This window comes from Muscardinus avellanarius (assembly GCF_963383645.1).
Source record: "Muscardinus avellanarius genome assembly, chromosome: 4".
In the NCBI taxonomy this organism is placed as follows: Eukaryota; Metazoa; Chordata; class Mammalia; order Rodentia; family Gliridae; genus Muscardinus; species Muscardinus avellanarius.
Window position 1 is genome coordinate 17,802,551 of NC_137789.1, and position 72,089 is coordinate 17,874,639.

The following is a 72,089-nucleotide window of genomic DNA, read 5'->3' on the forward strand; positions in this document are numbered from 1 at the left end:
ATGCTGACTGATGGCTGGAAGTTACCAATGGCCAAGCTCAGGCTTTTCACAACCTACACCCCCAGCCCTGTTTTATATTTTATCTTGAAGCCTCTCTATGATGGAGTATCTGAAGAGCACAGCATCACTTCTTCCACACAGGCTACCAAGCCAGCCTCCATTCTGTGTGCGAGGAAACACAGAAAGGCACACGTTCTCTGCGGAGCCATCTTGCAGACTGGCTGCCGTGCCTTTTAATGAGTCCCGTGCCTTTTTAATGCCTGTTTCTTTCCCGACTCCTTTGCAATGATTCTTATTTGAGGGGTGACAGGGTACAGTGAGTTAGTTTACTTTTCTGGGCTTCGGGGTTTCACAATTTATAAATTGGGATTAATGCTCCCTGGTTATGGTGGTACTGGAATGTCATAGCTCAGACGTTCAAAAAATGAGGGTTATTAAAATTGAGGCCGGGCGGTGGCGCACGCTTGTAATCCCCGCACTTGGGAGGCGGAGACAGGAGGATCGCTCTGGTTCGGAGCCAGCCTCGCTAGCTTAAGAGACCCTGTTTCCAAATAAAAAATATAAAATAGGTCTGGGAGTGTAGCCCGGAGGTAGAAGGGTTTCCAGGAACCCCAGTACCGCCAAAAAAAAAAAAAAAAAAAAAAAAAAAATTGAGTCATATATTTTGATAAGCACAGAGCCTGGACTGGCTCATTGCATTTAATGTCCAAAACAGCTCTGGGGGATGCATGAGGCACATCCCTACTGTGCAGAGGAGTAAAGTGAAGCTTTTACAGTTTGAATGATTTGTCTAATAGAAGGCACGGAATCTATGCTCTTAGTCACTACATTTATTGTCTTTATATTTGTCTGCATATGACTCTTATCTCACTTTAAAATAGTCTCAGCCAGGCGTAATGGCACACACCTGTAATCCCTATACTTAGGAAACTGAGACAGGCAGGTTGTAGATTTGAGGCCAGTAGCACACAACAAATTTGATAAGATCCTGTTTCAAAATAAAATTGGGCTAAGGGTTTAGGTAGAAAACCACTGGGTTCGGTCCTCTGTGCCACACATAAAAAAAACTCTTTCCTGATATTTATTTCAGAAATTCTTCATAGACCTCTTCAAAATATCACCCTTGCTCTGCCGTTGCGCCACCCGCCATTGTAGGACACATTTAGATTAATGAATACCCTAAGAATCGTGTGCCTTGATGCAAATCTCATCCCCTCCTTCCTTTCCTAACTCTCTGATCCTCTGTGATTCTTTAGAAGCCACTAATCAGGGAGAGGAGAATGTGATACAGACGTCCACATGATTAGAGAGCTCGGCGCAAGAGAAAATAATTATTTACCAGGTTATTATGTCCCCAAATCACCCTTCAAAATGTTGTTTCCATGTACTGGCATAATTAGTTTTTTTCTCAGTCATCTTGAAATGAAAAGAGTAATTGCTTCTTGAAGAGCTATAGCTATGGAGTGGCTGACCTAGACCAGAACACACTGTTTCTGTGTCTAATGACAGATGTTGGAAGAAATTAATGTGGAAGGAGACACACAGCCATGCAGAAAGGAGGGTGCTTTCTGAAAACTTTGCCTAGAAGAGGCTCAGAGGGGCCCAAGACACCCCATGGGAACCTTGATAGAGGCCCCTTTATTCTGCCACCCAAACTCAGCATGTGATGTTGGCGGCAGTCTCAGGGGGTGGTCCATTTGCATCATCCCGCCCCCACCATGCTACAGCCCTTCATTCAGAGCCTCAGTGGAAGGAGGGGTAACAAGGGCTACTCCTAACTTTTTATCATACCAATTATGGTGATATGTTTAAAGTCATTTATAAAATTTGATGCTAGGGAGGGGTCATGAATTCTTAGTCCTAGAAGCCATCTTTTTAAAAATAATTTTAATTTTATTTTAAAAATAATTTTATTATTCTTAAACATGCAGATAATGCTTGATGTGTTTTCTTCTGCATGGCAACCTGCTCTCTCCTCCTCCTTCCCCGCACATGTTAGAGAGATTGGTAGTGATACTTTCATATAGGAATATAACAATATTTGCTCTTTTTCCTTAAGCCTTTTTTTTTAGAGCAGAGGATGGTGCCAGGACCCTGGGGAAACTGCAAACCTTTTAGGGGTTAGGTGATATAAACCCATTTTCATAACAATGCCAGATATTTCTGCTCTTGTACGATATCTATCTATTTTACTATGTTGACTGACACTAACAAGGCAAAAACAATGTTAGTAAAGCTGCTGTTACCTTGGCAGGAATCAAGGAAGTGGAACCAAGCTGCCCTGTGCTGGCTGCAAACGGCCAGTTCAATTCCTGTTTCACTTAAAGATGTCCTCAATGAAGCGGTAAAAAGTATTAATTTTACAAACTATTCATTTCTGAGCACACCTGTGTTGAATACTCTGTGTGCTGAAATGGAAAGTATGGCACCCATAGAATTCTCATGCTGCATACCAAAGAACAGTGTTTGTCTGGAAGCAAAGCTGCAGTGTGACTATTTGAGTTATACAGTGAACTGGCTAGGTTTTTATTTGTTGGGAATACTATTTTCACATAAAAAATCTGACTCACAAATGACAGTTACCCAGACTTGGGTATTTGGAAGGTAGGCTCTCAAAACTGAATGAAAGGAATCTGACTTCCAGGAAAGTTACTCTTATTTTTTGTGATGATAATATTTGCAATTTTATGGGAAATTATAATTTTGAAGCTTCTCTTTCACTCTGGGCCTAGTGACCCAGCAGTAACACTTCTGATGAGATTGATGGCAATAGAACAAATGCGATTGTGTCTGCTGTGGAGCCATTTGTATTAGCAACGAGAAGATGAGCATAACTTTGTTTTGCAAATGCTCAGTGCACAATGGTACAAAATTCATGCTCGGGGAAAAGTTCTATTAAAGTGTGAGATGAATCAGTGGGTTTTAATGTAACAGAGCTCGAAAGGTTCACAGATAGTTAAGCTTTGTCATTCATTTTTAGGAAGCTATCACTTGTCAAGATAGATGTTGCAGCAAAGAAAAATGTCCACAATTATTTGGAAAAAGCGATTAAAATCCAAACCCTTCCTTGCAAACTGTATATCTGAGCAATATGTAGTAAATTAAAATATATAAATTAAAATCCAACCCCCTTCCAAACTACATTTCTTCACAGACTTTACTTAAAAAGTGTATACAAAGAGAATGCAGAAGCAAATGAGAATACAGCTATCTTCCATTAGTCAGGCATTAGAGGAATTTGCAAATATCTATATAAAGCAGTGCTACTTTTCTTCTTCAATACTGAGGATAAAACCTAGAGTCTTGCTTGCATGCTAGGCAAGCGCTCTACCCCAAGCTACACTCCCTGAGATCGTTCTGCCTCAGTCTCCGGAGTAGCTAGGGTTATAGGTACATGCATCCATGCCTGGTATAGTTCTGTTTTTCTCGCTAAATTATTTGGTAAATATTTGTAGCTGTTCATAAAATGTTATTTATATTCATGCATAATAGGTTTCTCCTTCTTTTAGATGAATTAATAATAACTTCTAGTAATGTTTCAACTTTAACTTCTGATATGGGTAAATATCAATAAATATAACCCATAGTAACAGAAGGGCTAGAAGGACCTCATTAATTTTTAATAATGTAAATGAATCCTGAAACCAAAAATGTTGAGGACCATTGGCCAAAATATTAAATCATCTCTGAGTGAGACTTTCACAGTGCTCTGGTCTTTGAAAGAACATGTTGTATTGCCCTTTGCTGAATTTTAAAATTTAAGTTAAATTTTCTTAGCAATTTTATTTTACCTAGTCTAAAGGATAGATATTAGTTATCTATTGAGTGGGTTCTTAAGCATTACCAAAATTGATCTTCATAAGCTAAGGATCATTTGAACTTGAGATTCTACTCAGAAATGAAGGTGTTTGGCTGTGTGTGGTGGTGCTTGCCTGTGTGCCCAGCTGTTTGGGAGGCAGAGGCAGGGGGATCATTTGAGCCCAGTCCAGTAGTTCAAGGCCAGACCCCTTCTCAAACAAGCAAACAATAACAACACAAAAGTATAGTATCCTAAGATAAATACCCTAATGTATACTCATACTCATGAACATTTGGAAATCTACTGGAAAGCAGATGGCTTATGTAAGTCATGGATCCCTTATACTCTTAAAAAGGACAAAATAAAATCATTGAAGAACTGCTCAAAGAGAAGCTGGCAGGATCCTAGGTCCTTAGTACAGATCATAGATCCTTACTAAGCAGTCGGGCCTGGGATTAAACCCCAGCCCTCCACTTATTATTTATTTAATCACAGGAAAGTTAATTAACCTCTCTAATTTTCATTCTCTGAGAATATAATACTTACCTTTCATATCGTAGTCAGGAGTAAAGAGTGAGAAGATATAAAACATGTTATGGAATATTTGGCACAGGGTCAGCTCCTAAAAACTATATTTTAACACAGATATATAGCCAAACCCTTGTATTAGATTCCTGTTGCTGCTGGAACACATGATAGTAAATTTGGTGCTTTAAAACAACAGAAATTTCTTCTTTTACAGTCCTGGAGGACAGGTCTAAAATGTGCTGTATGGGCTAACATGAGGATGCTGGTGGGACTGGCTCCTTTTGGTGGCTTCAGCGGAGATCTGTTTCTTGTCTCTTCCCATTGCTGCACTTCTGGTGGCTTCTGGCATCCTTGGCCTGTGCCCAATCTCTGCTTTGGGCATTACACTGATTTCTTTTCTGTAGTCAACCACCCTCTTATCTCTCTTTCTCTCTCTTTTTTCTTTTTTGGTACTGAGGACTGAACCCAGAAGTATTCTATCTCTGAGCTATACCCTCAGCTCTATTTTATATATTATTTTGAAACAGGGTCTTACTAACTTGCAGAGAGCCTGGCTAAGTTTTTGAGGCTGGCTGCAAACCTGTGATCCTTCTGTCTCAGCCTCCCAAGTACTGGGATTAAAGGGGTGTGCCACCATGCCCGGATCTTACCTCCCTCTTATAAGAACATTTATTGTTCACCTGGATAATTCAGGTTTTTTTTTTTTTTTGGTGGTACTGGAGTTACTGGAAACCCTTCTACCTCTGGGTTACACTCTCAGACCTATTTTTTATTTTTATTTGTAAACAGGGTCTTTTAAGCAAGGCTGGCTTTGTTTTTTTATTGGTGCAATGTATTCATACATCATAATGGTATAAAGAAAATACTTTTGTAGACATACATGCACACATTGCCCAGTTAGCCCCTACCTGATCCCCACCCCGTTCCCTCCCCATCCCTCCTCCCCATGCTTGGCTTAGTGGTTGACATCTAGTTTTATAGCAATTTATCCAATATTAACGATGATAATCTCACAAAACAGTTTCATTTGTCTGATACCAAGCTTTTGATGACTAAAAGATAACAGTTCAATATTTCTTTTTTTCTTTCTTTCTTACCAGAGAATATTTTTTTATTTTCTTTTTTTTAAGGTAAAGCTATCATACATTTATTTATTTATTTTACAGAAAAAATCTATCCTGATATGGAATATGGACTCTAGATACCCAAAACAATCTCGAAGAAGAACAAAGCTAGAAGATGTATATTTTCTGGTTTCAAACCATATAAAGCTACAATAATTGAAACAGTGTAGTACTGTTCTAAAGGCAGATATATAAACCATTGGAGTTAAATAAAAGCCTAGAGATAAATTCTTCCATATATTGTCAAGTTATTTTTGACAAGGTTTCCACGAACATTTGGTGGAGGAAATAATAATCTTTTAACTAAATATTGTTGAAAAATAATAATTACATGAAAAAGAATAAAATTGGACCCTTACCTAACAAATATACAAATATTAACTCAAAATAGATAAAAGACCTAAATATAAATCTTAATACTATAAACTTTTAGAAGAAAATCTGGGTCATAAAACCTCACAACATTGAAATTGGCAGTGACCTCTTGGATATGATTTTAATGGCACAGGCAACAGAAGGGTAGACAAACTCCCTAAAAAATAAAAACATATTGTATATCCAAAGACAATGTAAACAGAGTTAAAAGTTACTGATAGAATGGGATAAAATATTTCCAAATGCTATATCTGAAGGTATATTAATATTCCAACTAGAAATCCTAAAAATTAGCAACAATAAAAGCAAACAATACAATTTAGAGATAGGTAAAAGACTAACATAAATAATGAATCTCCAAAGATAACCAATCTTAGTTGTCTGTTGGATGGAAAATCTTATTTCTCTGGTTCTGGTGTGTGTTACCTATTTCTTCTTTGTAGTTAATCTCTTTGAGTATTTTCTCTAGCGCTGGTTTTGAAGACATAAATTCCTTCAGTTTCTGTTTGTCGTGGAAGCTTCTTATTTCCTCATCTAATTTGATAGGAAGTTTTGCTGGGTAGAAAACTTTTGGCTGGAAATTGTTTTCTTTCAGAGTTTGGAATATGTTACTCCAAGCCCTTCTGGCTCTCATGACTTGGTTTGGGAAGTCTGGAGTGATTCTAATTGGTTTGCCTCTGAATGTCACTTGGCCCTTTGTTTTTGTTGCCTTTAAGATTCTCTGCTTGGCTTCCACAGTGGTCATTTTGACAATTATGTGGCCTGGGGATCCTCTTCTCCGATCCTATCTAAAGGGAGTTCTATAAGTTTCCTGGACCTGTGTATCAACCTCTTGCTCTATGTCTGGAAAATTTTCTGCTATTACTTCCTTGAAGAGATTGTTGATCCCTTTGGTTTCACTTTCTTTTCCCTCCTCTATTCCAATTATTCTTAGGTTAGCTCTCTTAAAATGGGCCCATATTTCTTCAATATCAGAATCCTGCTGTCGGATTTTTTTCTAGATTAGAAACTATGCGTTCATTTTTTGAATGATCATCTTCTAGGAGCGAGATTCTATTCTCCATGTGGTCTAATCGGTTGTTTGTACTTTGAATTGAGGCCTTTACTTCATTAATTGCATCCTTTATCTCTTTTTGGCTCTCTCTGAGTTCTTATTGAAGCATCTCTATTATTTCTACAGTTATTTTCCTGATTTGATCTTCTAGAAATCTCTGATTTTCTGTTTTATCGGGTTCTGATGTTGTGGGGTTGTGGGCATTCATTGCTCCATTGTTATTCCTCTTTCCCATGATTTCGGAAGTTTGTGCCTTCTCTGGATTCTTCCCTGGGTCACTACAATTTCACTTAAGGTGCTGTGGATCTCGAGACTATGGTATCTCAGTTCCCACTACTCCTCTACTGGGTTGTATCACAGAGCCTCAGACCCAGGGAGTCAATCGAGGCTGCTTTAGTCCAAGGGGGGTGCCAGGTTGGGTGTTCTCCTATGGTGTAATATCTCTGCCACCACCACTCCCCCACTGGGTCAAGTCCCTGGGAGTGCAGTACTGGGATTTCTCCTCTAGGGGCCCCAATTTGACTCACTGTTGAGTGTGCAGATGGAGCTGTTGTGGACTCGGTGAATTCGCTGCTGCTGCCGCCGGTAGCAATATGGCGCTGCTGCCATGCCCTAGGCCGTGAAGCTGGCGTATTTCTTTTCTGTTTTTGAACTCCACTCTGGGTCCCTGCAGGGTGCGCTGAGCCCAGCCCCTGGGAGCTTTAGGTGCTCTCTATGCCGAGAAATCTGCTGAATCCTGCCCGGCTGTTCCACAGCGGCTCACCTAGGCTCGCTGTCCGCCGCTCCTCTCTGGAGCTTGGTAGGCTGTTGAGTGTGTTGGTCTGGTGCTGTCCAGTGAACTCGCCGCTGCTGCCAGCAGTAAGGCGCTGCTGCCGCGTTCTCGAGTGTGAGGCCGGTGTATCTCATCTCTGGTTTCTGAGCTCCGTTATGAGTTCCCTTCCTCTCTGGAGCCTGGTGCTGCAAGGCAAAATGGTGCCCTCCGCTTCACACCATGGCTCCGGCTGTAGCACTATGGTCTGGTTTCTGGTGTCTCATTTTTCCAGCCCTCTTTTTCTCTGTTCCTTAAAATTACATTTTTTGTTTCTCAGCTGATGGTGTTTTCTGGCTATGAAAGGCGCTGATTTTGTGGTAATAGAGATTGGTTGTTAGCGGGGCTCGTAAGCCCCATTTTGCTCCGTCGCCATCTTCCCAGAAGTCATCAAGGCTGGCTTTGAATCAGCGCAATCCTTTTGTCTTTGCCTCCCAAGAGTGGGGATACAAGCGTGTGCCACCATGCCCGGAACCTGGGTAATTTAGAAACTCCCTCTCCATCTCAAGATTCTTGACTTAAATGTATCTACAAAGCCTCTTTTGCCATAAATTGTAACATTCCAGGGCTCCAGGGCTTAAGACATCTTTGGGGGTTATTCAGCCTACTAGACCCTTTCATTTTTTCTTCCCAAAGATGTACCATATTTGCAGAGGTCATTAGGCTGATCACAGGTGAGGAAAGACAAATTATCTACCTCCACTTCTACCAACTCATGGCTTGAAAATCCTATACTAGGCTTCTGACATCCTGGGTTGGATCTTTTCTCCTAAGTCTCCAGCACTAATCTCACAGAGCTGCCACCGCACACACAGATCCAGGGTGTTATGGATATCAGGGAACACAATTCATAGAGCATAAAATGTGTAATTTCTTTTTGAATTGTGTGACATGGCATTGTTCCCTCCCTACTGACCAGGAATTGACAGTAATGCTTCTATTTCTATAGTTGTGAGGGCATCAGAGTCACTACTTTCAAGAGGAAAGATGAATCATGGTTTTGTTCATATCCAGGCATATAACCTAAGAACAAGTGACCCAGGCTTGGCTTCTCCAAGCTCACTCACAATTACTCAGAAAGTCCTGCTGAGTCAGAATTTAAGGTTCTTTCTCTCTTAAGATTTTATTCCAACTACATATCTCTAGTGTTTGTAGTCAATCTCATCCCATCCCACCACCCCTCAAGTTCACCTCAGGCTGTGTGTGTATGGTGGTTCCAGGAAAAGAGGGCCACAGAGGCTCTGCCTATTATAGTCTAATAGACTTGACCAAGAATTGGTCCTGGGAGAGACAGAAAATAGAGTGTTGCAGCCAACAATGAGATTTTGCCAAAGTTAAGATTCTTAAATAAGAACAAGCAAATACCTTCCTTCCTAACTCATTTTCCCAAGGAATGTCTTCTGTGTTGGTTTTAATTGTGGCCTCCAAAAAGACATGCCAATATCCTGACCCTGAGAATCTGAGAATATTACCTTGCATGGCAAAGCAGTGTATGTTGCTTTATATGGTGGAAACATCAAGGGTCTTGAGTTGAGATCATCTGTGATTTTACAGTTGGGTCCTAAATGCCTTTCCAAATGTTCTTATAAGAGAGAGGCAAGTGGAACTAAGAAGAGGACAGGGCAGGGACACCCTTGAAAGTCTGTAATATGAAGATGAAAACAGAGACTGGAGGAATGTGGCTATGAACCAAACAATGTCAACAGCCACCAGAAGCGGGAAGAGGCAAGGAAGAGATTCTTCCATGGAGACTTCAGAGGGAGGGAGGCCCTGCTGACAATTGATTTCAGACTTCTGACTTTTGGAACTGTGAGGAAAAAAATATTTATACTATTCAGCCATCTGATTTGTTATAATCTGCTATGACAGTTTTAGAAAATTAATGTGCCTTTGATGGGCTGAGACAGGCATGCCAGCAGCTTGTTAATAATAAAATAGCAATAATAATAGAATCACAGCTAGTAGTAATCGAACATCTACTCTTTACCAAGCACCAGACGAAGCGTTTAGCATTATCTCAATCAGCCGCACAACAATGTCAGAGGTAGGCATCATCGTTGAGCACAGTATGTAGGTGAGGAAGCTGAGACATACTGGGCTTCATGAATGGAGGAGCCAGCAGCTGGCAGAAAGAGTCCAGCATTCCTGAGGGCACTTTGGCAGCTGTCCTCAAGAATACATGAACTGTACTCTCTGCCAAGAGAGAAGCAAGGCTCAACAGATGTTATAGTTTGGATTTAAAATGTCCTCCAGAGGCCAGGCATGGTGGCGCATGCTTGTAATCCCCGCAATTGGAAGGCTGAGACAGGAGGATCGCGCAGGTTCAAAGCCAGCCTCAGTGGGCTTAAGAGACCCTGTTTCCAAATAAAATAAAAAATAGGTCTGGGAGTGTAGCCTGGAGGTAGAAGGCCTCTGGGTTCCACCCCCAGTACCACCAAAAAAAAAAAAGTCCTCCAGACCTCATGTGATAGGCGAGGCAGCCATGATGAGCCTTGATGAGCTCAATCAAGGTGAGCTTGATTGGTGAGGAAGAGTCTCTTGGAGTGTGGCTAGGGACAGTGTTTTCCTAGGGTTGGCTACTGCAGCTTCCTGCAACTCCTTCTCCTGTTACCATGAGTAGACACAGCTTTCACCTTCTCTCTCTACTCCCTGCCATGATGCCCTGAGGACCTGCAGCCCTGGCTCTATTTGGAAGCTATTCAAACATGGACTGAAATCTCTAAAACTGTGATCAGATAAACTTTTTCTTTCTCTAAGTTTTGCATGCCAGGTGATTGGGTCACCTAAAACAGCAGGTGTGCATGGAGGGCTTGTGGGGGCTCCTCTTTAGATCCAAAGTCTTTTCAGGATGATTCTCTCACCCTCAAAAATGGAAGGCAGTCAGGAATCGTGTAGAAGGTGGATGTCAGAGGTTGGTGCTGATCTGGTGGGTCCTGGCTCGGCCCAGACCCTGGCAAAGCTCTGATAGCCCTGCTTGCCAAGTCATTACCACTCCCATTACCGCAGGCACTTGGGGGCCTTTTTTATTTTCTTCCCCAAGTCCCAGTTTTTCTTTGATCTTATACATCTGCTAAGGTCTATAAACTCAGCTTTATTGAAAGCTCAAAAGAAGGGGAAAAGCGAAGCAGAAACCTCTCCTACACCAAGTCCAATTTAAGCTATTTGGAAACTATTTGGGCAGGATGAGCTTTATGAGATTTCTGAGCTTTGCTCTCATGACATCAATTTTATTAGAAGCAAATAGGCATCAGTCCCACAGGAGACTAGGCATTTGCATGTAATTACTCAGGATGAGGAACATGGTGTATTGGGTATGACAGAAACAGGCCAAAGACAGGCTCTTCCTATAATCTTATCTGTTATTGTGGATGATAGAAAGGCTACTTGAAGATGCTCAGTCTTTTCTTAAGACCATGGCTAAAAGTATAAGAAACAAAAATGATGTGATGAAAAGACAATGCTTATTGAGCACTTTATGTATGCCGGGTGTTTAACACATATTATTTAATTTCTACTTCAAAACCCTCCGGGATGAAAATGTTTTTTCTTTTATGTTTTCAGATGAAGAAACCGGAGCTACTGAAAGTTAGGTCTTTTGTCTTGCCAAACAGGGCTAGTAAAACATCAGAACTGGAATTCCACTGTCTATGCTACTTTTTACCAAATCATCCAAAATAAACACAGTGATTGAACAACAGTGTGACTCTCATCTGAATGAAACACATTTTTATAATTAGATACGTAAATCTAGAACATATTTTTTCCTTGTTATTTTTGTTAGGTCAAAGGGCACCTGCTGAATTCCAAGGCACAATGTCACCTAAGTAACATTCCTCAAGCTCCTGAAGGTTTACTGGCAGTGGCCATGGAAACATAACAGGCATTTCTGCCGAGTCATGCCATCTTCCTTGGGGAATGGCCCAGTCTTTGGTAGTGATTTGTTGATAGTGCCACACTCTTGTTGCTGAGTCATGGGGAAGTAGAGGCCCACTGTGGACATGAAGGTGGGAACAGAGGATAATGAGGTATAGATAATGTGATCACCAAACTGCCCAAAGACAGAGATCTGGACCAAATGATGTTCAGAGAGAGCCTTCTGCATCAGCTCCCTGCCTCTTCGCCTCTAGTACAGTATAGTTCAAAGTGTGGGTTCTCTAGTTTGCAGCTGAGCAGCTGATCCACCAGATGTTTCTTACCAGACTGGGAGGTAGTAAGTATAGGAATAAAAAATAAGTGCTGGAAAACATCTATACCAACTTGATATTACTATGACAATTTTTTTTGCATTTCATTGAAAATTATTATAGACTGGAAATTCAAATACCTGGATCTTCGCCACAGATAGTTTGAGAAGCCCACATGTTGTTATTAGAGTGAGCTTTCAAACATAAAAATCTGGTCATGTATAAAGCCTTTTGGCCTACCAAAAAAATTTTTTTAAATATATATTTTTGATGTGCATAAATAATTATATGAATATATGTGTTTCATTCAGATCTCTTCAGTTTTTCTGACTCACTTTGATTGTATAAGTAAATTGTACAGTCACAGTACTTAATGTTTATTTTCCACAGAGTGGTAAAAATAGCTTTTTATTTTCTATATTTTCCCAGGTAAAAGCCCTTAGCAGGCAAGCCCTCTTAATCTGCCCGACACTGGTACACTTTCCCGAGCCTCCTCCTCACTGTTCTCCTCTATAACTTTATGCCTTATGTAGAAGGTTCAAGCTCCTGGAATGCCTCTTCCTTTTCTTTGCCTGGTCCCCTCTTCTCAGCCTTCAAGGCTCAGCCCCAGGGTCACTTTCGGTTGAAGCCTTGCCCAGCCCCCACTCTGGTTTGGCCGCTCCTACTCAGCGTTGTCATTGCACTTGCAGATTGGGGAGTTCAGTGGTGTTGTAATGATGTGTCTGTTCCCCACTCCACATTCTTTCCCATCCTGTGGACCTGGCCTGAAACCTCTGTGCTTCGAGGCTTAGATCACAGATTACCTCCTCCATGAAGCCTTTCCATACCACAAACAGATTTACAGCTTTGTCCTTGACATTCTTAAATACATGGGACATATATAGTACATTCATTTATTCAGTGCAAATTTATTTGGCACTGACTATATACAAGATCCTATGTCGGGCTCTGGAGAAGGGGCCATGACCCAAAGAGCAGAGTCCACACTTTAGAAGAAAGAAGAGAAAAAAGCAAGGAAAAGAAAAAGAGTAAAGAAAGGAAAGGACAAACTAAACACAATCACCTTAGATAGTAGTAAGTCTTGTCAAAGAAATAAACCAGGGAGATGTAGTGAAACAGGATGGGGTGAGGAGAACTGGTCCAGCGAAGTCAGGGACACCATGGAGACAGCGCCATACATGCCTGAAGGGCAGGAAGTCAACCATTGTGGGAACGGGGACAAGTGTCCTCTAGGCAGGGGTAAGGGTGCATGCAAGCCCTGTGGGTGGGGCAATTTGCCAGGTTCCTGGGATGGCAGGAAGCCAATGAGTCGGGGACTGAGCAAGGAAGGAGGAGAGAGCAGAGGAGACGAGGTCAGAGAGGGAGGTGTGAGTCAGACCTCCGGACTGTGTAGTCATGGCATGATTAAATTTTATTTTAAATGCAGAGGACAATGCACTAGACATCTTAAGTAAGGGAGTGATAAGTATGGCTTCTGTCTTCCAAACACTATTCTGGTTGGTAGGACTTTGGCAACACTGGAACACTACGTGGAGGTGATGGCAGTGGCTCGGGGAGAGGTAATGGTGGCCCCCACTAGGATGGTAGTGCTGGGAATGGGGATACTGGAAAGGAGTTCTGTTATGTTCTGAAAGTTGCACAGACAGGAATTGGTAGTGGGCTTGAAAGTCATATTATAATACTAGAACATGTAAGTGTAGGAATATTAGTGATCTTTTAGCTCTCAATCTGGGACTTACTGAGTGTATCCAAATAGAAAATATTCCAATTACCAAAATTTCCACTGGGGAAGCAATGCAAATTTGATTTTGTGCTAGCAAGAGTGGAGGTATTGGCACGTGAGTCTCCTGACATTTTCTGATCCAACGTTGCCCATAGGCCAGAAAAAAGAAACAGACATGGGCTCTTTTTAGCAGAAAAGTATCCTAAGTCCAAGATAAAGCCCTGTGCCTCATTTTAGAGACCTCCATTTTGGCTGCCAAACTAGTAAGCAGCCTCATTTGAGCTCCACAGTTCTAACATGGACCAAGCAAAGCCATCCAGAAGACCAAATGGCAGGTCTCTGAAAGAATAAAAGTGTGTGTGTGTGTGTGTGTGTGTGTGTGTGTGTGTGTGTGTGTGTAGGACAGCCAAGGATCCACTTTGCTGTTTGGTCCTGTTTTTTTCTCAGCATTCTAGCATCTGGAGAAATTGGTAGGGACCACATTAGTCGTGACTGGCTCATTAGCATGGTGGATTTAGCCACTAACAGCAGGCCCGTAGCAGGTTGAATCTGTGTGCTAGTCACACTCCACCTTCCTCAGTTTTTCTTATCCCCCGGGAGAAATCTGTTCACAGCTCTAGCAGTAGTAATAGCTTTAAAAATGTGAGCCATTTCAGTAGGTCAGACTTTATTTCTTTAAATTGGAGCAGGAAAAAAAGAAAGGAGCCTCGGCTAATGGTGCTCATAATGGACGGTATGACAAATGCTAATTTTTATAAATCTTAAAGTGATGTTTTAAAAGGCTTCTTTTTATCAAAATATATTAGCGTGATGTTCATTGCAGAGGATGTTTCTGGAACATGGATGCAGGCTAATTAGCACACACATATTGAATACCTGCTGTGAGCAAGGTCTGGGGGTGGGAGAATAGCGAGAGGAATACTGATATGACAAATGCCCTGAAAAAGGGTCAGCTATTGAAATGACAAATCATTAGTTGAGGCAGATCTAGTAAAATAGATATAATACAAGGGAGGGATAGATGGTCAAACTTGAGAGAAGGGAGTGCTGGTGTTGGAGCCAAGAGACTGCACTTGGAGTCCTATGACACCATTATCTAATTTTGTTTTTAACCTTGGGCAAGTCAGCCTAACCTCTCTAAACCTCAGTCTCCCCACCTGTAAAAGAGAGAACTGTATGTATCACTCGAGTCCTATAGTGCAAAATAAGTGAGCTGAGTATATGAAATATCCAATGATCTAATCCATAGTTGGCACACAACTAACGGTAGACAATGTTGATCTAGATGTTTACTGTGTGCATGGCTTTTCCCATTCTGATTAAAAATCACAATTTTTCTGGTGCCGCTTAGACTCCCTAGGGAACAGGAGAGATTTTGCAAATCTGTGCTTAGATGTATGAGACAGATAGACTCGTGTAATGTGATGAGTAATTGCTAATTAGCTAAGACACCGGGCTCAAGAAAGAATCATTAGACTCCAAATAAATAATGGCTAGAAAGAAAACAGGGTTTTAGGGCTGGATATCCAGGAGAATGAGGCTGGATGGCAGTATTGGAAGAGCTGGAGGAGCCTGAGAGACCAGCTAATCCAACCTGTTCTTAACATGGTAGATGATACCAAATCCCATAGAGGCTTTGTAACTATTCCAAGACCCTGAGAGCAGAACAGAGGCTGCAGTATGAATCCAGGGACTCCGTGCTCTCCCATGTCCCGTTCCTTGTCTCCTTGAGATGTGAAGGCAATTGCAATGTACGAGTGGGAACCACTCAGCCTGGAGAAACAGAGACGAGAGACGTACACTTCTGAGCTCAATTCTTCTGCCTAAATCTGTAAAGATGCCACTTGCACTTCACTTGCACTCCATTTGAGTTCCCCTCCCTGCCAGAATAGCAAATCAAAAGCAACAACACTTTCCTGAGGGAATGTGTGTGGCATCTTCAAGGACTTGAAATATACACAGGCAGTTATTTCTGTCATAACACTGTTTAATACCTGTTTCATGTGTATAGAAAGATACCTGGAGTGGAAAAATAGGAGTGGACTAGCAGGGGCTGGTATTGCAGTCATTGTTTGAATAAGTGATTTACTTATTGCAATAAATCAAGATTTTTGGTCCTTCCTGTGCAGCTACTTATTGAGAAAATGTGTGTGTGTGTGTGTGTGTGTGTGTGTGTGTGTGTGTTACTGAGGATTGAACTCATAGACATTCTACTCTTGAGCTACACTCAAGCCCTATTTTATTTATTATTTTGAAACAGGTTTTTAGTAAGTTGCTAATGGCCTCACTAAGTTGATGAGGTTGGCCTTGAACCTGTAATTCTCCTGTCTCAGCCTCCCAAGGACTGAGATTACAGGTGTGCATCACCATGCCCAGAAGGCCAACCTCATCAACTTAGTGAGGATTATATACAGCCTGCTACATGGATGGCATCTGTAGATAGACTGGAGCGCAGAGGAAGCCCGCACATTCATATCTTAATATGACGTGTGGCAGAGGGTCCTGCCACCTCAGGAAAGCTTCTGGACACCAGTGGAATAATCCTACCAAAATGATATCATAGTTTATATTAGTTTCTTAAATAGCATGATACTTCATGGCCTGATATTTAGCTTCTCCCATGGCCCGGGAATGAGCTAGTGGCTGGTAATTGACCTAAGTGTGTGGTTTAATCTAAAACCTGGGGCCTCTGCTGCTCTGGGTCTCCTTTACACTGGTACTTATGACATACTGTGTCAATTGAGTTATAAGAGCTGTCAGAGACGCTGGAACTGTGACCTGGATTGTCTAAGAGACTTTACTTTTTGCTTTTAATATTTATTTCTGGAGGCTGCTCACATCTGTTTGCTCATGTTCCTTTCCTCCCTCTTCAGCCAGCAGCACTTATCTGACGATTCCTTCAGAACCTTCACATCTGTACCTTCTTCTTCTCCTCTGCCTCTCCCAATTTACTCTTCTTCTATTTTAACAATGCTTGTGCTTACACTGGGCCCGCCAAGACCATCCAGACAATCTCTCGATTTTACGATCAGTTTATTAGCAACTTTACTTTCATCCACAATCTTAATCAATCTTAATTCCCTTCCCCATAGAGTCTAACATAGGTTCATAGATTCTGTGGACTAGGGAATTTTAGGGGGGGGGCATTGCTTTGTTTACCACATGTACCAATTAAATGTATCACCTTAAGCCTAAACCCTCAAGTTCCTTCATTTGTAAACTAGGATTGATAATGGGCCATTCACTGAGGTGCTATTCATTGAGATAAGATATGCTGAGAATTTAGCTTAATAGCTAGCACATAATAAATGTTTAGTTTTTGTAGTGTTTTCTTTCCTTTCTCAAAAATAAGCAGATATACAATATAAATCTCCCAAGCCTATGCCCTGGACCAGAATGCCCTTGGATGCCTGTAGATGCCCCCAGCATTCCTAGCAGAGGAGACAGCAGAGCCTCAGAGCCTGGTCCCAAGATCCCCCACCTGCCTTGAGCCTGGGTGATGCGTGCCATCCCCATGCTGCAGGACACCCATGCTCACTGTCATGGATCTGTGATTGGAAACAGACATCCAGCAGGAAGCAGCACACTAGACTCGCTCTAGACACAAACACAGGGGCGATATTTACTGTGCCCGGTGCCCTCACATTCCTGTGTCACTTAGACTTACAACTTTGGGATGTAAGTAGGGGAAAGGTCACCACTAGGTCCCTGGGGCAGCTGAGGAATGGAGGGCAAATCCCTCGGCCAGGCAGCAGCTCTCAAGGCCTCATGTCCAGAGTCTCCACGGCACCACGCTATCACTTTGGGCTTCTCAGCCAACAGGACAGTGGAAGAGGAGCCAACTGGCCTCATGGGCTCGCCTCCTTCTCTAGTGCGTCACCTCCTCTGCTCCTGGTAGGGCCAGTGAAATGACTTGGCACAGAGCAGCTCCTGACCATGGTCCTGGGCCTCTCCCTTCTTTCCCGGTTCTCGTGCATTTCACTCCTATTTTTTGATATTTTGTTACACCCCAACTCATAGAGCTGGCTGTCCTGTGCTGGGTTCTTAATTCTCCTAATCCAGAGTTTGAATTGGTGAGTGGAGGAGAGAGAAGTAGGTATTCCAATGGTTCCTCGGGATGGTGGTGCAGAATCTTCTCTTCCACTGAGATAGCATTAGAAAGTCCTTGGGGCATTTTGAGGTATCTCAGTGGCTTAAGGGGACCACCGGCATCGCACGAGTGGGTGGATAACCATTCTGACATGTGTAGGACCGTAAGAACTGACTTCTCCAAAGACCAACAGCACTGTCACCGAGAATTACTGCTCCGCTTGGATAATCAGTCCTTCAATGTTAGAACTACCTGTCTGATGATCTTTGGGTGAAAAAAGATGCTAAATAAAGGTAAGGAAGAAATGGCCAGTTCCATGGCCCATTGGTAGGCTGCGTGGTGTAGTAGGCAGCAAGAGCAAGGGCTTGGATTTGAGCAAAAATGGGTCAAGAGCACAGACTCCGGATCCACATTGCTGGGTCAGCATGGTGCCCCTGCCATTTACTAGTGTGATTGTAGGTTATTTAACCACTCAGTGCCTCAGTTTTACTGTGTAAAAAATTATAGTAGCTACCCGGTTTTGTTGTGACGGGGTGGGGGGGGGGTTGTGAGACCCTAAAAAATGTTAGATATTATTATAATTGTTGCCATCTGTGGGGCCTCGGGCAGGGTGCTTCTTGGTTCTATGCCTCAGTTACTTCACAAGCAGATGGAGATAATAATATGTACTTTGAAAGTTTTTATAAGACCAAATAAGAAAACATATGTAAAGGATCAAGTATAGGACATCTGGTTCTTACAATAACCTCATCAAAGTATTATCCCACCTTACAGATGAGGAAACTGAGGCACAAAGAGGTTATGTGACTTGGCCAAAGATACCCTGTAAGTAGGAGAGCTGAGATTTGAAACAAGGCTGCCTGGCTCTCGGTTCCCCCTGAACAACATTACAACCATCAGGCACATTAGTTGCTTTTCAGTGGGAAGCAGCTAGAATATCTGCTGCTTTGAGCAGTTTGTAAACCCCCAATAAATATCAGCTCTCGCTACTAGTTAGCACAAGCCAACCCTCCTTGACCTACACACACCTCTAAGGGGCTGAGCTGCAGACAAACAGCCATCCCTGGCTGGTGACGAGGAGGTCCTGAGCTTCAGTGCCGTGCTTCCCACCGGCAGCAGTGGGTTCCCAGACTCTCTTCCCAGGGAGCCTGCTCCGTGTGAGGCGATGCTGGATATAACCCTTGCTCTGTGCTCAGTGTGGTAAACAATGGTAGGTCATGCAACAGGCCCTGGTTCCCTCTAGGAAGAAGGAGGTAAGAGTACAGAGCTGTCAAAACAATAACAAAAAATGGAGCTGGTACCCGCTGTGTCTGTTGGTGAGAGCGTGTGTCTTCCTGGGATGCTGTACCGCTGTGACTTGTGACAGAGCCAGATGGGGGCTAAGCCCGGGGTCCTTCCTTAAAGTGTGCAAACAGGAGGAAGTCCCTGAAATAACAAAGGGAATTAACAAGATACAGGTCTTATTTTGAGTAATAGACAGTACAGGATGGTGAAGTGGGAACTGGAGCTGGGCTTTTCAGCTATGACCCTGCCCCCACCAAGGTGTGTCACCTTGTGTAAACCACTTTATATTCCAGATGCTTATGTCTCTAACCTCAAAAATGGAGATAAAAATGCCTGACTCGTCTCCTCACACATTTTTTATTAGGGTCAATAATGGTAACACAAAAGTGATCATTTATTTGGTGCTTATTGCAGGTCAAGCACTGTGTGTTTCTTAGACCCAAGCTCACTGCACCTCTAGCTTCTCTGGGATGCAGGTACCAGTATCCCTAATTTATGAAGCTGGATGCTGACCCTCAGAGGGTCAGATGGCTGAGCCAAGACCATGGATGGTCCAACCTGCCCCACATTCAGACTCTGCATCACTCAGTTTTGAGTGCCTCAAGAGGCAAGGAGAGAGAGAAAGCACTACCATCTATTAAGCACCTACTGTGTGCAGAGGAAGTTTGCATTCCTGGTCTTCTGACCCTGCATCCACCACAGTGGAGCCCTGTGAGAAGTGTGGAGGGGTGGTGAGGGATGGTGAGTGTTGGCTTAAGATCGTTTAGTGGTCAAAACACTAATATAGACTCAACCATGAGGCCAGGACCCAACTCTGACAACCAGAAAGAGCTGAACACCTCCAACAAGATGTCTAACCTCACTGAGTCTCAGTTTCTTTTTCTGTAAAGTGGGAATGATAAAGCCATACCTCAAAATTTACTGAGAGATGTTGATATGTGTAACTCACTTCTCCGAGTGCTTGGCTCATGGAAATTTCCAGATTAATGTCAAACTGTTGAGCCTGTAGATATGATCTGTCATGATGGTGAGTTTCTAGAGACTGAGCATTAAGGAGATGGGAGGTGTTTATTTTTCCTTATCCTCCATTCTCTCCCATTATCTCTTAAATACAAGTTTTATGTGTCATTGCAAGCCCACCATCATGCCCCAGGCCACAGTGACCTGCCATCGAATAGTAGGGATGGCACAGTACTGAATCCAGCTCCTCTGACACCTGCTACCTGGACAAGGACAAGATCATGACTTGATCATCCTGAGAGGTTTCTATGACACAGTGGAATTGGGCCAGCGTGTTCAATTAGAGAAGTAGTTCCCCAACTTTGGCAGACATCATAACTGGAATGCTGGTGAGGAAACACATTGCTGGGCCTCACCCCAGCATTTATGGTTCAGCTCAGGCCATAAATGGGATATTTCCAACAACTTCCAGAGCTTCTTCCATTCCCACTACTCGTACGATGTTGACTCTGTCTGATAAGAATAGAAGCATATCAAATTAACATCATTGCAACGGTGGTACACAGAAGATATCAGTGCTGCTGGCCTGGAGACTGTACTTTGGGAACCTCTGAGCTAGGGAAATGGGAAGGACAGGTTTGGATCCATCTAGATCCTTTTGATAAATCTTTCTTGGAGAAAGTGCTTTGCTGTTTTGTGTTTTTTCTCTGAGTCATCGAATGAATTTTCATGGTATATACGACTAATCCTCACTGTCGAGTAGCCTAAATTAAAATGAGGTGTAAGATAGACCAAGAAACAGCTCTGCCTGGCGGCGGGGTGGGATCCCAGCCTCCCGAGCTGCCAAGCGTCAGGGCTGTCCTGCGTCCCTGCGTTGGCTGTCCTGTGTTGCCCTCCCAGGGTTTCATCAGAGCTGGCCCGACTCACCTTCCAAGGAGGAGCCAAAGCTGTGGCACTTGCTGACAATCTGGAATAACTTGACACCAGACTCAAATAGTCACCTTGAAGAATGGACAGCCCTCCTTTTCCCATGACGGCTATTGGCAGGGTGTAGTGGCCTGCGCCTGCTCTGTGAAGGGCCAGGGCACCGCTAAGATCTGGACAGAGGCAGCCCCGTGGCTGGCAGGTGCCCGGCTGCCTCTGGTCGGCACGCTCCGGCTGTCTCCTTGCTCAGCATCTCATCAGGTTTCAGCACAGTTCTGATTTTTCTTTCCTTTGTCACCTCCTGTTCTGGGTTTGCCATAGGCTCAACAGTTTGACATAGCTTGGCATTTCTGGATATTGTCTGCCACGAGAGCCCAGACTGATTATCCCTGCCCCGCCACCCCTTTCATCCCTGTGTTAGCCAGTCAGCATGTGGAGTTTTCTACATACCTCTTCGGCTGCCTGATTATGGATATTAAACTACTTCAGCAATAGAGATTCATTTCACGAGAGAATGGTGCAATGTTTCAGTAATGTCAGGGGCAAGGAAAGATTACCAGGTGTGCAGAGCAGTTAAGGAAGAAAACAGAGTGGAGCTGTGGCCTCCCTCGGGTGCGGCAGCCCCTCCTGGGATCCCGAGTACAGCCTGGGATCAGTTAGGGTGGCCGAGGGCTCTGTACTGAGCAGGATTCTGTTCTGCAGAATCACAGATAAACCATTCTCATTTTTCTTCCAGCACTGCAGAGAAATATCAAACGCAGGGCCAGACTTTGAGCAGACTGAATAGAGTAGGGCAGGACCTCAGAGGTCATCGGGCCAGTCAGCAAGTAAGCTTTATTTTGTGCTGATTGAAACTGATTAGGAGCAGTCTCATAAAGCTCTGGGTTTGGAGTCTGATTTGAGCCCAGGGGGGAGTGGTACCCTGCCCCCAGAGTCATGTTTATCTTAGGTGTAGGATGTGAGAGTGGCCTTTTGTGGTTCATACATCACTATTTCCATTTGCGAAGGAGGAAACTAATCCAGGTGAAATGAGAAGGCATTCCCAGTTGATGTGAATCTACCACTAGCAAGTGGGGCACTGCGGTGACTTAGACAGCTCCTTCCCCTGAAAGACTGAAGAAAATCCGTCACATTGCTAGTGGTAGATTCAAGACTAGAGCCCAGGTTTCCCAATAGGATTTCAATCACATTAATTCAGTACATTTCCATTCTCATAGGAAGGGAGACTGTGCAAACAAATAAGCCGGAGTTCAGATTCCCAAGCCATCACTTAGCAGCTCTTAAACCTTGGACATGTCATTTTATCTCTGTGCTTTATAAAGTTCCCTCATTTGTAAAATGTGGAATAAAAACACCCATTTCTTTCCTGGGAAGGTTAAATGTGATCAAGTATGTGTAGCTTAGGGCCTGCCATGCACATCATTAACGTCTTTTTTTTTTCCCCAAGAGTTAAATGCTCTGCATTATTAAGGTAACAGTTTTAGGGGCAGTTTTCCTACTATGGCAATGGTTTAATTATGGAATTGTAGGTATTTTATTTCCCCTTGGACAAAGGATTTCAAACCAGGTTATCTTTTAGTTTCTTCCAACTCTACTTTTCTTTCTTTTGTTTTTGTTTTTGTTTTTGTTTTTGTTTTTGTGGTCTGGGAATTGAACCCAAGGCCTAACACATGCTAGATAAGTGTATTACCACTGAGATACCCACCCCTCAGCCCTAAAATTGCTATGGCCACAAATAAACAACCTTAAGGATTTGTCTTTAGTTACTTCTGTGAGCTGGTACCTGGTAGATGAGCCCTGAAGGATTTTCTGGAGTAAAACCAAGGTCCTTTTAGGTACAAAGACCTTCAGCATTCTCTTCTCTTCAGTACTGTGTAACCTACAGACCAAGACCTCAGAATGACACACTGCATTATTGTGATGGATTTTCTTCAGTCTTTCAAGGGAAGGAGCTGTCTAAGTCACCGCAGTGCCCCAGCACCCTAGGCAGGGCCTAGCACATAGAAGGTGACTGACCTCATCCCTAGGGCAGGAGGAAAGGTATCCAAGGCTTGCTCCTGACCTAGGGACTTGGGACTTGCAAGGTGCATAGCAAGGTTAGTCTACGACCCTGAGGGTCTGGCTCAGCCACTTCCTTTTGCAGACTCTTGACTTTTTTCAAGCACTAAATGGATAGACAGTTAAATGACCCTCTGTCCTTGAGGCAGTGGCTGAAGGGACACTGGGAAAGGCTGCCACCTCTTGGACAGAGCTTATGAACAACAACCGTAAAATCCATTCCAGGTTCACCAAAGCAAGCTGCCCTGGGGGGAAGGGTGTGAGGAGAGAGGCTGGCCCCAAGAGCGCCAGTGAGATTTATAAATAGCAACATGGAAACTCGTGGGAGAAGCCAAGCGAGGCAGAGGAGAATGGGCAAGTCGCAGGGAGGCCATTCTAAGAGGTAAATAGCTGAGGAGACAGGAGCCAGATTTCTTGGAGACTCTTGGAGGGCTGTTATGCGACTGTTCCTGCAGGCCACGATCACAGAACCAGCTTGCAGCTGGAGGAAGTAGCATTGGCCAGAACAAATGTAAGCTTTGGTGCTTATTGATTCGGGCTCATTCATTTATTCGGGCCACACACTTGAGTGCCTTGTGTGCACTGTGTGACTGTGTGCTAGGTGTAGGGGACTCGACTCACCATTAGGGCATTGTCTCTGTTTCCAAGATGCCAGAGATTTAAACAGGGAGGAAGACGTGCTGTAGAGAGGTGACTGTCATTATCTCTGTCTCGTGGCACACACTGTTTTGTTATATGGTGTTCCTCATGATGGACCTCCATAGCGTGTCTGCCTGGAACTCTTTACTTCTGCTGAGAAATGTGTCCACCTTCTGAGCGTGTTGTTCCCCAGCCACACCCACTCCAGACAAGCCCTGTCTCTCTCCTCTTCTCTGACTCCAGTGACAGTCAAGGGGATGGGCTTTGACTTCCCTGTGACTCCTTCCTCCACAGAGGCTCAGGGGAAGAAAGGCCATTTCTACTGGGGAGGTAGGGTGAAGCTGTGCTGGAAGTTCAGATACTGAAGGGATGAGCTTCCTGCCTCAGGAAGAAAGGCAATAAAGGGGATGATAGTGACAGCCAGGGAGAAACAGAGACAGGACACACACACACACACACACACACACACACACACACACACACACAGATAATGAGAGGAAGAAAGAAGTGGGTAGCTGAGGGCATTTGAGTCCTTCTCCTGCTGTCCCTCCTTTCTCTCTTCAGTTTCAGCTCAGGTTTATTATCAGTTTCAGCTCAGGTTTATTATCTGTTGCTTATAATCAAGGGTCCTGACTCATCTACTCCTTTCTCCCAGGTAGCAAAGGGACCTGGCACTAAATACCTAGTATGGGTCAAACATTATTCTAGAAGATCTATCTGCTTAATTCTCAAATAATCGGTGAGTTAGGTCTCAATAACCTAATTTTTCCAATTAAAAAGTGAGTGAAGTTCCATAACTCACAGTCACAGAGCTCAGATGAAGCATAAGCAGGGGCGGTGCCTTGTGCTGAGCTCCTGAGGCAAATCAAGAGAGGCGCTGCCCGCCCTCCCTCCAGCTGGTGTGCAGGATTAAACTCATACACACAAGGAAATATTCATAAGTCATGGGGTGTGTGTGTGTGGTACTAGGGATTGAACCCAGGGCTTTCTACCTCCAAGTTATACCCTAGTCCTTTCTATTTTTTATTTTGAACTGGAGTCTTGCTAAGCTGCTGAAGCTGGCCTGGAACCTGTGATCCTCCTGTCTTGGCCTCCCAAGTACTGGGATTACTGGCGGTGTGCACCATCACTCCTGGCTGATGAAAACTATTTTTGAAAGTAAATGGGAAGGGCATAGTCAAAATACTGATTTCAACTGACAGCTTTAGGATGAGGAGCTGTGTGAGGAAGGGAGGAAGAGACACGGGTTAATAGGTGGACAGAACAGAGACTCAGAGGCAGGAAGAACCTCGGCACTTTGGTGGGCAGCAGGGAGCTCCCATCGTAGTGCCATAACTGGCCAAGATGGGGAGGTGAGACCATGAGAGGCAGAGGAACCTGAGGGAAATGGTCACTGTTGGACTCAGTGGATTATTTTCAGGGTTAGACATGGTGGGAAGAGGAATCGAGACTGGCTGCTCAGTTCAGAGAAGCAAGACAAGACATCCCCATATCTGGGCTGACACAGTGGGCAAAGTAGGGGCACATACCAGGGGTGCTGGTGCCTGCCCATCACAGGGGAGGGAAGGATGGAAGAAGTGGAAATATAGTTTGCATTTTGATCAGAATTTGGGGAGCATGTTCACTTGGTTCAGTAAGGAAGAAGACCAAGAATAAACGTGGTGAGATTTGCCCTTGGGTGGATTCCCCTGCAGGTTAGACAGCCTGCACCAGTGGCAGTGGCTAGGACCAGGGCCCCCACATGGTCTGCTTTGGAGCACAAGGCTTTGTACACTTGGCGGGCATTTGGTGTCTTTTTTAAGGAGAAAGGAAGGCAGGAAGAGAAAAAGGAATATTCTGATTCTTAAAACTTTCTCAGCCAGACAACACCTTGTACCAAGGACTCTACAGTTAGTAAAGCAAAGCTGTTCCATCTCCCTTCTAAGAACCGTCTTAAAGTGAGGCAGTTCAAACAGTAAGCTATGGAATTATTTTATTGCTTCAGATAATAACAGAAAATACCTCATCAAATTCAATCCAAGGGCTTCTCTATCTTGGACTCAATCAAACAGAGCGAGACTGTGCACTTTAGTGGTATGATGAGAACTGAGGGCTGTACAGACCCACGGGTGTGCTCTGCACAACTCCACGAGCACTGTGCTCAGAGGGAACGAGGAGCCTGGGACCCTAGAGCTGTGTGTGCGTAGCCCAAAAGACTGCACGCTGGTCTTGCCTGGGAGGACATTAGCTGGCCTCCCAACTTGGCTTCTGAATGATATGCGAATCTCCAAATGAGAGTCTTTGTCTCCGTTGGCCTTAGCTCCTTTCTCTGAAAAATGAGCAAAGAAAAGTGGAATAAATCAATGTTTCCAAGAGCATGTTTGCTGCAGCACCCAATTCTATATGCTTCTATATGCTTATATGGGTAGGGAAAGGGATTCAAAGTCAAAAGGCACTGGATTAAAAAAGCTAATATAGTGGTTATTTTTTTAAGAAGGATCTGCATGATTGAGATACTAATAAACATTATGAAAGTAAAAATGGAATGAGAACTAAAGAATTTGACCAGAGCTTGACATTTTTTAGCCAGGAATTTATTTTTATTTTTCAAGGAATAATTAGTCTTACATAGTTGGAAGGTTATATATCATCTTGTGACCAGAGTAGCAATATTTATATTTTTATTTTTCAACTCAAAATAATACAAACTTATTGCAAAGAAATGAGAAAACACAGGTCAGTGGAAAAAAAACTAACATCAGCATTGCATATGGTATTTAATCATTGCATTGTACCCCTTAAATATACATAATTATGATGTGTCAAGTAAATAAATATCATTACATTTAAAAAGAAAGAAAAACTAAAACCACTCAGGGAAAACAGAAATATAAAATGTTTCATTTAAGTTCACAAATGAAATCACCCACTACTCTATAGAAAACTACACGGATGACATTTTATATATTTCCTAGCAGCATCTTTCTCTCTACGTGTGTTGTTCTGCTTGGATGGAAAATGGAGTTTGGTGGATCACGATCCAGAACTCCTCAGTCCTACAGGAGGTGTGAGGAAAAGGCCAGGATGGGCCCTTCTTACATGAGACCTTTATTCAGAGTCCTATGATGCCCTGGCAACCTGGCCTAGCCACAGGGATGCTGCTTTTGGTCCAGGTTCCATGAGTCCCAAGTAGTGGGCATCAGGAAAGGCAGGCTCAGAGACACCATGGACCATCCTCATGTAGCGCCCATAGCTCAGCACTCTGGTCTTACCATCCCGGTGAACCAAAGGAGTCAAGCATAGCAAAAGGGTCCAGAGGTCCAGATCAGAGTGGACCAAATCCCATCATCCCTAGACCTTTCTAGAAAGAAGGAATCTCCTAGAAAGGAGCACCTCCTGACTTTTAGTACATCAGCCAATCCAGGAACACATAGTATCCCCAGTGGACTAACTGTAAGAGGAAGAACATAGAACATGTGTGTGTGTGTGTGTGTGTGTGTGTGTGTGTGTGTGTGTGTTTACATGTCCCCATAAGTTTGATCATGACAGTAGTCATCTTTCTCTGGGGTCATTCATCCTGATAATGGCACCCCATGTTGCCCCATGGTCTCTTACAACTGCGCCCTTTTAGGACTTCAGAGACCTCAAGACTGGCAACAACTGATGAAATAATTGTTTCAGAGATCTCACATATCTGGATTAAAGGATGGAGGTGGAAATTGCCAGGGGGAGACTCAAAGACACAGGGGTTCTCTGAGGGTCCTCTGGAAATTGTGGCCCATCTCTGTGAAGAACGGAAGGGCTTCCATCTCCTTGCACATTGCTTCCAAAGTACAGAATATACACGCCTGGTTCTTACTAAAAATTTAAAATTTTAAAACATCTCCAGGCAAGGAATGAGACAGCAGTGAATCAAAATGAGAGCACAGTTCTCTGCAAAATTTCCCCAATCTTTCCCTTTATATCTGCAGAAAGTGGCCTTGGACTCAAAATCTTAGCCAATCAGAATCTAATAATACTCAACTTTCATGACAATAATTTTGAGTTACTTTTAGTTGTTCGGGATTTACAGGAACAGGAAAAAAAATCTGTTCAGTATTGGTTCTCCATTTATGAGTTTGCTTTAAAAATCAGTGTAAGTTTGCTTTAAAAATTAGTGTACCTTAAAAAGTGGCTAGATTGAAGGAAAACTCCTGAGTAAATAGTATTCTAATGGTACACAAATGTGACAAATATTGCAAAAAGGAGCAAAAATAGCTGAAGGTGAGGAGAGATGTACATGGAGGCATTTGACAGAGAGTGGGGTGAGCATGTGAAAGCTGGTGGTGTTTTTTTGGCTGAGAAAAGGTCCTTTTGCTTTCCTACCAAACTGTCTTTTTCTAGGAAGATAATGATGCACTCTGGGGCTAAATTTTCTTGCAAGGAAAGGGAAGAAGCACTAATCTGGGATTCTCAGGTACCTGTAAGATGGAAAGAAAAGTCGGATGTGGTGTGCAGAGGAAGAGATGGAGAAAGAGGAGCTGAGGTGGCTGGCAGAGAAGGAATTACTTGCGTTACATCCTTGGGGAGACTGAGGACCGTGAGCCAGTGAATCTAGGACTCTCCACTTTCATGTCTGTTCTGGGAAGGGACAGAATGGATTGGTGGTGGATTCTGCTATGTTGTGTCCTGAGCTTATTAAGGGTGAAATTTCAGATCTATAAGCCCAGGCACTGAGGTGGGGGTGGGACTCTGCGATGCCTCTGGGGCAGAGGAATGAACATCCTGAGCTACCGAGAGAGTATCCTTCACAGTCTCTCTCTGGAGTCTTTGGTATTGTTTGGAGGGAGACAGCGGCCATCACTGAGCAGAACTGAAGTTTTTGTTTAAAGATCTGTCCTCTGTCAGTGCAGTCCCTAGAAAAGCAGAGCAGCCAGCAAGCCTGTGACATTTCAGTTAGGCTATAAAAAGTTGAGGTTAATTTAAAAACTCTTTTCTTCTCTTAAAAATTACGTTCATGGGCATTAGCTTACATTTCTGAAAAGCACTTAGAACAGTGCCCAAGGCATGTTAAGCATTATGTAAATGTTAATTTTCATGCTGTTCTTGTTTTATTCCTATTAGTTTCAACCTTACCTTATTAGGTAGATAAGGCAGCGATCAATATTATAGTCACTTTAATGGACAATGAAATAAACTCAGATATATTAACCTGTTTATTTCATATGGTGAACAAACAGAAGAGCCAGGCCTCAAGCTGGGTTTGTAGCTGTAAATCTCAGCCTTGAAAACATATGGAACACTTCTGTCACAGGTGACGTTGTCGCCTAACAACTCTGTTGGTCAGGTGGGAACTGGGGGCAATGTTGCAATGTTCATGAACAAGGCTTTTTTTTTTTTTTTTTAGCAAAAAACAGATGTAGATGTGATTTCAGGTGCTATCACTTGCCAGCCCTGTGACCTGGAGCTGGTTCCTCAACCCCTCTGGGCTCTAAGATTGTCACTGGTAGATGGGGTAACAGTAATGCCAATGCCCAGGGTTCGTGGTGAGGACTAAGGGAAATATCCGTGTGGGTCCAGTGCTCAGCACACAGTGTGAGCTATTATAATCACATGGCCACTTCACAGATGAGAAAACAGGCTCAGGAGATCAATGTGACTTGCAAAAGCTCTTGGCTTTTCCAGTTATTAGTGCCAGGTCCTTTACTGCCATCACTAAAATCAGGAGACAAATTGCTCTCAGTGTGACCCATTAACTTAGAAATCTATAGGCAACAGGAGCCAAGCAATAACCTCCCAGATATAACAACCTCACAGAGAGAAGCATAGCACTCTTGTGCCCTGACCTCAGTTGAGAACCAACTTTATTTGGTTCAAGTTTATCCAATACTTCTGACTCCACCTGGATTTAAAGTTGTCTGTGCTCACACCTGTACCTTCAAGCACCTCCACCTTGTCTCTATAACAATTCCAATGTAAGCTAACATGTAATAGCTACACATCAGTCCATGCCGCCTCCCACCGGTGCCTAACACGATGTACATTCCTGGCCGGTAGTGCCAATCACTGGACTGTCTAAGCTGCGCATCTTTGTTTCTTTTCTTTATTTTTGGTCAAAGTTTGTAGTTGCTAACAGTGGAGTCCATTCCGATTTATGAACGAATTTTTTTTCCTTATTCTCTTTTTCTCTTGCTCTCAAGATTATTGGGAGGACTTTACATAAGAGCTTGAGGCTAAGTTCCCAGAACCACTCATATCCATACAGTAGATTTGTCCCATTCAGGAAGCTGCAGTTGTCTCTGATCTGAGGAACCATGTGCCTTTAGCTGCCTCCTGTACTGGAAAAATGGATATCCTCTGCCCAGCATATGTCTCTACACACCTTGCTTGTGGATCAAAGTCTTATACTGGTGCACCTAATTAGTGGAACCATCCCTCAAGCTGCAAGGGAAGCTGAGAAATATTGGATTTTAAAGTTTGATGCTGGGGAGGCAAGAGTCAGTGACGGGAACTTTTGAAGTGTTAGTGGAACATTTAAAATAGTTTGGGGGAGACGGCGACCGAGAAAAGCGGGGCTTAAGAGCCCCGCTAACAACCAATCTCCATTACTACAAAATCAGCGCCTTTCATAGCCAGAAAACACCATCACCAGAGAAACAAAAAAATCACCAGGCTCCAGAGAGAAAGCAGACTGAGAACAGAGCTCAGAGCCACAGAGGAGATACACCAGCCTCACGCCCGAGGACGCAGCAGCAGCGCCATACTGCCGGCGGCAGTGGCAAGTTCAACGGATGGCAACAGCAAGCCGAGGTGAGCCGCTGCAGAGCAGCAAGGCGGGATTTTTCAGCGCAGGGAACATCTAAAGCTCCCAGTGGCTGAGCTCAGCACACGCTACAGGCACTCAGAGTGGAACTCAAAACCAAGAAGAAATAAGCCAGCCTCACGGCCGAGGGCGTAGCAGCGGTGCCATATTGCCACCAGCGGCAGCAGCAACGAATTCACCAAGTCCAGTACAGCTACATCTGCGAACTCAAAAACAGTGAGTCAAATTGCGGGCCCCAGAGGCGAAATCCCAGTACTATACTCCCTGAGACTTGACCCAATGGGGGAGTGGTGGTGGCAGAGATATCACACCATAGGAGAACGTGCAACCTGGCACCCCCCATAGTTTAAAGCAGCCTCTATCGACTCCCTGGGTCGGAGACTCTGTGATACAACCCAGTAAAGGAGTAGTGGGGTCTGAGATAATACAGACTCGAGATCCAGAGCACCTTAAGTGAAGCCATAGTGACCTAAGGGAAGAACCCAGAGAAGGCACAAATCTCCGAAATCATGGGAAAGAGGAATAACACTGGAGTAATGAATGCGCACAACCCCACAACATCAGAACCCGATAAAACAGAAAATCAGAGATTTCTAGAAGATCAAATCAGGAAAATAACTATAGAAATAATAGAGGTGCTTCGAAAAGAACTCAGAGAGAGCCAAAAAGAGATAAAGGATGCAATTAATGAAGTAAAGGCCTCAATTCAAAGCACAAACAACCGATTAGACCACATGGAGAACAGAATCTCGCTCTTAGAAGATGAGCAATCCAAAAATGAACACATAGTTTCTAATCTAGAAAAAAATATCCAACAGCAGGAATCTGACATTGAAGAAATATGGGCCCATTTTAAGAGAGCTAACCTAAGAATAATTGGAATAGAGGAGGGAAAAGAAAGTGATACCAAAGGGATCAACAATCTCTTCAAGGAAGTAATAGCAGAAAATTTTCCAAACATAGAGCAAGAGGTTGATACACAGGTCCAGGAAACTTATAGAACTCCCTTTAGACAGGATTGGAGAAGAGGATCCCCACGCCACATAATTGTCAAAATGACCAATGTGGAAGCCAAGCAGAGAGTCTTAAAGGCAACAAAAACAAAGGGCCAAGTGACATTCAGAGGCAAACCAATTAGAATCACTCCAGACTTCCCAAACCAAGTCATGAGAGCCAGAAGGGCTTGGAGTAACATATTCCAAACTCTGAAAGAAAACAACTTCCAGCCAAAAATTTCCTACCCAGCAAAACTTTCTATCAAATTAGATGAGGAAATAAGAAGCTTCCATGGCAAACAGAAACTGAAGGAATTTATGTCTTCAAAACCAGCGCTAGAGAAAATACTCAAAGAGATTAACTACAAAGAAGAAATAGGTAACACACACCAGAACCAGAGAAACAAGATTTTCCATCCAACAGACAACTAAGATTGGTTATCTGTGGAGATTCATTATTTATGTTAGTCTTTTACCTATCTCTAAATGGTACTGTTTGCCTTTATTGTTGTTAATTTTTAAGATTTCTAGTTGGAATATTAATATACCTTCAGATATAGCATTTGGAAATATTTTATCCAATTCTATTAGTAACTTTTAACTCTGTTTACATTGTCTTTGGATATACAATATTTTTTTTTTAGGGAGTTTGTATACTCTTCTGTTGCCTGTGCCATTGAAATCATATCCAAGAAATCACTGCCAATTTCAATGTTGTGAGGTTTTATGACCCAGATTTTCTTCTAAAAGTTTATAGTCTTAAGATTTATATTTAGGTCTTTTATCTATTTTGAATTAATACTTGTATATGGGATTAGGTAAGGGTTCAATTTTATTATTTTCCATGTAATTATTATTTTTCAACAATATTTAGTTAAAAGATTATTATTTCCACCACCAAATGTTCGTGGAAACCTTGTCAAAAATAACTTGATAATATAGGGAAGAATTTATCTCTAGGCTTGTATTTAACTCCAATGGTTTATATATCTGCCTTTAGAACAGTACTACACTGATTCAATTATTGTAGCTTTATATGGTTTGAAATCAGAGAATATATATCTTCTAGCTTTGTGCTTTTTCAAGATCGTTTTGGGTATCTAGAATCCATATTCCATATTAGGATAGATTTTTTTCTGAAAAATGAATATATAAATATATGATAGTTTCACCTAAAAAAATGGAATAAAAATATTCTCTGGTAAGAAAGAAAGCAAAAAGAAATATTGAAATGTTATCTTTAAGTCATCAATAGCTTGGTATCAGACAAATGAATCTGTTATGTGAGATTATCATTTTTAATTTTAGATAAATTGTTATAATACTAGATGTCAACCACTAAGCCAAGCATGGGAAGGAGGGATGGGGAGGGAATGGGGTAGGGATCGGGTAGGGGCTTAAGTGGGCGATGCGTGCATGTATGTCTACAAAAGTTTGTATCCCACTATGATGTATGAATACAGTACACCAATAAAAAATAAATAAAAAAATAAATAAATAAAATAGTTTGGGGAAGCTTGCCACCACTATCACTTGGCTCAGCCTTAGATCCAGGGAGCACATGGCCTCTGCTTTCCCCCTCCACCCCCACCAGATCTTTCAAAGGCTTTGACTTTACCCTGGCCAGAGACCTCTCTTCACACCCCACACTTTGGCTGGGTATTGGCTTGAATTGAATTTAAAGAGATTAATCAACAAATTATTAAAAAGCATATGTTTTCTGGCCATGCTTGCATTCCAGGCAGCACAGTAGGAACAGAGGTGTTTAGACTGTGGAATCCTGGCCCTGCCATTTCCTGGCTAGCTCTGTGCTTCTGGGTGAGCTGCTTAACCTCACTGAGACTTATCCTTCTCATCTGTAGAATGGTGATAACAAACACTCATTGTGAAAGGCACTGGGGGGAAACCCCCAGTGTTGCTTTTAAAATCAGTACCAGCCGGGCGTGGTGGCGCACACTTGTAAGCCCCGCGTTTGTGAGGCAGAGACAGGAGGATCACGCAGGTTCTAAGCCAGCTGCGCGCGCTGGCTTAGGAGACCCTGTTTCCAAATAAAAATGTGAAGATAGGTTTGGGAGTGTAGCCTGAAGGTAGAAGGACTTCCAAGAACCCCAGTACCACCAAAAATAAATAAATAAATAAATAAATAAATAAATAAATAAATAAAATCAGTACCAGTGCATGTACATTTGGGTTGTTTTGAATCTCACAATAACGTACAGTTACTATTTGCCAATAAAGGTATAAAAAAGTTTAAAGTATAAAAATGTTTAAGCCAGGTGTGGTGGCGCAAGTTTGTAATCCCAGCATTTGGAGGCTGAGACAGGAGGACCACGGTTGTGTACAGCCTCAGCTACTTAGTGAGGCCCTATGCAACTCAGTGAAACCCTGTTTAAAAAATAAAGAATAAAAATAGAGCTGGGAGTGTAGCTTGGAGGTAGAATGCTCTGGATTCCATCCCCAGCACTGCAAAAACAAAAAACAAAACAAAACAAAAGTAAAGTAAAGAAAAGAAAAGTTAACTAACTTTCCCAAGAACTACTGAATAGCAGGTATTAAATTCAGCTCTCCATGTTCCATGTCATTTTTAGGTATAAGAAGGGTAGTGATTTGGGACTAGAAAATGGATCCAAGGAGTAGAAAGGTCCACATAGGAATGAAGAGGAGGAAAGGGTGAGTGAGAAGAGAGGAATCAACAGAGAAACCTCCGGGTGCATTAGCAGTTACTTAACTCTTTCTGTGTTCCTAACTCTGGGGTTCTACTACTACACAATAATCCCTGAAAACCAAATGAGTTTGTCCCAGCCCATTCAGCCCAAGACTACCAGAGACAACCCCACAGCCAAGAGAGTCAGATTTCCCTGCTGCAAGGAGGGAGGTCACACTTCAGAGAACGTGAGTGTCTCATTAAACAGGAGAAGAGGGTTAGCAGAGGACTTGGGGAAGTGTGGAGTTTGGGTAACATACAAATTAGGTAGAGATTGGAAAAGCTCAAAGCTAATCTGACTGTGCACAATGGGACCAATGCCAGCTCTGGACAACAAAAGGATGCAGGGACCCGTTTCCTAGGAAACTGCAGAGTGTGATGTGTCCAGGAGCCTTTCTCTGGAACTCGGGGACTGGGCTTGACATCATTGAGGCTGTTTCTTATGTCAAAATGACTTAGATTCCCCAGGCAAGAGTGGGATATTTCAGTCTTCCTGACATAAGTTTAGACACTAATGTCTCTGATAGTCTCTCAGTGAATAAGAAAGTAGCTGTCACAAGGAAAGGCATGGATGGTACTGTGGTTGCCTCAGCACCGCCCGTCCTGGGGAGAAATCATGTCTCTGTGCCCATCATCCATCTTTTCTAGCTTATCTGTGTCCGGTGTGATGAATGGCCCAGCAGGATTTTTCTTTCTCCTTCTTGGCTAATTTTTATTTTCTTAGGGCTCACAACTGTCTTAGGTTTCTGTAACTGCCATAACAAAACACCACAAACTGGATGACTTAACTCGGTAGAAATTTATTATATCATAGTTCTAGAAGTCCAAAATCAAGGTGTCAGAATGATTGTTCTTTCTGAGATCTCTGAGGAAGAGTCCATTGGTGGCCTGAAGCCCTCTCTCCTGGCTTCTCCTGACAGCTCGCACCTGTGGTGTTCCTTGGACACCACATCACAAATCTCTGCCTCTGTCCTTATTATGTGGTGTTCTTCCTGTGTCTTCATCTTTACATGGCGGTCTTATAAGGATGCCAGTTCTATTTAATTAGTACAACCTATTCCAGTAAAACCCCACCTAATCGAGCTGGTTACATTGAGAAAGACTTAATTTCCCAATAAGTTCACATTCCGGGGTTCCAGGAAGTTAGGACTTCAACATACCTTTTCGGGGAGACATAATTCAACTCGTAACAGTGAAAACCAGAACAAATATGTTTTGAAGTCAGGGCCTCATGGGAATTAGTGTCTTGGTACTCCTCGAGTGGGGACCACAGCGTGGCAGCTTTTCATCACCTGGGGCTCCCTGGACGGGTGGGATGTGGGGACACCCTCCATTAGAACCTGTCTCAGTGCTGTCCTCCTGTGACTTATCCACACATGAATGTACACGAAGCCGTTAAAGCACAAGCTCACTGCACGTGAGCAGCCCTGGGGACATGCAATATCACGTCTGTACTCCCGGATTCGAATCTGTTGGATATTAGGAATTCAGATCCTGAGTTGCAGCTGTCTCCTAAAGAAATCGCTCCCAAATGACAACTGTATCAATGGGAAGGGGCCAAAAGTGAGGATGGATTTAGGTTTCTTAGGCTTTTGGGTGCACCAAAGGGGAAGGAAAAGGAGGGGGTTGAATGGAAGCAACTGGAACTACCCCTGTTGCTTTAAAAAAATGTTTTCAGTAATTACTGTGTGTCTTGCTTTCTTGGTCTGTAAAGTGGAGTAGATTCCTCCTATACCAATGACTGATGTGAGAATTAAGGGGGAAAAAAATACCTACAAGAGCCAGAATAGCATCCAGCCGGTTTAAATGCATAAGAACAGCAACTGAAGACACAGGGATTGGGACCAACCTTGGAAAAGAGAAAGCGGGAAAGAGAAGACAATTTCATTGAATTTCATTTAGCCATTTCTTTATTCTTTCACAGTGGACAGAAGCCAGTCGCTGCTAGATCTCAGTGCATCTAGCCAAGTACCACTACCAATAACAATACTGACGACAAGGCAGCTTCCATCCTGGAGATCTTAACCATTTACTGGTACTTTGTTAAGCACAGTGTACAGATGATCTCATCAATAGCCAAACAAACCTCTCGGGGTTACATCAGACTCTGCCGTGTGATGCAGAGTCACTTGGGTAAGTCACTCACAAGCCTGAGCGTCCTCACTTTTAAACAGGATAACGAGGGTACTCATCACTGTGCCCGGCATGAGTCTATAACTTCCACATTCTAAAGAGTCAATACTATAGGCACCAATGGCAGGAACTCCTTTTCTTTTGGGGGACACTTGGTGTTACCCTGACTCAGGAAGAGACAGCTCAGTTTGCAGATGCCAGCAATCCCCTGCAAGGTTTCAGTGCAGCCTTTACTGGATTGCAAGAGAGAAAGAAGGAATGAGGTTTTCCATTCCAGAATAATGTGCATGCTGACATTTTTTAGCATCGTTTCTGAGCCATTATGAAAATAACTAGTACTAATGAATAACTAGTGCTAATGAAAAGAAACGAATGCCATACCAAAATGGCTTTAGGCACCAGCTTCAAACCTGTCCTGAATTTTGGGCTCTGGGGATAATGAATTGCCTGGAGACTTTTCTCTCCCTTTTCTTTCTTACTCCCACTTGCTCTCCAGATTGGGGCTAAGAAAGAATTGAAGAGGAGGTCGAAGGAGGCTCAAGCTGTGATAAAAGCAATTTGAAGACTTCCAGATCTTGCTTTAGCTTTCTTCATAGAACTACTCACTTTCTGATAATTACAGTTTGTTTTCTGCTCCCCTCCACACATGCTATAATCTAAGCTCCATGAGAGAAGGGATTTTTGTTTGGTTCACTGCTGTCTCCTTGGCACCCAGCGTGGTGTCTGACGCATAAGAGCACATGCTTAACAAATATGTGTTGAATGAATAAATGATTGGCAAACCAGTGTGTTTTGTATAATCTCTAGCTGTGAGTCAATAGCCCTGGGAACTTTTAAAGTAAAAAAAAAATCTGAATTCCCAGGTTCTCCATCCTGAAAATTCTGATTCAGAAAATCTGGCTTGGGCCCCAGAAAGGGCCTTTGAAAAAAACATCTACCCATATCTCTGGGAAGATCCATAAGAAATTAGTAACTTTGGTTACTTATGGGGCAGGAATTGTGCAGTTGGTAGCCATGGCATTTTAAAAGTATGACTCACAGATTAACTGCTCATAAAATAAAGTAAAAGCCCAGGGGATTTCAATATGCAGCCAGGGCTGAAAATCGCCTTTGGGGAAAGTTATTTCTGATGAGGAGTTGAGCTCGGCAGTGCCATGGACACATGGGCTGCCTGCTGGGCAGTGATGGGCTGTCACTCAGGCAGACTGGGAGGAGATACCTTGGGCCCTTCATTAAGTGTGGAGGCTGCATGGGGCTGTGTCTGTCATACCAGGAGCGCAGGAGCCTCAATGTCTGTTTGAGTAAATAGGAAAGAAGTTTTCTATGCTGTGAGCCAGCCAAGCATTCAAGAGGACTATGTTTCCAACCTTACTGGGTAGTCAACGCTTAACCAAAAAAATCAGATGAGTGTGTGTGTGTGTGTGTGTGTGTGTGTGTGTGTGTGTGTGTATCCAGCAAAGATGAAAAGAATACCATCTAGTTTGGGGGAAGGCATGGAGAAATAGATTTCACAGAGATTACAGAGCTCTAGCCTGCTTGCAGAGCAATTTTGTAATTCCAACCAAATTTCTTAAACATATTTATATAATAACTTTAGACTCGGTCTTTCTTAATTTATCCTATAGACATGTTCAGCCAAGTGAGCAAATTTATATACATAAAGATGTTTATCATAGAGCTGGGCATGGTGGTTCATGCCTATAATCCCAGTACTTGGAAGGCAGACAGGCAGACACAAGAGGATTGCAGGTTCCAGTTCAGCCTCAGCAACTTAGTAAGACTCCCAGCAATCTTGCAAGACTCTGTTTCAAAAAAAAAAAAAAAAGACCTTTTAAGGTGGCCCTGATCCAATTTGACTCTGTCCTTTGTAAGAAGAAATTTGGACACAGACATGCACAGAGAAAAGACCATGAGATGTAACCGAGAGAAAGTTGGCCACCTGTAAGCCACAGACAGTGGCCTTCAGGGAAGCCAGACCAGTCTATGGAATCTCATTACAGTAGGCTTAGCAAACCAGCACTTGAGGGAACTGGTGTGGGAGAGTCTCTTTCAGATCACGGTCCTTGGTCATCAGCAAGAGTCACCTGAGGAGATTTGCTGACTCCTGAGCCTGCTTGAACCCCCTGAATGATGGTCTCCAGGGTCAGGCCCCACTGAACAGAAATTCCTCTGGAGGCCCTGGAGCTCAGTGACCACAAGCCCCAGCTGCAGAGTCACCTGACTGGAGCTCACCCCCATATTGTCACTGATGACTAAGGTGACCCCATGAGCTGCCATATAAGAGACAGCAATCTTCAGGATGGAAGGGGTGCTCTGAATGACAACCCTGGAAACAACAGGTGGAAACTGGGTCTGCCCCAGACCCACTAGGCCATACAATATTCTAATTAAAGCCAGAAGCTATGTGACTAAGCATATTACTTAACCTTTGGAGGCCTATTGAATATTTATAAGATGTGACTAAAGCATCAGCCTGTTAGGGTGTGGTGAGGATACAAGAAATAACAGCTGTAGAGCTCTTATACACTGCAGAGCAATTAAGTTCTCGTAGGCTCCAGTACTGACTTTTCTCCCATGCCATCACTTTCTAGTTTGTATGGATATAAGCAGCCATGTGGTAATTTAAAATATGTGATTTTCAAAAGTGCATATTAACTTAATTAAAATTAAGAAATGAGTTGTGTTATAAGCATACCAAGGGGGCTTTGCTCAGATGTTTCATTCTCTTTGTCCAATTCATTTACATTTTCTGAATAACTTACTCAAGGTAGTTCTTGTTTATAGTTTTTGAGGTTTTGTCCTTATACCTTTGTAATAATTGCTGTGAGATATAAAAAAAGAAAACCAAGTAACTGCTTGGAAGAACTCTACATCTGCTGAGGAATTCCCCAATCTGTGTGATTGCCCATAGTGAGCAAATGAGCAGACTGTGAAGCAGGTTCATTACACAGCACTCCTACCTTCCTCTATGCAGAGGGGCTGGAATCTCTTCAGTCTGGACTCAAATTCTTCCATTATCACCTATGGAGCTTGTGACTTTGCATAAGTCATATAAACCTCTCTAAGCCTCAGACACTTATATTGGGAAATAGTAATAATAATAGCGTTCATGTTAGGATACGAAAAGGCCAGATTTGATAATGCATTTGCTACTTCCTTAGGGCTGGCCCCAGCAGGGCGGTGTTTTCAAAAAATAACAAATCCATATGTTAAGGTTTGAGTGTCTCTACCAAGCGCTCATATTGAAGTTTAATTCCCACTGTGAGGTATTAAGAAGGTGGAAACTCAATCCAACTCCTGCATTTGAAGGGGAGACTTTTGTGATGTAATAAAGTTAAATGGGGCCATAGGGTTGGGCTTTAATCCAGTGGGCCTGTGGCTTTATAACAAGTGGAAGAGAGACCTGAGGTAAGAATGTTGTGTCTCACCATGCAGCACCCTGTGCAGAGGCCCCACCAGAAAAAGGACCTCACTTGATATAGCTACACCATTTTTAACCTCCCAGCCTTCAGAACAATGAGTCAATAAACCTTTATTTATTTATTTATTTTATAAATAATGATGTCTGTAGCTTTCAACTAAAGCAACAGAAAGTAGACTCAGACAGGACTTCCAGGAAGATGGCAACCAAGGGAAGCAGCACATATCAGTCCTGCTGACACTCGGTCTCCATTGCTGTGAAAAGTTTTCCAACAAAAGAAAGAAAGCAGCATAAATTTAAAAAGAGCACAATGAATGAAGGGCAGCAGCAAAAAAAAAAAAAAAAAAAAAAAAACCAACAACAACAAAAAAAAAACTAGAAGGCCGATTAGTGAGCAGAAAAGGACTCCACCCATCTTAAATGGCTGTGGCCACAGGCACCTTGGAGATGCCTTATTGCCTCACTGAGCCTGACTGCTAGAGACCCACAGGAAAATAAACAATGACTTGAAACAAAGTAAGCAGCTACAGCTCATTGGAATTGTAGGCCGTCAGTTCCTCCTGTGCAAACACTGGCTACTACTTGCAGCAGTGGTGGCAGAGCTCACCACATCCTCCAGAGATTTAGAGTGCTGCTCAACAACACTTTAAGTGAACCCACTGTCCCTGCGGGAGAATGCACAGTATGGCCATGGGGACTTGCACACCATGAAGTCACAGAGTCTGAGACTTTGCAATTCAACTCTGCAAAGGTGGCGATAGAGTCTGCTGTTGGACATAGCAGAGGCTTGGACAGACTCAGGCTCTGCATTGATGGAAAGGGTGGAGAAAGACCTACTAGATCCAACCCCATTGATATCAGCCATCTGCATAGCCATAAGATAGACTCAGAGAACCAGGCTTGTAGCAGGATATGTGCTGGTGGCATTCGGCCTCTGCATAGAGAGAGACTGCAGAGGCCAAGTCTGCTGAGTATTCATATATTTTAGGGTTACATATTTTTTTTGCATGTGTATGTTTGTTTGATCTCTTCCCCCTTTCACAAGTCTCTTCCTTTGTACATACTTACTCTCTTCTCTCCATTCCTTTTCTTTTCTCTTCTTTGTCTTGTTTTACATCTACTTCATATCACTTTACTAAGTACTCTACATTGATTACTAGAATCCTACTACATATTCACTATCTCTAATCTCTACTATACAGTACCTTACCAAACTCATATTCTCATTCTATTCAATCCTACCTGTAGCTTTACCCTATTCTTGCATTTAGGACTTCACTTCCCTCCTCACTCAATTTCATCATTGAATACAAAACAACTTGCCCTTGTATATACAAGACTGAGAGAAATCTATCAAAAGAAATAGATACAAACTTCTGAAGTCATGAGAAGGAGGAATAACAAGGAAGCAATGAACTCCCACAACCCCACAATAACAGAACCTGAAAATACAGAATTGCAGAGATTGCCAGAAGGACAAATCAGATATTTAACAATAGAAATGATGCAAGATTTTTAAAAAGAATTTGGAGAAAGCCTGAAAGAAATAAAGGATGTAATCATGGAAGGAAAGGCATCAATACAAACTATAAACAATAGATTAGACCACATGAAGAATAGGCTCTTGCTCTTAGAATATGATCACTCTTGCCAGGCATGGTGGTACACGCTTGTAATCCCGTGCTTGGGAGGCTGAGACAGGAGGATCACACGGGTTCGAAGCCAGCCTCAGCTACTTAGTGAGGCTCTCAGCAACTTAGTGAGACCCTGTTTCCAAATAAAGTATAAAATAGGTCTGGGAGTATAGCCTGGAGGTAGAAAGCCTCTGGGTTCTACCCAGTACCACCAAAAAAAAAAAAAAAAGTAAAAAGAAAAGAATATGATCACTCCAAAAATGAATGCATAGCATACAAGTTAGGAAAAACAATTCAATAGAATGAATTGAAGAGATATGGACCCATCTTGAATTAGATAACCTAATAATAATAGGCATAGAAGAGGGAATAGAAGGTGAAGTCAAAGGGATCAACAATTTTTTCAAAGAAGTAATATCAGAAAAATTTTCATAGTAAAAGAGGCCCATACACAGGTACAGAAAACTTATAGAACCCCCTTTAGACAAGATGAGAGAAAAGGCTTATCATGTCACATAATAGTCAAACTGACCAACATAGAAGCCAAGGAGAGAATCTTAAAGGCAATAAAAATAAAAGACCAAGTGACATTCAAAGGCAAACCAATTAAAATCACTCCAGACTTCCCAAACAAAGCCATGAAAGCTACAAGGGCCTGGAACAACATATTCCAAACTCTGAAAGAAAACAACTTGCAGCCAAAAATTTCTACCCAGGAAAACTATATCTCAAATTCAATAAGGAAATTAAAATCTTCCATGATAAACAGAAACTGAAAGAATTTATGGCTTTCAAAACGGCTCTAGGGAAAATACTCAAAGATTAATTGCAAAGAAGAAATAAGTAATTCACACCAGAACCAGAGAAACAAGAATTTCCATCAAGTAAACAACTAAGCAAAGAAAAACAAACACTACTTCAAACAAAAGTTAAAATTCAAAATGTTAAGAATTAAAAATCACCACTCAGTAATTATGCTGAACATAAATGACCTCAAATCTTCAATAAAAAGATATAAGGTAAAAAAATGAATTAAAAATCAGAATCCATCTGTCTGCTGCCTGCAAGAAACACACTTTACAAGTAAAGATAGTAACAAACTAAAGGTAAAAGACTGGAGAAAGGTAATCCATGCCAATTGAACTCGAAGACAAGCAGAAGTAGCAATTATGATATCAGACAAATTAGACTTTAAGCCCAAGCTTATCAGAAGAGATGAAGCAGATCATTTTTACTTAAAGGAACAATACAGCAAGAAGAAATAACGATCATCAACATTTATGCCTCAAACATAGGTGCAGCTACTTTCATAAAACAAATTCTTTGTGACATTAAGTCACACTAATTCCAATACAATAATACTAGGAGACTTTAACACCCCTCGCACATCACTAGACTTGTCTTCCAGACAAAATGTCAGTAAAGATCCTCAGACCTAAAGCACATAACCCAAATGAACCTATTAGACACATATAGAATATATCATCTAACTGCAGCAGAGTTCACATTTTTCTCAGCTGCTCATGAAACCTTCTCCAAAATAGATCACATCCTGGACCACAAAGGAAACACTAGCAAATTCAAAAAAATGTGACATAATTTCATGTGTCTTTTCAGACCACAATGGAATGAAACTAGAAATGAAATATAGAAAGACCAGAGAAACCACGTAAATATGTATAGGCCCACAGCCAACATCATATTAAATGGTGAAAAACTGTGAGAATTACCCCTAAAAACAAGAACAAGACAAAAATGTCCATTATCACCACTTCTTTTCAATATTGCATCTGAGACTCTAGCCAGAGCAATAAGGCAAAAAAAAGGAAATCAAAGGAGTACAAATAGGAAAAGAAGAACTCAAGATTTCACTACTTGCAGATGACGTGTTACTATATTAGAAGACCAAACAAACTTAACCAAAAGCCTTATAGAACTAAAAAAATTTCAGCAAGGTGTCTGGATACAAAATCAATCTTAAAAAATCAGAAGCTTTCCTGTATGCCACCATAAATCCAGAATATAAATATAGAAAACACTACCACTCAGGATATGCCACAAAAAATACTTAGAAATAAACTTAACCAAAGTGGTAAAAGACCTTTACAAAGAAAATTATAAAACATTGAAAAAAGAAATTAAAGGAGACCTTAGAAGCTAGAAAAATCTTCCATGTTCTTGGATAGGCAAAATAATTGTCATCAAAATGGTCCTTTTCCAAAAGTGATCTACAGATTCAGTACAATATCCATTAAATTAATAAGGTCATTCCTCACATAGAAAAATCAGTCCTTAAATTTATTTGGAACAACCCAGAATAGCTAAAATAGTTCTCAGCAACAAAAACCATGCAGGAGGAATTGCAATACCTGACTTGAAAGTATACTACAAAGCCATAGTAATTTATTTATTTATTTATTTTTATTTTTATTTTTTGGTGGTACTGGTGTTTCTGGAAGCCCTTCTACCTCCGGACTACACTCCCAGACCTATTTTATGCTTTATTTGGAAACAGGGTCTCTTAAGCCAGTGCAGCTGGCTTCAAACCTGCGCGATCCTCCTGTCTCAACCTCCCAAGCACAGGGATTACAAGCGTGCGCCAACACGCCCGACCAAGCCATAGTAATTTAAAAAGAGCATGATACTGGCAGAAAAACAGATACATAGACCAGTGGAGCAGAATAGAAGACTCAGAAACAAATCTGAAAACTTACAACCAATTGATTTTTGACAAAGGGGCCAAAAACATACACTGGAAAAAAGCCCATTCAACAAATGGTGTTAACCATATGCAGAAAAATGGAAATAAGCCCCACTTTCTCACCCTGCACAAGAATCAATTCAAGATGAATAAAAGACTTGGAAATCAGACGAGAGACCTTGTAGCTTCTTGAAGAGGGCATAGGTTCAATACTGCAACACATAGGCACAGGTAAAAACTTTCTCAACAAGACCCCAAAGCCTCAAGAAACTAAAAGGCAGATCAATTCATGGGATTTCATTAAACTGAAGAGCATCTATAAAGCAAAGGCAACTATCAAGAACTTCAACAGAGGGCTAACAGAATGGGAGAAAATTTTTGCCAACTATTCCTCCATAGAGGACTAATATCTAGAATATACAGAGAACTAAAAAAAATCAACACTAAGAAAACAAATAACCCGCCGGGTGTGGTGGCGCATGCTTGTAATCCCCACGCTTGGGAGGCAGAGACAGGAGGATCGCACAGGTTTGAAGCCAGCCGCGTGCGCTGGCTTAAGAGACTCTGTTTCCAAATAAAAATGTAAAAATAGGTCTGGGAGTGTAGCCCAGAGGTAGAAGGGCTTCCAGGAACCCCAGTACCACCAAAAAAAAAAAAAAGAAAGAAAGAAAGCAAAAAGAAAATAAATAACCCAATCAAAAAATGGGTAAGAGAACTAAACAGACACTTCACAAAAGAAGAAATTCAAATGACCAATAAATGCATGAAAAAATGCTTAACATGATTAGCAATCAGAGATATGCAAGTCAAAACTGATTTCACCTAAATTCAAATAGAATGGCAATCATTAAAAATACAAACAACAACAAATGCTGGCAAGGATGTAGAGAAGTGGAAACCTTCTCCAAAATAGATCACATCCTAGACCACAAAGGGAGTACTAGCAAATTGTTGGTAAAGTTGCAAATGAGTGCAACCACTTTGGAAAACAGTATGGAGAATCCTCAGAAGAAGGGAAACAAATTTACCATATGATCCAGCAATACCACTTCTGGGTATCTACCCAAAAGAATGGAAACCAAACTACCAAACAAATGCATGTGTATCTATGTTCATAGCTGCACAATTCACCATTGCCAAACTATGGAAGCAACCAAAACATCCATCAACAGATGAATGGATTACAAAACTGTGGGATATGTAAACAATGGAAATCTACTCAGCCATAAAGAAGAATATAATTATGTCATTTACAGGGAAATGGATGGACTTGGAGAACATTATGGTAAGTGAGATTAGTCAGTCACAAAAAATAAGAAATCAGATTCTCTTCCTGATGTGCAGAAGCTAGGGAGAAAAATGGGTCATTGGAGAAACTCCAGACAAAAAAGGAGATACCATAAATGAGCAAATAAGGCGAACTAACTGAGGGGGATGAGAGGGGAGAAGAGGGACATTCTCTAATATGCATGATTTACATTCACAAACATATCAAAGTTAATCACCAAGCCAAATATGAGAAGGAGGGAGGGGGAGGGAATGAGGTGGGAATTGGGGAAGGGCTAAATGAGTGATGTGTGCATGTCTGCCTCTAACATCTTGTATTTCATTAAGATGTATGACTACAGTGCACCAATTTATAAAATTTTAAAAAAGAAAAAAGTAGACTCAGACACGATATCAAAACTTGGTTAATACAGTTAGACTTTCTGAAGCCAGGCAATGTGAGAAAGTCTCCTAAATCCTCAAAATATCATCCTGGTCTCCATCCCTGCAGTTTTTAATTCTACTGCTCATTTCTTTGCTCTCCTTTCTACTGTATGGTGCCTGTGTAATCACCTCTTTTCACCTACCTTTGGGTTTTAACCATGAAAGAAAAGTTCAAGGACCCGGCACCAACTGTTATTGGAAATAACAGCTGGCTTGTGGTCAATAACCCTGAGTGCACAGCTCTCCCTGGTAACTTGCAGGGTGGAGAATGTGGTGGGGCTGCAAACCTCTCTTCCATATGTGAATAAATCCTACCCAGAGTGGGGGACTTAACGATGCACCAGCCACCATGCCTGAGAGGGGTTGGTCTTGTGGTAGCAAGAAGCAGGAAACCAGAGCTCCCACTGCACCTGGGCATCTGATCAGACCAGCAGGTCATGTTGAGTTCCAGAAATTCTCCACTGTCCACTCTGATAGCTTGGCTGCAGCGGTACAGAAAGGCAGAGCAGGAGGCTGCGTTGTGTGGACACGCCCTTGTGCTCAGTGCTGGAGCTGTGAATGGTGAAGGAGAGTCAAGGTTTGAAATAGAATCGGAAGCCGCTCTGTTAATCATTGTAGCCATCAGGTGCACAAAGCTGTAAATGGTATATTATGTTTTCATTAATACCTAATCAATCAAAGGAAGGAGGAAGGCATTTTACTAATGAGAGCTGGACAAAATAGAAGTCATGAAAATTTGTGTTTGTAGGACCCAAAATATCAATACTTGAGGGAGTAATTCAAATGAAATCTCATGTTTTATATGTCTAAAGTGTCAGATTGGTTCCTAGCATATCTGTCACAGCAGGTTTGTATGAAATCTAATGGATCCAGATGTAACAGAAGAAGGAAACCAGCATGTTTACAAGGCCTGGGGTCCTAGATACCCCCATCTCTAGGTTGAGGGTCCCCTTTACTTCAGCGTCTAAACCGCTCAACAAGATGAAATGTCATTCTGTGTATTTCAGTTCAGCAAATGTGAAGTGGAGTGATATAATGAGATGGTCTCTGGTTCAGATTTAGGAAATGGGGTCCTAGGCGATTTCATGACTTCCAGGACCTTGGGTTAAAAGCCCTTTGGGGACAAATGCACACCACTATTGTTTCTGCGAACGTGTTGAGCAGTCACGGTGAAAGTAGTAGAGGGAGGGAGGACTGTGTGGAAAGGCCCCCGCCCCTTCCAGGCTCAGCCCCTATCATCTAACACTCACCCTACCTGCCTGTCCTAGAGCCCCGCTGTAACAGGAGCTAGCTCATCATAGTTCATACTGACTCACTATGTCGTGGGACAAAGGCCAAGGTTAACCCAGGCCAGGCTCTGCGTGCGTGTGCGCGCCTGTGCACACATGTGCTTGTGCACTTGTTTTGTGCATATACAAGGATAATAGTTATAGAACAACAATTAAGCAATGCTTTTAATATGCCCACCATGATAGCTGCTATTCACTTATGAAAAGTAATAGATACTGCTTAGGAGAGAAGCCCAAGAATTCCATGGGAGCGGTGATTTCGTTCAAAGCACCCCGCATGTTATCCTGGGTAACATGAGGCTGTAAATATCTTCTGTATTTCTATCTTTTTAATAAACTCCTTTAAATCTTCAAAAAAAAAAAAAAAAGAATTCCAGGGGAATTAAATGACCTCATGAATGCTGGGCGTGGTGGCGCACACTTGTAATCCCAGCATTCGGGAGACTGAGACCGGAGGATCGTGGTTCATGAACAGCCTCAGCTACTTAGTGAAGCCCTCTGCAACTTAGTGAGACCCTGTTTCAAAATAAAGAATAAAAAATAGAGCAGGGGGTGTAGCTCAGAGGCCAAATGCCCCTGGGTTCCATCCCTAGACCCACACACACACAAAAAATGACCTCATGAATGACAAGAAACCTGGTATTGGGGAAGAGACGAGAGCTGCTCCCCACTGCCCCATCCTCCGCCTCTCTTGGTCTGGCCACTGTCTGGCACAGCATGGGGATGTACCATAGTCGGCCACATCTCTCGTCCACCTGAGGAACCCTTTCAAGCCTCCAATTTTAGCTTTCCACATTTTCTCTCTTCCTGCCTAGGAACTTAATGCTAATAAAGTTAATTGCTCTCAACATGATTTTAGTTCGTTGCATGGCCGATTTAAAAAAGAACACAAATATTGAGGGTAGAGAGAACTATTGATATTACATAATTTTCTATAATCTTTCTGGATCTCTAAAAAGCAGTTGGCTGTACTAAAATGCTTTCACACACACACACACACACACACACACACACACACACACACACACAATGTTAGCAATGTGTGTTGAGAAAGTTAGCCTAAGAAAATAATTAAGAATATGACAAATATGTAGCTACCTAGATATTCAATTCAGTATTATTCACAACAGAAGGACCTTGTTGGTAAAAACAAAAACAAAATTGAAAATTCTATACATCTAATCACAGATCATTGATTTAATAAGAAAATGTATATCAGTGTAGTGGAATAATGTATAGTCATTAAAACAATAATGGAAGCTACACACATTTTCATGAAAAGGCATTTTATTGAAAATAGGTTATAAAACAAAATGACAGTTATAGTTCTAAGAAGATGGAGCAGATGTACTTCTCCCTGTTCCTCCCACGCTGTGCAACCAAATACTCTGTACATGATCAACAAACGTTAAGAAGATTCTGGAAGGTGAAACTGGAGAGGATCTTAGGACCCAAAGAATGATACCATGTTGATCCTCCATTGTTTTGTGTAGGTTTTCCCTTATATTCCCAGAATTGAGGTAATAAAGCAACAACCTGGAAACACCACTGGGCCTAGACATCAAAAGCCACAAGAAAAACCTGACAATAGGCAGAGGCAGCCCAGCAGGACAGAAAGCTTTCAGACCATAACTGCCCTACTGTAGCCCAACATTGCAAAATAATCTGCAGTTCCAACCCCATAGCAGAGGAAAGTAAGGGGCCTAGACTCCCAAGCTCACTGGGCTCCACAGCTGTCTCAGCACTGGCTAGGGGGATAGCAGCACAGGCCAAGGAGAAGGTTTTATTCCCATTTTATACTTAAGGATGCTGAAATCCAGTGCATGGAGTTACCCAAGGCTCACAGCTGGTACAATTTTGTGCTGATAAACTACCCATCTCAGGACACTGTAGTGAAGCTGCCACTATTTTGCAGGCTGTGGTTGGGTTCATCTTGGGGAGAGAGGAGTGGAGACCTTGGGGTTATGGCAACAGCTGGGGTGGTGGGGGCCTTGCATGTCTCCATCACTCTCCCCAGCACAAACGCATCATCCCTTCCAGAGGCTGCTCTCAGGGTGATAACCGGTATCAATCACTTATACCTCAGTGTCTATTTGTCACCAAGTTTTCTTATCCATGCACTTCTGAAAATGAAGCCATAGCTGTCCCTGTATTAGGAAGGACCATGCCCTCCAGTATAGGAGTTGGGGTCTGCCTAAAGGAGAGGGGCAGGTTGGGCTGGTGCTTTTTGAATTTCCAGGATCTCTTGTTTCTAGGCTTTCCAAGAGTCCAGGGAGCTAGCTGTCAACTGAATGCAGGTTATTATCTAAAGCAGAAGAGGACTGCTCAGGTCTTAGCAAGGTAAGTAATCGTGCCTCCTTATGGGAGAGATTGATTCTGTTAGTTATTCTTACTAGGTTTTCAGGCATAACTCCTGGTCAAAGTAAGAAAATAATAGCCATTCACCTAATGGCCAAAGATGGAGGGGTGGCCTGTTTTTAAAAAAGGTCTTTCAGCTGGGCGTGGTGGCGCATGCTTGTAATCCCAGTGTTTGGGAGGCGGAGACAGGAGGATCGTGCAGGTTCGAAGCCAGCCGCGCTGGCGTAAGAGACCCTGTTTCAAAAATATAAAAAAAAAATAGGTCTGGGAGGGTAGCCCGGAGGTAGAAGGGCTTCCAGGAACCCCAGTACCACCAAAAAATAAAAAATAAATAAAAAAGGCCTTCCAGTTAATTAAAGTAATAAACTCTTTGCTAGAGAATTAACTGATAGAGTTCCAGTTTCAGCTCTAACATGTAAGAGCTTGGAAGTCATCGGTCCAGTTCTTATAAGAAGAAGGTGGTGCACACTTGTAATCCCAGCATTTTGGAGGCTGAGATAGAAGGATAGTGGTTCATGGACAACCTCAGCTACTTTAGTGAGGCCCTTTGCAACTCAGTGAGACCTGTTTCAAAAAAATGAATAAAAAATAGGCCTGAGGGCATGGCTTGGAGGTCAAATGCCCCTGGGTTCCATCCCAAGTACTGCAAGAAAAAAAAAAAAAGAAGAAGAAGAAGAAAGGAAGGAAGAAAGAAAGAAAGAAAGAAGAAAGAAAAAAGTGATATGAACTGAAAATCAGGGACTGTCATAGGAATTATCAGGAAACCAAATTCACAGAGCACTAGAGGATGGAGTTTAATGTCCCTGGCCCCACAGTGACAGAAGATTTCAAACACAGGCCAATTCCTAGCCAAAGTAAAATCAAACACCACACTAAAGGTCTATTCACCTCAGTTCCTATTACTCAACATATCATATCTGGCTTTTAACAGAACTTTCTAAGTCATGTGGAAAGTCAAGGGAAAGCACAGGTCTGATGAGATGAACATGAGAACCTGGTTCAGAAATTATACAGATGTTGGAACGATCAGGCCAGCAACATAAAATAATGGATTAATATGTTAAAGGCTGTTGGGCGTGATGGTGCACACTTGTAATCCCAGCATTTGGGAGGCTGAGACAGGAGGATCTTGGTTTACAGACAGCCTCAGCTACTTAGTGAGGCCTTCTGCAACTCAGTGAGACTCTGTTTAAAAAAAAAAAAGGAATAAAAAATAGGGCTGGGGGTGGAGCTCAGAGGTAGAATGCCCCTGGATACTACTATATATATGTGTGTGTGTGTGTGTGTGTGTGTGTGTGTGTGTGTGTGTTAAAGGCTCTACAGGAAAAAATAGACAACACAGAAGAAGAGATGAGTGATGTAAACAAAGAGATGAGAACAGCGATAAGTCATCAAAGGAAATGCACAAGAATAAGCCCCCACTGCAATAGAGATGAAAACTTATCGATGGGATCATCAGTGGACTGGACATGGAGGGAGAAAGAGTTGGTGAACTTGAAGATGGGGCAATTTCAAGCTCTCAAACTTAAGCAGAAGGGAGACTAATGGAGAAGAGGAGGGGGATCCGAATGAGGGGAGGGAGAGACGGTAATGGAGTTGTTATAGTATGGTATCCCCCAGATAAGCTCACATATAAGGCTGGGTGGCCAGGTTTGGAGCTGGAGCACGGCTGGAGAGGTGAATCACTGGGGGTGTGACCTTGTGGGCTGTTTGTATCCTTGGCCCCCTTTTCTTTCTCTCTCTACTTCTTGGCCACCATAAGGTGAGAGTGGCTTTTCTCCACCATACTCTGAAGCTGTGCCACCAAGTTGTTTCTACCTTACAGCCAGCCAACCATGGGCCCTTTGAACCCTCTAAACCTGAATCAATAACCCTGTCTTCCCTCTAAGTTGTGCTTTTCAAGTATTTTTGGTTAGAGTAATTAAAAAAAAGCTAAAAAAATGGGGTAGAAGTGACCAAAGTATGTTTTAGGCATGTATAAATATGCCATAGTGAAGACCATTATTTTGTATGATTAATATGCACTAGTTTAAAAGAACTTCTCAAACTTAGATGCAAAGAGAGGATAAGAAGGAAAACAAAACACAAACCACAAAACAAAACATCCAGAATTGTGGGGGAAATTTCAAAGGATATCAATATAGCAAGTGGAATACCGGAAGGAGAGGAAAGAAAATATGGAACAGAGCGAATGATGGAAGTAGGAATGGCAAAATGTTTTCAAAGTTAGTGACAGACACCAAGACACAGACCCAGGAAGCTCAAGGACACCAAGCAGAATAATCTCAAGAAATCTACATGCACTCTATCATATTCAAATCGCCAAAACCAAAAGCAAAGAGAAATTCTTGGACCAAAACAGGGAACGGTATACTTTACCTTAAAAAAAAAAAAAACAGATAAAAATTACACCAAATTTCTCATCAGAAACCAGGCAGATAAGAAAAGAATGGAGTGAAATTTATAAAGTGTTGCAAGGAGAAAAAAATCTACCAGTTCAGAATTCTATATTGAGCTATGTAATCCATCAAGCATGAAAAAGAAATACTTTCTCAGATAGACAAACAAAAACTGTGGAAATTTACCACCAACATAATGTTGCTGCAAGAAATGTTAAAATAAATTCTTCATGGAGAAGAAAAATTATTATTTAAGTCAGGAACTTCATGCCAAATTAAAACAAAAACAACAATACCTGAAAACAAATAAACAAAAACCCCTTCAATGCCACATGAAGAAAGGAGGAGTAGCTGAATACCTGTAATCCCAGTACTCGGGAGGCTGAGAACAGGTTTGAGGTCAGCTTCAGCAACTTAGTGAGACCCTCAGCTTTTTAGTGAAATTTTGTTTTAATATTAAAAACTAAAAAAGAGCTGCAGGTATAGCTTGGAGGTAGAATGCCCCTGGACTCAATCCCTAGTACAAAAAAAAAAAAAAGGAAAAGATTGAAAAAAATGTAAAATAATATATTTTTCCATTTATTTAGAGATAATTGCTTGTTCAAAGTAAGATAGCAACAGTGTATTGGATTAGAACATGTGGGTGAGTGAAATGACTAAGAGCATCCTCTATAAATAATGGATGGGGGGGGGATTGAAGATTCTTTTTAATATGGTGTCTGGACTACATAGGAAACAGCAAAGTGTAATTCGAGGGTGAACTTAGATTTATTATAAATATATATTGCAAACTAAAAAGTTAAAAAATTAGTAACAACTAATTCTTCTTAAATTATAACAGAACTACAAGAAGAGTGAGATACTTTCCCCTGCTGATAACACTCTTTCCCCTCTGATAATGCTTCTCCTGGATAGTAGCTGCTATTAGTAATCTATTGTGCAATCTATGGTACGTTGGACTGGGATCACTCCAATATGCATAGAAAATATGCACACATATTTTTCTGTGTTTTTCCTTTTTGTTTTGCTTTGCCCTACATTATTAGTGACATTCTTCCACACAGGTCTATTTCTGATGGAAGGATCTGGGAACATTTAGTTGTGCTGGGAGGTCTCCTTGAGAACAGCAGTAATGGGGACATGTAGCCAAAGAAAAACAACTTGAGGACAGGAGAAACAACCGTGGGAGGGGTGTCCTTCACCATGCAGAGCCCCACTGTGAAGTAAACAGTGCTACTCAAGGCAGGAAGGCTGGATCCTAACCCTGTGTAAGTTAGTCCATATCTCTGGTAGTTATAGTACATGAATGAGTGGAATGAATAACAGCATTCTCTGTAAGTAATGGATGAGTGGAATAAGAATTCTCTGTAATGTGGTATCTACATGGGAAACAGAAAAGTGTAATTCAAAGGTGAACTTAGATTAGTTATAAATGTATATTGCAAGCTCAAGCCAGTAACCACGGGTATTTATCCCTCAATGCACACATTCTCTGTGATACGCTAGTGATATTCTCTGGATGTAACATCCCCATTAAGAGGTCCTCCAGCTTCTGCTTGACCTGCAGTGATGGTCAGTAGAGGAAAGCAAGACCTCAGCAGGAGTTCACTAGGCTGTCTCTAGTGCTGGTGGTGGAGTGGGTGGTACTGGTCCGAGCAGGGAAAACAGCAGAGGACAAGAAGTCTGCAGAGTCTTGTCATGACAAGGAGCAGAGCGCACCCCTGGGAAAGGGGGTGTGGTAGGAGATGGGGAATTGAAGTTGAACTGATGAAAAAGAGTAAGTGCCAACACTGAATAGCTTAAAGGAGTTACCCAAGCTCTTGGTGGGCTGAGGAGTGGAAGGCATTGGCTCTGCAGTGGTCTGTAATGTACCAAAGCTACCTCCAGCTTTGGATGTACCAAAGGATAACCTCTCATGTACCAAAGTAGCTCCAGCTTTGGAAAAGGTGCTGTTTCTGTGGAAGTTGGTCGAATTACAGTGGGCTGGGAGCAGCTGTGATTCCGTGATGCTGCCAGAAGAAAACAAAACATTCATCTTTCTCAGCAGGGAGATCTCGACTCCCGCAGTGTCATATCTCTGAGGGGCAGGATGCACACATACCACATGGGTGTCTGCACAGAGTCTGGGTAATTAGTATTCCCAGGTTTCCTGGAAGGCTCGTGCTTTTTTGATTCAGTTCATCACCAGGGAAATAATCCAAATCTTTCTTTGCCAAGCTCAGAGGTGGTAGGAACAGAATTAGCATGCTAATTCTGCATTTCCCAAAGATTTCCAGAATTAAATTACCAAACCATTTTTAAAAAATTGTATTTTAGACTTTCATGTGGATCTGCAGAATAGATAATTTCACTCTCAAGAAAGTAACACTCTTTTTTAAAGGAACCTGAAATCCATAATGGATTCTTTTGTTTAATTCTGTTGGAGAATCACCAGCAGAATGTGCCAACCCTAGCATGTTTTTGAACAGTTTTTAGTTTTAAAGCATGTGGTTTTACTTCTGGAACACCTAAAAATGTTGAATAATTAACAAGAATTTGGCTTTGGGAAATCTAAATGTGTTCATCACACAGCATTTTTAGAGAAATAAAAAATGGATGCATTTGGACAGGCAGCTGTTGGGACTTCCCATAAAGTCCTCTCTCATCTGCCAGATGGAAGGAAAAAAGATAAGGATAATACCGTGTTGGCAATGTATCGAACACCTACTAGAGCCAAGCACTTGAAACTTATAATGTCTGAGCACCATGTGGCAGGTGTTTAAAGGAAGCTCTCAGTGTCTGGATTTTCTACTAAAGAGTCAATATGTTGGTTATGAGAGCAGTGAGTGAGAGAGAGACTCCCATGGGCATGATTTATAATAGGAATGAAGAACCCATTTTATCTACTGACTCCCTTACCTGGTTTGAAATATAAAAGATGGGTCAATAAAGACAGTGGACTTTGTGGCACCTGCTAGCCTCATATCTGGTGAGGAGGGCTGTGAGGCATCCCAATACCTTAGAATGCCTTCCCTGCAGCCTTGCTCATCAAACAGGGCCAGGAAGCACAGTCACAGCTGAGCAAAAGCTGTCCCCTCCCCTTAGCTCTACCTCACTGCCCTGTTCTCAGGGCAGATCTGACCCATCAGCTCCAGATCAGAAGGTGCACAGTGAGGGTACAGGGCAGACAGACCCCTCCCCCGGCCCCTCTCTGAACAGGCCCAAGCTCAGAATGGGCGAGATGTTAAGCTAAGTTCAGAGTTTTGTTTGGGGTTTCATTGTTTTTATTCTTTAAAGTATCTTGCCTGTTTATTTTTAGACATTTATTGATGCATTATAGTCTCACATCACAGTGTAGGTCATAGTGATCGTGACATACATACATGCACATAGCACTTGGTGAGCTTCTCTTTACTTTTGATTGCTCTGTGATTCTGTGTGTTTGTGGGGCACAATGTGATTGGTGTTTTAAAACATGTATGCACTGTGTAACGATCAAGTCAGAATAACTTGTATATCCATTGCCTTAGACATTTATCACTTCTTGGATGGATGGAAGAATGAATGATGGGTATAATTAGAGGGGCTGAACCGTGCTAATAATAAGAAACAATAAGTGACACCAAAGTCCTCACTTCTGGTCATTTTTAAATACACCGTGTAATTTTTGTTAATTAGTTACTCAACTATGCATCAGAATGCCAGAATTTATTCATCTTATCTGAGTGTTGTGTAGTGCCCTTAGGAGAATCTCATCACACACCTCCCTATCCTCCTCAGCCTCCAGTAACATCATTCTCCTCTCAACTCCTGAGTCCAACTTTTTTAGACTCCACATATGAGGGACATGATCCAGCACTTGTCCTTCTGTTCCTGGCTTATTTCACTTAACATAACATCCTCTGAGTTAGTCATGGTGCTGCAAATGGCAGGCTTTTCTTCAGTTTTATGCACAAATAGTATTCCAGGGTATATATACTTTACATTTTCATTATCTGTTCATCCATTGGTAAACAGTTAGTTTGATTCCATATCTTAGATCTTGTGACTTCAGAGTTCAGGATCACAAAAAGGGACTGAACTTGCCTGGTGCTGTAATGCATGCCTGTAATCTCAGCTACTTGGGAGGCAGAGGCAGGAAGATCACAGGTTCAAGGCCAGCCTAGGCAATTTAGAGAGACTCTGTCTCAAAATAAAAAAAAAGGGATGGGTTGTAGTTTAGTGGATTATAGCCTCTGAGTTCAATTCCTGGTACTACCACCAAAAAAGAAAAGAAAAAGAAAGAAAAGAAAAGCAAAATGATTCACTGCAGTTTTTTTATTTATAAGTATTAAAGGTACCAAGTGCATTTTGAATTTTATTTGATTCACATAACTTAGAAGCAAGAAGAAATTTCTAGGAAACCATCAGCTTCCAAAAACTCAGAGTCAAAATCATGCCCAAAGTTGTATACTGCTAAATTAAGTCAAAAGAGTTAAACCAAGACTTCTCCTTTTTTCCACTTACTATGATTTTGTTTTTCTATTTCTTATTGCCTAAATAAGAAATAGAAAAATGCTAACACTCAGTATCTTTCCCAAATGTCGGAAAAAGCTATGTCCTGATTGGCTGCCGCATTGTTTTCAGGGGGGATAAAAAGTTTCCAGCTCTGGACCTCACCTAAACTTCTGCCTGAAGGCCTGTTCTCAGTTACTGACTGTCCTGCCACCCACGCCCTGAATCATCCTCCCAACTTCTAGCTTCACCTGGAAGAATTTGGCCCTCCAAGGCCTGAGCTCCGTTCCCCATGAAACCCATTCCTGCACACCTCCATTAAGATGAACCCTGCCTTTCACAAAGATCCCTCCACGTGGTCATTGAGTCCCCACCCACCACCCACCCTTGTAGTTCATCATCCGTTCTCTGCCTCCCCCACTGGAGGGTGAACGCCTTGCAGGAAGAAGCTGTGCCCTGTTCTTTTTGTCTTGGAACTTCCATCTCTTCTGCTGGACCTGCATTCCGTATGGATGAACAGGTGAATATCGGATGGATGGATTGATGGAAGGATGGATGGAAGAATAAACGATAGGGATGATCAAAGAAGCAATAATAATGGCTCTTCTTGAGAGCAGCTTGTGCCCGGTGCTTACACACACCGTTACCTGGAATCCTCGTTGGAACCATGGACACTTCCCATTTCACAGAACAGGGCAGGAGGCACCAGAGGCAGTGACTGTCCAAGGTGAGGATTCAGCTTTCATTCTGTCCATTGAGTCATGGTGACTCTTAGCTCCTCATTGGAGTTCAATCAAAGGCTGGCTACCCATGGAGAGGGGTGAGGGGGAGAATAGAGGAATGGGGTAGGAAGGGGGAGAGGGGAAAGAAAAGTTGAATGTTCATTCCGCATGATCCCAAAGCACAGGAAGCGTGCCCAGGGATGCTCAGCATGATCATTCGCAGACTTGGCTCTGCTGTGCCCCCTTTTAAGGGGCCCCCTTTTTTGTGTAATTGGATCAGCCCCTCCCTTCCCCCTCCACTCTCCAACTTGAAGTTGTTGTGCTAGAAATGAGATGGAGCTAAAATTAGTTTAGCTTCATTTTTCCAAAGGGCTTCATTTTCCCCCTCCCTGCAGTGAATGGATTAACATAATTTTATTCTGAGAGGAAATAATCACTCAGACTTTTTTTTTTAAATGAGCCTCTTTATGTATGTATTTTGGTCCTTTTCTCTCATCTTTTGCAAGCTAAATAGCAGTTCTGCATTGGGATTGTCCTCGTAGTTCAGTGTTGGTAGACACAACAAATCTCAACAAAATGGGACCATGCACGCAGGGCAGTGTGGGGGGCTGGGAGGAAGAGAGAAGGAGAAGCAGGAGACCCTGTGTCCATGGTGGCATCCCCCTGCTTCAGGACCCTACTGACACCTCAACTAGTCCAGCCTTACTCAAAGCCTACCCAAAATACTCTCCTAAAGTAATGAAAGTATCCATGCAGGAATCATTTCCCATAAGGCAAGCAAAGTTATAAGTAAATGGGTCATGTCCCTTTACGCCTTTCTAACCGAACTTTTTCATCTGAAAAATAGGGAGGACACAGAGCTGCTCTAGTGATCTCCAAGGACCATTGTGTTTGTTTTGTTTGTTTGGGCTGGCAGTTTGGTTTAGGATTGTTTTAGGTTTGCACAAACTTGGGGGCCATGATTAAGATAACAGAATGGTAACTAGGTATGGTGGTGTATACCTGTAATCCCAGTACTTGGGAAGCTGAGACAGGGAGATTGCAGGCTTGAGTCCAGCCTGAACAATTTAGCAAGACTCTCAGCAACTTGGCAAGACACAGTTTCAAAATTAAAAATAAAAATTACTGAAGGTAGAGCTTGTAGTTAGACTATCCTTGGGCTCAACCCCCAGTTAAAGAAAAAGATAACACAATGATGGTTCTTACTAAATTAACCAGGTATGGACTCTCATCTTGGATCGCCCTCTGTGGACTTGATGGATGACTGACCTTCTCAATGCATGACTAGGCCAACATTTCCTCTTTTGTTGTGCCTTGAGCCTCATGGACACTGAGGCTGGTTTTCTATGCGAATTATATGATAAAACTCTTTATACATAGAAAGTGTGGATTCTAGTTTTTCTTTTCTAGACTATGTGCACCCATTGCAGAAGTTGTATGTTTCTCTGGTGGGCTCTGAGGCTGCAGAAGGTGCTCTTGGGGGATGGCCTGGGGTGATCCTCTATTCTCTAGGAGCATGCTCAGTGCTCAGATGTGGCCCTCTGTATCCTGCACAGTCCTGCATAAATGCCCAAGAACCCCTGCTTGATGGTTTGATTTTTCCAAATGTGTCCACCTGACCTATGCTGAGATCACTGGATCACCTCCCTGGAATTTAGAGTTTAGAAGAGGGGAACAGAGACTGGGATTCACACACATGCTGAGTGTATGGCTGAGGCTTCACAAGGCCCACACATGCTGGGTGTTCAATACAGCTTTAGTATTACTAATGTTATTTATAATCCTTCCAGCAATCATGCCATGTAGCTATCGTTTCCTCATTGCAAAGATAAGACAATGAGCTTGGAGAGACCCAAAATCTATTCCAATGCCAGAATAATGGAGCTATAACTCAGGTCCTGCTCAGTTTGCAAAGCCCTTGTCTGCACAGAAGGCATTGCACCAAATTTTATTTGATGATAGCATTCTAACCTGCCTGTATAGTGCTGCTAAAATCAAGAAGCAAGCACAGGGAAATGGTTTTGAGTGAGAGAAGTTAAGCACAAAAGAGAACACATTGGATGTGCTGAGGTTCAAATTGTAGTAAAACCCACCTCTGGTGATAGAAACTTGACTAGTGGTTATCTTTGGGAGAGGTAGAAAGGCACGAGGAGAAGTTTCTAAAACGCTGGTCATATTCTGTACCCATCTGAATGCTAGTTTATGTAGGCATATTCAGTATATAAAAATTCATTGAGCTACATACTCAAGAATTATGCACATTACTGTTCTTAATGACATCAAGTAGAATTAATTAGGTAAGTGGGAAACAATAAATATATAAAGGAACTGAATTTAGGGAAGAAAACTGCCCCCTTCCTCTCCATATTGTTTTTATCTTGGAAACCATTATGTAATATAGAAGAGAGTTGCAGTTATAGGGCAGATGCCAATTTTCATCTCACTGTTTTCATGTATTAGCAATCACAGCTTTTTATTACAGTGTTAACATCAGTTAAACGGCTTGTGATATTCCAGCCTTGTATTTTCAATGACCCAATTTGTTCTCTTTTATCTCATAAATCGTTCCAGAAATCAGTAACGACTGTGAATACTCTAGAAATCATAACCATCATCACTATTAATGTTTAATTCTCCTAGATGAGATTTTTATTGATGTGTAGTACACAAAAAGAAAGCCATCCACAGAACGAATGAGACTTGATGTTTCAAGACATGAACGCACCTGTGTGACCATCACCAGGTCAAGAAAGAGTATTTTTCTCTCCTCTTGTGGCCCTTCCCAATGATCCCTCTTTCCCCAAGGCAGCCATAAGGGATCAGTCCAGCCGGCTAGACTGAGGCCTGAAGCTTCCCATAACGATAGCTCATTGTCAGCATTCACATGATTTTTTTTTTTTCTTTAATGGTACTGGGGTTCCTGGAAACCCTTCTACCTCCGGGCTACACTCCCAGGCCTATTTTTTTTATATATATATTTTTTGGAAACAGGGTCTCTTAAGCCAGTGAGGCTGGCTTACAACAAGTGTAATCCTGTCTCCACCTCCCAAGCACGGGGATTACAAGCATGTGCAACCATGCCCGGCAGCATTCACATGATTTTATCATCCCAAGAAACTCGTGCCCAGGGAGTTAAAGTTAGAAGTAGTCTGGTTGTTTGCTTCAGCTATGTCCCTCAAACCCACTTACTCAAACAACAAACTCTTTTCTAGACATTTGTAGCCCCTTCTCAGGACAAGTCAAGCTCATCTATGAAGAGGCTGTGGAAGGGCGCCCTTGTTCTTTCTTTAGATGCCTAGTGGAAAATACCCAGCAAACCATCTGTTCTCTGTGGGAACACTGTTGATTAGAAATCTAATTCCATTAGTAGACATAGCCGCATTGGAATTATCTACTTCTTCTCTTCTTAGATGTGGTCAGTTGTATTTTCCAAGATTTAGTCTAGTTGCTGAAGTTATTGGTGTAGTTGTTTATAATATTCCCTGATTCTTCTTTTAATGCCTGAAAAATATGTACTTATACCCCCTCTCTTATTCCTAATATAATTTTTGTTTTCTTTGTTTTTTCTTTATTATTTTTGATCTTGTTAACCTTTGTATCATTTGTTTTCTCTTCACTGATTTCTCATTTTATCTTTATTCCCCACCTTTCCCCATTGGTTGAATTACTTTCCTTTCCCTAATTTTTTAAGGTAAAAATTTGGGTTATTGATTTTAAAACTTTTCTGCTTTTCTAATTCAAGTATTCAAAGCTGTAAATTTTCCTTTAGAGACAGTTTTAGCTGCATCCCACACATTCTGAGATTTTTTTTATAGTTCAGTTAAAATATTTTCTAATTTTACTATTGACATATGGATTGTTTTAAAATGTGTTGCTTCTTGCCCAGGACTTGGAAAATTTTCTAGAAGACTTAGTGTTATTAATTTCACTTCCAGTTTCACCAAGAACATACTCTGTAACATTTTGATATTTTCATATGTATTCAGCCTTATTTTATGAAGAAACATGATAGATTTAGGTAAATATTCTTTGTACATTTTAATTTTATTTTATCTCATCTTATTTTTGGTGTTGGAGATTAAACTCAGGAATTTATTATCATTGAGCTACACCCACCCCAGCACAATTTATTTTTTATTTTGAAATAGGGTCTCACTAAGTTGCTGAGACTGTTCTCAACCTGCGATTCTCCTATCTCAGCCTCCCAAGCACTGGGATTACTAGCCTGTGTCATTACACACAGCTTCTTTGTGTGTTTTAAAAGAATGTGTATTCTGAATCTGGAAAAGTTCTTGAAGATGGCGGCGGCCGTAGTTGCTGGCTGCCAAAAAGGACATGCATTCCTCAGAGAAGCCCTGGACACCAGATTTTGGTTTAATATCTGACTGGGACAACTTAAGGAGACATTTCCAGCCATGACTTCCTATCTAGAATACAGGAGACAGAGTGGATAATGGCAGAATTAGAAGCAAGAAGACAAGGAGGCACCCGCCACACAAGAAAAGTGATTTTTGGAAGAACATCCCAGAAGAGATTAGAGAAAACACCACTTCAGCTGCACATGCTGGGGAACTCTTAACAACATACCTTGTAAGAAAAATGATCCAGGCATGGTGGAGGGAGCCCAGCAGTGACGGGTGGGAAGCCCAGCCACGTGTCCTGGGGAACTCAGTGCACCTAGCCTGTGCTCCTCTATGCTGCACTGGGGGTGTGCTCAGAACAGCAGATCCTGCTCTATATGGTGAGGCTGTGGCCTCTGCTCTTGGAGGGGAGATAAAATTCATTGCTGCTGAGTGCTCGATCTCACAACCTCTTCAAAACACACATACTGTCTTATTTTACTAAAAAATATTGGAGAGGGGCTAAGATGGCGGTGGCAGCAGCCAGGATTCAGGAGATGCAGACAAATCCTATCCAATATACCTTGAATTTTTTGGAAAAGAAATCTCCACGAAGGGGGGGCTGCTCCTACCTCACATGCTTAAGAATTCTAGACATCATACCATGTAAAGCAGGTACTCAGCGGAGAACCAGGAGGAAGGCAGTGGTGGCAGGGGCAGCAGAGACCAGTATTTGGGAGAAGCAGAGATCTGATCCAATCCACCTTGAACTTTTGAAGATATCGCCCCAAAGGTAAGCTGCTACGGTCGCGCATGCTCAGGAATTCTGGACAACTTGCTGTGTGGGAAAAGGGTTTGAGAGAGAACTGAGATGGTGGTAGCAGCAGTGGCAGTGGAGGTGGTGGTGGTAGCTGCAAAAGCAGTGGTGGAGGCCAGTATTTGGGAGAGGCAGAGATCTGATCCAATCCACCTTGATCTTTAGAAGAAATCTCCTCAAAGGTGGAATGCCACCACCGCATGCTCAGGAATTCTGGACAACATGCTGTGTAGGAAAAGTTTTTGGAAGAGAACTGAAATGGTGGTGGCAGCAGTGGTGGCAGTGGCCATTATTTGGGAGAGGCAGAGATCTGATCCAATCCACCTGGATCTTTTGAAGAAATCTTCCCAAAGGTAGAATGCTACTGCTGCACATCATCTGGAATGTGGGATAACATGCTGTGTGAAAAAGGTGCTTGGAAGAGAACTGAGATGGCAGTGGCAGTGGCAGCGGTGGCCAATATCTGGGAGAGGCAAAGATCCAATCCAATCCACCTTAATATTTCAAAGAAATCTCCCCAAAGGTAGACTGCTACTGCCGCACATGCTCGGGAATTCTGGAAAACATGTTGTGTGGGAAAGGTGTTCAGGAGAGAACCGAGATGGCAGTGGCGGTGGTGGCAGCAGTGGCAGCGGTGATGACCAGTATTTGGAGGGGCAGACAGATCCAGTCCAATCCACCTTGAACTTTTGAGGAAATCTCCCCAAAAGTAGACTGCTCCTGCCACACATGCTTGGGAATTCTAGACAACATGCTAAGTGGTAAAAGGGTTTGGGGTGTATCAGAGGGAACCCCACATAGCTGGGTTGGGCTGACATTCTGCGTGTTCTGGGAGACATCAGCCCTCATGACCACCGGGCTCCTCTGTGCAGCGCGGAAGGCCAGGGTGCACATGGAGCAGCAGAGCCTGCTCTATGAAGTGTAGTTGTGCCCCTCTGCCTTCGGAGTGGAGACAAAATTCATTGTCACTAGGTATTCAGGGTCCCAGCTTTTGCAAAAGACATGTATTGCTTTCTCATATTAAAAAAATGGAAGAACGTCGGGTGTGGTGGTGCATGTTTATAATCCTTGTGCTTGGGAGGCAGAGAGAGGAGGATTGTGCAGGTTCAAAGCCAGCCTCGCTGGCTTAAGAGACCCTGTTTCCAAACAAAAATATAAAAACTAGGTCTCTGGGAGTGTATCCCAGAAGTAGAAGGGTTTTCAGGAACCCCAGTACCACCAAAAAAAAAAAAAAAAAAAAAAAAGGTAGAAAAAAGGGAAGATCTGTAGACTACCTGCTCGCAGTGACAGAGACCAGAGCCTGCTGCACAGCAAGGTTAGTGCTGGGGCCTCTGAGGCCAGGATAGGAGCCTGCCGGGCAGTGAGGCCGGTGCTGGGGCCAGTGAGACCGGGATCGGAGCCTGCCATGCCGGGAGGCCAGTTCTGGGGCCAGTGAGACAAGGATAGTAGCCTGCCTTAAGGCAAGGCCTGTGCTGGGGCCAGAGAGGCTGTGATTGGAGCCTGCCATGAGGCAAGGTCAGTGCTAAGGCCTTACAGGCCGGGATCAGAGCCTGCCAAGAGGCAGGGCCAGTCCTAGGGCCAGCAAGGCTGGGATCAGAGCCCACCATGATGCGAGGCTGGTATTGGGGCTTTTGAGGCCTGGGTCAGAGCCTGCCATAGTGGTAAGGCTGGTGCTGGGGCCAGCAAGGCCAGGATTGGAGCCTGCCGTGAGGTGAGGCCTGTGCTGGGGCCAGCGAGGCCAGGATCAGAGCCTGCCATGCAGTGAGGCCAGTGCTGGGGCCAGCAATGCTGGGATAGGAGCCTGCATTAAGGCAAGGCTGGTGCCAGGCCAACGAGGCCATGATCAGAGCCTGCCATGAGGCAAGGCCAGTGCTGGGGCCAGCAAGGCCAGGATAGGATCCTGCCTTAAGGCAAGGCTGGTGCTGGGGCCTACAAGGCCAGGATCAGAGCCTGTTGTGCAGTGAGGCCAGTGCCGGGGCCACCAAGGCTGGGATTGGAGCCTGCCATGAGGCAATGCTGGTGCTGGGCCTCTGAGGCTGGGATCAGAGTCTGCTGAGGGGTGAGGCCAGTCCCAGGGCCGTTGAGGCCGGGATCAAAGCCTGCCATGAGGCAAGGCTGGCGCTGGGGCCTCCGAGGCTGATATTGGAGCCTGCTGTGAGGCAAGGCCAGTGCCGGGGCAACCGAGGCTGGAATGGGACCCTGCCAAGGGGTGAGGCCAGTGCTGGGGCCAGTGAAGTCAGGATTGGAGCCTGCCATGAGGCAAGGCTGGTGCTGGGGCCTCTTAGGCTGGGATTGGAGCCAGCCATGCAGCGAGGTCGGTGCTGGGGCCAGCGAGGCTGGGATAGGAGCCTGCCTTAAGACAAGGCCAGTGCTGGGGCCTCCGAGGCCGGGATCAGAGTCTGCCAAGTGGCGAGGCTGGTGCCGGGGCCTTCGAAAGTGGGATCAGAGCCTGCAATGAGGCATCCACAGATAAATATCACAGAAAATAAAAAATCAGATGCTTTCCCTAATGTGAAAAACTAGGAAGAAATGGATAATAGGAGGAAAGGAAATCTAGTTGAAGAAAGGGCCCTATGGAGGAGCAATTAAGGTGACCTATCAGAGGTGATGAGAGAGGGGAAGATGGAATCTCTTTAAATCACATGATGTACTTAAACAAATATATCAAAGTCAATCACTAAATCAAGTATGGGATGGAGGGAGGGGGGAATGGGATGGGGATTGGATAAAGGCTAATTGGATGATGTGTGCTTGTATATCCTCACAAGTCATGTATTCCATTGAGATCTTTGACTACAATACACTAATAAAAATGTGTTAAATTAAAAAAAGAACGTGAATTCTGCTTTTATCATTTGGGTATAAGCAATGTAAATGTCAATTCTTTCAAATCTATTGATACTGTTGATAGCAGTTGATAATCCTTCTGTTAACTACTGAGAACAATGCTAAAGCTTCACCTATGATTGTCATTTTTTATTTTATTATTTTAGTCTGGTTAGTTTTTGCTTCATGAACTTTTGAGATTTTGTGCATATTCATTTAAGATTGTTATGTCTTCTTTACAAATTGATATTTTCAGCATTTAGAAGAGTCCCTTTTAGCTCAAGCCATACTTTTCACTTTGATACCAAATTTGATATTAATGTAATCATATTAATTCTCTTATGCTTTTTTTTTAGTAAAAACTTTTTCTCCCTTTTTGCTTTCAGCATCTCTATACTTTTTATTTAAAATATATTTCTTAGTCGGGTGTGGTGGTGCATACTTGTAATCCCTGCGCTTGGGAGGCGGAGACAGGAAGATTGTGAAGGTTCAAAGCCAGCTGTGCTGGCTTAAGAGACCCTGTTTCCAAATAAAAAGTATAAAATATGTCTGGGAGTGTAGCCCGGAGATAGAAGGGTTTCCAGGAACCCCAATACCATCAATATATATACATATATATTTTTTTCTTATAGATTACATATAGTTGGACCTTGTTTTTTATTTAGTTTGACATCTCTGCCTGGTCCATATTTATTTATTATAATTATTTATATAACTGACTTTAAGTACCCTATTTTATAGTTGTTTCTATTTATCACACTTTTTATTTTTCTGTTGGACTTTTTAAAAATCAAGAAAAAATAATCAAACCTTATAAATCAAATCAGGAATGCCAGTTTTATCAGAAGCCTCAGTCCTTGGATGGATGCTCTATTTCACACTTACTTTTACCCCGGGTGGCAGCACTTCATATTTCCCAACTAAAAGCCTTGCATATTTTTCAAAGCCCTTCTTCTTGTGGGAGCTGTGAACCTTGCTTCATTTCCCCTATAATCATGTGAGAATCTCCTTACCTCTCCTTGGTCTCTTAGCAGCTCAGCGTTCGCTTCTGGAATCACCAATCCAGATGGGGAAGTTTATAAAGGAGCTCCACTCTCCAGCCTTAACCCCCGCCCCTGGCTTTGCCCTGCAAATTTGCTTTGCCTCGGTAGCTTTCTGATGTTTTCAAATAAGCATTCTTTATAGTCTGTCTGTGCTTTCTTATTGTCTTCAGAAGAATGGTTGGTCCAATATAACCTAGATGGTAATTCATGAAAACAAAGCTCACTATTATTATCTATCATTTTTACAGAAAAGCCAGAGATGTTGTGGCCTCACCAGTAATGTAGCCTATATGACTTACTGCTTTATAAATGACTAAGATGTTGTCTATCCCTGAAACCTGGGTTCTACAACTGTCTAAACACTCAGAAATAGTTTGTCTTTTATATGTTTTAGGAGACCTTGCAGGGATTAACCCTGAAAGGATTTTTGGGGGTACTGGGATTGAATCCAGGGACGTTCTACCTCTGAGCTACATTTCCAGGCCTATTTCATTTTTTATTTTGAAACAGGGTCTCACCCAAGTAGTGGAAATATAGATTTGTGCCACCATGCTCAGCTCCCTGAAATAATTTTTTTTTTTTTTTTTTTGGTGGTACTGGGGTTCCTGGAAGCCCTTCTACCTCCGGGCTACACTCCCAGACCTTTTTACATTTTTTTTAATATTTGGAAACAGGGTCTCCTAAGCCACCTGCGCGATCCTCCTGTCTCTGCCTCCCAAGCGCGGGGATTACAAGCGTGCGCCACCACGCCCGGCATAATTTTTTTAAAAATTGTTGTCTTATATTTTTCAAATCTATGAGATAATTCTGCTTCATTGGTCTTTATGTAATTAAGGCTCTGAGGATGTCAACAATTTTTATTATCAGGAAGTATCGACTTGTTAGGCTTAATCACAACATGTCACCGACAGCAAAACTTAATTTTGTTCTGTTCCCATCTCTCTGTGGATATAATTTATTTGTATTTTAATTTAGCTTTGCATAATAGAGATTTAACCAAGCTTCAAGTGACATTTTTAGGACATGATTTAAAATGTTGCCTGCTATCCAGTCCCATCAGTTGGTCTTATTTATGTTATTTTCTCAGGGTTGGAAGGAGTTATTTGCTTACTTATTTGTTTATTTACTTATTTTCAAAGCCTGTGGCCTGGGGAACATTTGGAAATATAGAAGGAAACTTGTTTTCAAGCACCCACATCTAACTGTTAATCACTTTATGAACAAAATTTTGATTTGTTTTTAATTAAAAGGAGAAGAGATGTAATATAAACAGGTCATAAAATTAAAATATAACCTAGAAGGATGAGAAAGAAGAGAGATGCTGGCTGTGAGGGAGGAGGAAGAGGTTTAGAGACTTTGGAAAACAGAAATTGTCATGTAAAGGCAATGGATGAAGGGTGGGCCTGTTTTCTGGTCCCAGGTCTTTGCCCAGCTGGGAGGCTTTGGACAGGTCACGTCTGCCAATAGGAAACTCAGTGAGGGAAGAGAAGGGAGGAGAAGAGATCAGAGTAAATTTCAGCTGATTCTGAGGAGGACTTCCAAAACTATCTTCTGCCGTGTTTACATTTCCTCTAAAATCATCGACCAATAATGACCTATCTCTAGTCTTCAGTTTCTATACCTGTTGTATGAAGAAGTTGACATCAATAACCTTAAAGCCTTCCTTAAGCTCCAAATATAAAAAAAAATTGAAAGAGACTCTTAAGGTTTTAGTTTTGGAGCTTGGGAATTCCTTGAAACTGATACAGAATTCTCTCTGTGTGTGAATTCTGGGTATTTGAATTTTGGGGTGAGAAAAGGTCCTTAATACTATCATTAGATTCTAAAAATTGTGTTTGTGTGCATGTGTGAGTGTGCACATGCGCTGGGGAAGGAAGGGTCCTCAGTGCTGTTATGAGACACTAAGGTGTCCCAAGAATGCAAAACTATATCAAGAAAGAAGGGAATAATTAATTCAATTATGGTTATTGTTTCAATGATAGTAAAATAAGCATTTTATGGACTGTCTTCTGAGTGTTCATATGTGCACATATTGAATGGGATGCAGCTAATGGCTTTGGGAAATGTTTAGTCTATAAACCATTAATGTAAGTTGAGCTGATTCTCCTGGGATATGTGAATTGGGTTTATAATCAGAAATTCTGGGTCATTGTCCTTGCATGACCTGCCTGTGACTGTGACCTTTAGTTTCCTCAACCAAGAAATAGCTTGAATAAAACACTTCTTGCTTACTCCTTAGGGTTGTTCGTCAAGATCATAGGTAACTGTATGTTAGAGCCATGTTAGGTACAAGGCTTCCAGCCATGAATGGGCCTGAGCCACCTCCATGGAGTATGCAGACCAGTTTGTAGGCTAAGGGGTTGGTTTTCCCGAGATAGATATGCAACAGGGGAGTTAAAACGTGGGAAATCTATACTGTTACTCATCTCAGATGGGAGTTTAATTCTCCCTCCTCTTCTTTATATATTAAATTAAATCCAGGGAATAAAAAGTATTTAGATGCACATGATGTTTTCTGAACACAAAGGAATAATGTGGATTATTATTGCAGGATTTCTCTAAATGAGGGCCATGTACACATGGCAAATTGACCTCTGGGATTTTGGAGATGCTCTGAGGCTGATATCCTTGAGGCAGATGCTAGGAATTCTAAAGGATTAAGAGCCCTTGCTCAGACTTCTGACTCAAGGTGATGGGCTGAGCATGGGGTAAATGTCATCATTTCCAAAGCACACAGAAATAATAAATACATTATCAACTATATAACAGCATCCTAAAATTAGGGGCAACTCTAGACCAGAAACAGAAAAATCTCAAAAAAAAAAAAAGAGCAGTAAACCAGCCACAGTGTATATGGGTGAGGTCATTTAATACTTAATGATCTATAGGCGACAAAAGAATGAATAAATGCTATTGCTTATAGAGCAGGAACACGGCTTATAAAGCAGAGATGAGCATGGAACTCCTTCAACAGGCTCTGCTTTCTGAAGATCGCCCAAGAGTAAAGTAGTAAACCGTATGATTAAACATAAAGAGACAGAAAAAATGAAAGGAAAGATGAGAAACAGAGAGGCTAGAACAAGAAGCCATGGCATACCTCTAATAGGAGTTTGAAAAAACTTCCCAGGAGTTTAGTAAGATGAGCACTCAGAACAACAACAAACACCTGCCAGCTGAGACAAAACCCAACAACAACAAATGGACAAAACCAAACTAAATGAAACCTGGACACCGTGTGGCACTGCTGTAGAATAACACGTTAATAAAGAGCAAAACCCAAGAACCAGCACAGAGGAAGGGCAAATGGCCTTCAGAGGGGTAGAACCTGCAACAGCAGCTTCTCAGGAAGCAACTTGAGATGCCAGGAGACAGTAAGAGTCACCTCTAAGTGCTGAGGTGTGTGTCCTTGAACCTGAAATTCCAGATCTAGCCACGCCTGCATTTCAGCAAGCCCTCTAGGTGATGCTGAAGCCTGCTGACATTTGAAAATCAATGGGCTGCAGCTCTCTTCCTCTCTCTCTCCTTTTATTGGTGCAATGTCGTTATACATCATAATGAGATTCAAAGCCATATGAATGTACCTGCACACATGGTGCATTTTGCAGCTCTCTTCTGATAGACATCGGGAGATGTCTATCATCTCGAAAAGGCCTGGAACTTGGCTTGCCTGTTTGCCCACTTTTCACAATACCTGGTGTGGCTTGTGTAACAGAGACAATATCTTTTTTTTTTTTTTTTTTTTTTTTTTTTTTTTTTGCAGTAATGGGGATGGAACTCAGGGGCATTCTACCTCCAAGGTACACCCCCAGTCCTATTTTTTATTCTTTATTTTGAAAAAGGATCTCACTTAGTTTCAAAGGGCCTCAGTAAGTATCTGAGGCTGGCCATGAACTGCGATCCTCTGGTCTCAGACTCCCAAATTCTGGGATTACAAGTGTACACCACCAGCCCAGCTCAGGGACAATATCTTAACCTCTAAGAATGGTGTTACTGTACCAGTATTGGGAAGCGGCTTCAAAATGTATTAATGTACCAGTACTGGAAAAGATTTTCAATTTTTCTTTTTTTTTAATTATTTTTTTGGTGGTACTGGGAGTAGAACCCAGGAGCTTTCTACCTCCAGGCTATCCTCCCAGACCTATTTTATATTTTATTTGGAAACAGGGTCTCACTACATTGCTGAGAGCCTCACTCAGTAACTGAGGCTGGCTTTGAACCTGTGCGATCCTCCTGTCTCAGCCTCCCAAGCACAGGGATTACAAGCGTGTGCCACCACACCCGGCTCAATTTTTCAAATATATCTTTTGGAGTAAAGAAGCCAGGAGCTTCAGAAAAAGAAGCTGCAGGATTCCAGGGACCAAGGGAGATTAGCAAGACAACAGAGATAGTTTCAGGGCCTTTTCCAGACTTCGATAATCATGGGAGGATGCCCGAACCCTTCAAGAAAGACCAGAATCTGTTGACCAAGTAACATATTTGGGGGGGTCAGTGCTAAAAACAGGAAAGACTGGCAGGAAGGAATGCCCCCCACATCAAAAGGGCGGGCCCTAGAGGGGACGGGTCTGGTTAAGGACTACTATAAAATACTCTGTATCCAGGAATTATCGGTGATTTCATTAGAAGCACCCCCTCATGTTACCCCTGGGTAACACGAGGCTGTAACTAGCCTCTGTATTCCTCTCTTTTTAATAAACTCCTTTAAATCTTCAGCAAGAGTCCGGGCTATTGCATATCTATCCTTAGCTCAGGACAAGAACCTGCGGTTTTATGGGAATAGTCTTGGGGAGCCTAACAAAGGTCCCCAGGGACAGTTTCCCAAATCATAACAGTCCAGAAACCATAACATTACAAGTGGGCTAAATTGCAGGCTCAGACGGTGGGCTGGGGTGGGACAGGAGGGCTGAGATGAGAGTGGTGTCTGGGGATCTGGATAGCTTGCCAGGAGCTACCCATGTTGCCGGGAAAGCTGCCGGCTTGGGAAGCAGACCTGGTCCATGGGAACCAGTGTTGTCTTCTCCAGTCTCGGTTGTCTGGGAGAGGATACTCCTGTATACAAACAAGTATGCATCTGTTAATGTGCGTACAACAATTTCTTTGTTCTAAGAAAGAATTTGAAGTAGAGTTTGCCGTAAATGTGTGTGAAGGGAATAAGCCTACCTGCTCTGTCTTTAAAGAATTTATTCTCAGCCTCTTCAGGGATGCTCTTCAGAGGCTCTTGAGATAAGATCTTTTCTCCTACTAGTTTGAGTGTTTACTGTCTGGATTTTCTAGGCCCAAGTCCAGGTTCTTGCCTGAAGGACTCGTATCATTTTCAAAGTGTTTGTTTTCTTTAAGTAATTGGTAGCCATGATAGAGGTGGTCAGAGCAATCACTAAAGTTGTTTTTAAGGTCCCTGGAACTAAGAGGAATGGGTAGAAGGTGGTCTCAAAGCCTGCAGCATCACTGGGCACAGTACCTCTCAGACTCAGTCCTAGCTTAGAGACTATCTTATTCATTGTTTTGGTCTCCAGATCTGAACACAGAATTGATGGAGATGACAAGAAAATGCTTCCTGGAAGAATGAATGAAATTTCTGTTTTCTAGCTGAATTGGTTTCTATGTTTCCTGAAACCTGAGACAAAGTGACCCATCCCTTGATAAGCTCTGATAAGTCTGTGGACAGCATCCCACAGGGTGTGGATCGCATCTTCACTTAGTGATTTTGACTGAGCCTCCACGAAGACTCCAAGAGTTGGAGGAGAAGTGTGGCCCAGTTCTGTCTTTGGAATGAAAGTTCTTGGGCACATGTAGAACTCAACACCCAGGAAGTAGCCAAACTAGGGCCAGACATCCATCCCTTTAGATCCCCCTCTGTGAAGCAGGAGGTTTCAGCCATGCTTGCTGCAAAGGTGGGAAGTTCCTCTTAAATGGAGGCCTAACATTAAATTATAATTTAGTGAAGATACTTGGAGATGAATAGAGTAATATAGTCTGGGTTTTGTGAGAATCTAAGTACTCACAGCTGATTATGATTGAGGAGACACAGGGAGATTAAGAAGTGAAACAGACACTTCCTGAACATTATGACACTACCACTGGTTAATCTAAAGGCAGTATAGGATTAATTTGGAACACAGTTCTGATTTTTATTATTAGTTGTTCTATATCAGTTAAGAAATGTAATTCTACCTCTTGCTCCATCTGGGGTATAGGA